A 72,089-nucleotide genomic window follows, 5' to 3' on the forward strand; every position below is an offset into this window, starting at 1 on the left:
ATCCTTTCCACTGGCAGAGTGCCCCCAGACGTAGGTGTGTTTCACCGAACTGGACAATGATATCGTGTGTATTTTATTTACTGCACTATTTGTTGTTTATCCATAATCTGTGTTCAAACAAGTTCTCGGATACATTGTCAACACATTGTGTGCGACATCTTGTCTTTGCAACTAATTAGAATTTCAATAACAATATCTAAACATATCTTGTTACAAAAACTAAATAGGATTTATATTAGGGCTGTACAAAACCGAACCGAAAATCGGATAAAACCGATATCCAAACCGAACCGAAACCGAAATTTGGAGCCACGTCATCTAACCGAAATTCGGATTCGGATAACCGATCTAGTTTACAAAACTGGACCGGATATCGGATTTGATTTTGGGAAAATCCTGATATCGGATATTTAACCGATTTTTTTAATTAAAAATAAATATATATTAAAACAAATTTATGTCACTATTATTAACACATGATGATCAAGTTGTCATAGAAGAACAAACTTCTCATATATCAACTCATACTGCTACTATAACTTGATTATGTGATCTATAAAGGTAACATACAAATTCAATTGTTGTATGGTTTATTATGATCATTAGGGTAGTAATTTTAATTTTACATTATGATATTTACATGTGCAGGTAGTTGGAGACGAGTGTCATTTTGAATTTTATTTTTTTACTCAGTTTCAGATTATGTATTGTCATTTTGGAGCTTTATAAGAGTCGTTTGTACTCGTTTTTTGAATTTTTACAAACGGATTTGGATTTTAGAAACTGGATATCCATTTTATAAAACTGGATATTAAACTGGATCTGAAATTTTACAAACTAGATAACCGAATTTTAAAAATTGGATACTGGACTGGATACTGGATTTAAGAAACCGGATAACCGAATATTCGGATAACCGAATTTCGATTTTAGACTAAATTGGACCGGATACTGGACCGAGTTTTTAAAAACCGAAAATTCGGATTCGGATACTAAAAATGTCAAAAACCGAACCGAACCGATCCAGTTTCACCCCTAATTTATATGTAATTAGTTACTTTAGTAGGAGCAACCCACACATAGAAGCATATAACTTTTTAGACTCCAAGCTATTTTTTTTTTTTTTAAATGGGACAAATATTATAGACATCTCATTAATTCGAGGAGGTCGATTGTGTTTTGATATGTTTTATTTGCAGGCCTCGACTTGACTTTGAGTCTGACGAATAGGCCATGATCTTCCTCACTTTATAGTCTTCACGAACAAGTCAGACTTCACGTGACCTTTTAACAAAAACTTTTTTCCAATCTTCATAATAAAATTTATCGTATAAATTAATGCATAATGGGGAGAACTGTATAAAATCGTTAGTACGAAACTAAGCATCAAGTTTCTTGGTTATCGACTCACTTTAATTTTTTTTTTTTTTTTTTGAAATTTCATGGATTTTTCATTAAAATTGGGTAACAAAACTCATCAATACAGGAGAATAACACCTTAGTATATAGAACACATCAAACCTAAGTCGAAGTGAAACTAACACTATGTTCCGATAATCGTACGATTTGTGCATACTTTCGACAAAAAGAAGATCGACGAGCACAATATGAATCGAGCACACATAAAGCTCTTTTAGAAAAACCAATGATTGTTGATGGAAAGATCCACTCAACCTCGGTCCGCTGACCACGAAGAAGATGTCTCTTCGACCTGCATAGATCAAAACCTAACAGGAAATCCACAACGGGATAGTGGACGACGGCTAATCCGCGTCCAAAACAAACCAAACCAAACAAAACGCTGTAACAAAATAAACGAGTCTCAAATACTTTTAAAACGGAAAAAAACAAAATAAAATTTAAACCTGCCACCAGATATTGATAGCGTACACCAAAGAACCTCACTTCATCATCTCCGACGCCGAGGAGCCACGTCACTGCATCGTCGGGACCACGCCGCAGGAACCTCGTCGCAGAGGAGCCACACCACAACGTTGTAGCCGATGAGCCACGCCACACAGTCTAAGAAGCCAATGGAACACATCGTTCTACCCCATTCGAGGAGGCCCATCGCCGCACAGAAGCCGTCGAGGAGGAACCGCACCGCACAGTCGCAGGCTCCCGGGAGGCTCGCCACAGCTTCGTCACCGAGGATCGTCGCCGCTCCTCTGCCACCAACGTGCAGCGACGCTCCACCATCCCCAACATGAAACGATGCACCGCCATCGTCAACGAAAAGCACCTCGGTCTAATCCTCGCTGGAGCTTTGCGGGGGTGGACGTAGAGGCCCGTGCGGGCAAGAGACCAAAGGAATGAGATGAAGGTGAACCACGTGGCAGATCTGAAAGTGGTGAAGGCGCGCGAGCACGGCGGCACAGGCAGGGCAGAATGACAGATGAACGGAGGAAAGAAGGGTCGCCGGTTTCCCAGCGGTGAGACGCTCCCCCCCCCCCCCCCCCCCCCCGGGACGGAGCCGAGTCGCTGGGTTGCCCAGAGACGCGTCCGAACCCAGAGGGGCGGCGGAGGAAACTAGATCTGGAGCTCTAGGTTAAGTTTAGAGAGAGAGAGAGAAAATCGCAGGTAATAATAATAATGTTTAATCTTAGAAACTAAGAAACTCATCGACTCACTTTATTAGTTGATCTTTCGACGATAAAAGGTGTAAAATTAGGAAAACACTATAATTACTAATATTTTAATGATTTAATCTATCATGGTAAAAAAAATCTAAGATTCGGAAAAATTTGCATAATGTTCTATTTTAATACGACAACAATTTCTTTAAATGAAATTCAAAATTTCGTATGCTAGCAAAATAATTTGAAATCATTAATAAAAGAAATTTATTTGAGATAAAAAAAAAAAGTAGCACGCCCTAAGTTTTTATATTAGTTAGAACTTAGAATCTGTTTTCTTAAAAAAAAAAAAAATAAATAAAAAAAATTCTACAAAAGTATTAAGTTCTATTTGGTATCTTTAATCTTCTTTATGCCACAGACAAACTATAAAATGACAAATTTTACCTACAATAATAATTGGATTGAGACAATTTCCACACGAGAAGCCAATTCAATAAATAAATCAAAGCTCGTGGACAAAATTTAAATGATCTTATAAAGTACTAGTAAAGAAAAAAAAAAAAAAAAAAAACAGCTTTGGAGTGTTTTTTCTCTCCCATTTAAACATACTTTTTTTTTCTTTCTTTTGTCCATTAAATATATAGTTTTATTTACATTTTTTATTTATTATTAAGTCAAATTTTAATAAATTTTTGATATATAGACACGACTAATTATTTACACGCGTGAATTGACTTAAATATCACAAAAAAATCCCGTCCAACGTCATTATATTTTCTAATTAAAAAGGTATTAATTCAAGCAGTTATGATAATCGCGCAAAACGAGAAAAGAAATCTGGCTCGAGCAATAATCTTCACGCGAATTTCATTTCTCATTTCAAAACGAGATAGAAAAAAAGGAGAGTCGACGACTGGAACGAGAAATTACAAAGTTACTAATATTTACAAACTACAAAGAGGTAAGATTTAAAAACCACCATTTTGGGTTGTTCTAAGTTAAGAACAAGGTTTGTATTTTTATTTTGCAACTAATTTGTGCTGTTAATGCGTTAATTTTTCATATTTTCATATTTTTAGAGATTTTTTGGGATTATTTTCGTGATTTGAAAACTTAGGCTTTCTAGATTTTTTTCATGCGTTAATCAGCAAAATCTGTGTAATCTAACAGTGTTAGTGACTCGTATGGCTAATCTTATAACTAATGTTACCAGGTGTTAAGTTGTTATTTTTTTGGTAAATCGATAAATTCTGTCGTATGAAAATGTTGAGTGAAATATATTATTTACAGGGACTAACGAAAATAATTAACTATGGCGAGGAAAGAATCAGCAAAGAAAGGGCGAGACAAGACAACGCCAACTAAAAAAACACGAGCGAAAGAGGTATTTATGATGTTCAAAATTATGTGTCAATTTGTTGTTAATTGTTCTATTATTTATGAACTATTTACATTGTTGTTTTAGCTTGGTGATTTTGTTGTCCCACGTGAAGATTAGGACTTCAAACAGAGGACTATAGTACATTCAAACTTTGAAGTGATGAAGAACTTAACCGATGTTCTGGAGACGGACACACAAAAAGAATTTTTCAGCCTGGGTCTATTTGCAAAGTTTCAACACTATCGCAGTGAAACATACCCGAAGAAGTTGACACATCTACTAGTTCATCATCAAACAGAGTCTAAAACAAATTGTAACAGTGTCGTTCAAGTCAAAGTGTCAAGAAGTTGCTCAAGAAACTTATAGCCGCAGGGTACTTGTATATTTTTCCTCATGCGCGAAACAAGAGGGTTAGGGTAACTAAACACTTTATTTAGTTTTCGATTTTCATGGTATATAATATCGGATTTGAAAAGTCCGACTTATAAGTTGTTCGCGAGAGATTAGGAAAGTCGATCATATAAAATCCACTTAGGGTTTATTTGAGAGAATTCACTTTTCTGTTTGGTAATTCAAGTAGCCATAGCTATGAGCTTGTCTCTTTATACTAGAGATCTTATTTTATTTATAGTTTTAGTGTTGGTGTTCTATTTTGTTTTCTAAATTTGGTTGTAATGATTTTATTTTGTTGATATATTGTTTAGTCTAAGTTGCCTTCTGAATTTAATGTGTTCAGGTCTAGTTGAACGGTCTACATTGTTATTGTGGTTTTTGTTCCTAGAAGATAAATTAGCCATCTTTCATGGTTTTATATCGAATTAATAGTTGAAATTTTGGGAATACATGCACTTAAGTGTGTTTCTCCACTGGTGGGGGTCCTCGAGCGCATTGGTTCATCCAATAACCTTTGTGGGTAATTAAAAAAAAAACCATTTAGTTGCTCGAAGTTTAGTGTGGTATATCTTCCGTTTGTCGAAAATTCTCACACGTTGTATTATCACCTGATTTTAGGTGTGAATCACATTTGTCTTGAGGTCGATTCATTCCTTATCGAAAAAATGTATGATATTTGTAATTTTTGGTATTTTTTTAATCTATTAGAAAGTCTCGAGCTATTATTCTAAAAAAAAAGACTCGAATGTTTTTGTAGTAGAATTTACAGTAGTCCATTATACATTTGTTTATCAATTTCCTGAATCACTCTTACGAAATTAGAGATAAAATGACGAATGCAAAAAATATTATGCCCACTCTTTAGTTTGACAACGGTCATTGTATCATACAATAAAAATATATATTCCTTCCTCTACAGCTCTAGAATTTCGCGGGAAAGCTTTTTTTTTTTTTCATTTGGTAAATATTTATTCTGAAAGGAATTTCCAAATTTTTTAAAATTAATTAATTTGCTCCTACTAAAGTAACTAATTACATATATATCCTATTTACTTAATTTAACTGATTTAAATTTTGAACTAATCAATGAAACGTATATTCTTCTATCTTTGTTATAGACTCTATAAAAGTCAAATTTTAAAGCCAGCTATCATTTCACGATGTATTTAAATTTCAAGTTTCAAATTTCAATGATTAAAATCTCAGCTTTTGTTATAGGTTAGGTAATATTTCCAGGGTCACGATTATTTTTAAGTTCTAACAACGTATCAAACTTCCTTTCTGATAAAATTAAAAAAAAAAAAAAAAAAACGATATCAAACTTCGCAAAAGAAGCACTTTTCCAATCCAATTGAAAGGAAAAAAGATTATAAAAGTAGAAGATGAGATATGTTTTGTTCTTTCGTGCACGTTGCCAGGGTGAAATATAAATTACCCATTGACCACCTTTTGCCCCTTATTCACCTCCAATTAGTGGGAAATATTGGGAAAACCACTGACAGAGCAAGCCAACTATGCTACAGAAAGAATCAGACAAAAACAAAAACAAAACAAAAAACATTATGATATGAATATAAAAGAAAGTAGAAGCCTTCAATATATATATATATATATATATAAGAATCAGACAAAAACAAAAACAAAACAAAAAACATTATGATATGAATATAAAAGAAAGTAGAAGCCTTCAATATATATATATATATATATATATATATATATATATATATATATATATATATATAAGAAAGTAGAAAAAGAGACATAAGCTGGTATGCATTAATTGTTTGTGTACTCTACTCATGGATGTGAAACATCTTTCGTTCGTATGTATATTTTTGGTCGTGATATATATGCTGGTTTGTTTGGCCGAAAAAGGCTAAACTCTTTGTTCAGATATTGGCTATAAAACCATTTTATATATATATTTCAAGAGTATACGACTTTACACCAAAATATATAGAGACATAATTTAAACTGCTCTTATGTTAGTTTCTTTGTGGAAGTGTTGCTTGGTATATGCCACCATTTTTATATAATTTACTCTATTATATTTATATACGTGTATATGTATATATGTGTATATATATATATTGTTCTTTTCTTTCTGTATATAGTTTTCTCTAAAAACATTACACTTTACACGTGCGTGGACTTTTATAGGCAAATGTGGAGGATTCTCAATCACTAAGTCAATCTCCAATAGTGATACATTTTGCATCAACATTGAGATATTTTACTCCAATCATGATCTATAATTTGATGCATTCTCTATACTTTCATCTTATTTAAGTAGAGGTGATCCAAATATAGATCACCATTATTCATAGATGTATAAACTTTTTTTTATACCAAAACTTTTAATAATTCTATTATTGACCATATTTGAATTTGTAGTTACCATTTTGTCCCTAATGTATATATTTTAATAAAACTGTTTAAATTATTAAATATATATTCTAAAATACTTCAATTTAAATACAACTGGACAAATGAATCCTGACCATTAGATTGGATTTCCTTATCTCTGTTTCCACCGTCTGATTGGATTTTCTTATCTTTTTCTTGAATTATTGTCTGATAGCTCATGATCATTCAATGCAAACTGAACAAATACCGGTCATTAGATTGGATTTTCTTATCTTAAGATAGCACCGTTGTGTTAGGAATCCCACATTGAAAGTGAATAGGAGCTAACAAGAGTTTATAAAGGTCATAGGTTACACCTCTCATTACCAATTGGTTATGAGATGGAACCCCATGATACTTTCACATAGTATCAGAGCCCATTAAACCCAAACGGGTATCCAATCCAATCATTGGGATTCGGTCCAAGATGAGCGAACACAAAGAGCCGCCATCTTGAGGGGGCGTGTTAGGAATCACACATCGAAAGTGAATGGGAACTAACAAGAGCTTATAAAGGTTATGGGTTACTCCTCTCATTACCAATTGGTTTTGAGATCACTACTACAAACTGGGGATTCCAGAACGGTACAGAACCGTTGTGGAAAGCTTCCACAACGGTTCTGCACCGTTGTGGAATCCTCCGCTGTGGAATGTTTCCACAACGGTACTCGTCCCGTTGTGGAAAAAGTAATGATTCCACAACGGGACGAGTCCCGTTGTGGAAATGTCCATGATTTCACAACGGGACAGTCCCGTTGTGAAAAAATTTAGCAGATTTTAACACTTCGCCGCGGCAACGTGTATAGTTCGCCGCGGCGAATCTTTCCACAACGGTACAATCGTACCGTTGTGGAAAGTTTCGCCGCGGCGAAATATACACGTTGCCGCGGCGAAATTGTTCCTGAGAGTTATTTTTACAGTTTTCTAATTAAAAAAACCTGAAATGAAATTATATATTCAAAACCAAATATCCATAACATCCAAAACATATCCATTACATCCAAAACCAAATATATATTAAAAAAACAACCAAAACAAATATATATATCATCCAAAATCAAACTAATATTCTCATTCTATAAAAGTTTGTACGTAAAATACCCACTCCTCTTGAACGTTTTCTAAGTTATCCGGTGTATATGACTTCTTCAAATAACATGTACTTAATTTACCTTTTTATCAACTTCCTTGGTTGTAGTAGACATAATCTATGAAAAAACAAAATTAAATATAATCTCAATTCAAACCAATTCCAATACAAACTCAAACCGAAATTCAATTTTAATTCAAACTAATTCCGACATCAACTTAAACCGAAATTCAATTTCAATTCAAAACAATTCCAACACAGACTCAAACCGAAATTCAATTTCAATTCAAACTAGTTCCGACATAAACTTAAACCGAAATTCAATTTCAATTCAAAACTATTCCAACACAAACTCAAACCGAAATTCAATCTAATATTCTAATTCGAATCCAACATAAACTCAAACCAAAATTCAATTCCACACTCATTTTCTACATAAATATCAAATTCAATATTCAATTTCAATATAATTTAGACACAAATAAACAATTCTAACATAATTTCAACATAAAAGTACAAATTAAATAAAAAAAAGACTTACCCGGAGTGAAGACGATGAGCATGGGGCGTGGTGAGTCAATGAAGTTGTCGGAGATGTGGGTTGTGGTCGGATGCAAGGTTTTTGTTATTGTCTACTACAACAACAAAAAAAAACATTAGAAAACAAATATTCGTGTAAATGAAATACTTCAAATAACATGTAATTAATTTACCTTTTTTATCATCTTTCTTGGTTGTAGTAGACATAATCTATGAAAAAACAAAATTAAACATAATCTCAATTCAAACCAATTCCAATACAAACTCAAACCGAAATTCAATTTCAATTCAAACTAATTCCGACATAAACTTAAACCAAAATTCAATTTCAATTCAAAACAATTCTAACACAAACTAAAACCGAAATTCAATCTAATATTCTAACTCAATTCCAACTCAAACTCAAGGTAATAAAATATTCTAACTCAAATCCAACATAAACTCAAACAAAAATTCAATTCCAAACTCATTTTCTACATAAATATCAAATTCAATATTCAATATCTATATAATTTAGACACAAATAAACAATTCTAACCTAATTTCAACATAAAAATACAGATTAAATAAAAAAAATACTTACTTGGAGTGAAGACGACGAGCATGGGGCGTGGTGAGTCAATGAAGTTGTCGGAGATGTGGGTTGTGGTCGGAGGCAAGGTTTGTGTGTGGGGGTGGGTCGGAATGTTTGGTGGGTTTGTGAAGAGTGGGTTTGGTGGGTTTGGAAGAAGGAGAGGCGGAGAAGAAGAATGAGGGCGGAGAAGAAAATGGAGGACGAGGGAGAAGAAATGGGCGGAGAAGAAAAAGGAGGCCGGGGAAGAAGAAGAAGGGCGGAGAAGAAGGAGAGGGTTGCGGGGAATAAGAAGGGCGGGGAAAAAAGGTGAGAAGAAGAGAAGGGCGGAGGAAGAAGAGAGAAGAGAGAGAGAGGGAGGCGACGGCGGCGGAGGAAGAAGGAGGGGCGGCGAGTGGGCGTGGGTTGGAGAGAGAGAGAGAGAGATAGTGGGGTTGGGTCGGGGAGAGAGAGAGAGAGAAGAAGAAGAGAATGAAATTTCTGAAATTTTTGAAAAAAAAATCGAGAGGGAAGTTTTTAAGTTCCAGTCTGCGATATTTCGCCGCGACCAAATATATACGTGGCCGCGGCCAAATGTTTCCACAACGGGTTATTGTACCGTTGTGGAAACATTTCGCCGCGGCCAAGGCTTAAGCTCGCCGCGGCGAAATGTTTGGTTTTACAGTTCTCCCACAACGGTACACTGTACCGTTGTGGAAGAGTTTGGCCGCGGCGAAATGTTTGGTTTTACAGTTCTCCCACAACGGTACACTGTACCGTTGTGGAAGAGTTCGGCCGCGGCGAGTTTATGCTTTGGCCGCGGCGAGATTCAACAACGGGTCACCATCCCGTTGTTTAAACCTTAATTTTTTTTTAATTCCACAACGGGACAACTGTCCCGTTGTTGAATCATCAAGATTCCACAACGGGACAGTTGTCCCGTTGTGGAAACATCAAGATTCCACAACGGGACTCTTGTCCCGTTGTGGAAACGTCATGATTCCACAACGGGACAGCGTTTCGTTGTGGAATATCCGTTGTTGAATCTAACATTTGTAGTAGTGGATGGAACCCCATGATACTTTCACATGGTATCAGAGCCAATTAAGCCCAAACGGGTATCCGATCCAATCGTTGGGATTCGGCCCAAGATGAGCGAACGCAAAGAGTCGCCATCTTGAGGGGGGGCGTGTTAGGAATCCCACATTGAAAGTGAATGGGAACTAACAAGAGTTTATAAAGGTCATGGGTTACTCCTCTCATTGCCAATTGGTTTTGAGATGGAACCCCACGATACTTTCACACGTTGGATTGGATTTTTTTTATCCATAAATATTATTATAAAACTAGGTAGCTACACGTCATAAACATATCTCATTTTCACTCCTCCATTCGCTCTTAATCATTATATCTCTCCATTTCATTCTCTAAAAAATTAATCAAGATTCATCCTCCTCCTCTGATGATGATTACATCATCCCCACCAATTATATGGAAGAGTTTGATATTTTACACCATTTGATACTTAATTTAATTAATAGAAATAACAATCCCTCCATCCAAAACGTCCAACCAATCCATGGTGGATCTACCCCCGGGCACGTGTTCATCAATCGTGACCGTGGAGCTGCTGATCGTATTTTTTTCGACGACTACTTCGCCGAAAACCCTCGATTCAATGATAGTATGTTTCGTAGAAGATTTCTAATGGATCGCCCTTTATTTCTCTGTATTATTGATTCATTTAAAGATCATGATAATTATTTTATCCAAAGAAGTGATGAAATTGGTAGAGTTGGACGAATGTTGGCATATGGTGTATCGGCCGATGCTACTGATGAATATGTGAAGGTCGGAGAGTCAACGGAAGTGGAATATTTGAAGAGATTTTATCGTTCAATTGCCCAGATTTTTTCATAAAGGTATTTAGGGGAGTCTAATGCCGATGATATTGCAAGATTACTAGATGTTGGTCAACAAAGAGGCTTTCCAAGAATGTTGGATAGTCTAGATTGTATGCATTGGCGCTGGAAGAATTGTCCAATAGCATGGGCTGGAAAATACTCTGGACATAGTGGTGTACCCACTATTATTCTTGAAGCTGTAGCCGACTATGATCTATGAATATGGCATGCGTATTTTGGAATGTCAGGTAGCAATAATGATATGAATGTGGTAGAGTCGTCTCGGCTCTTTTCTAATATCACTCAAGGTATTGTTCCTCCTGCTAATTACACCATTGAAGTGAATGAATATAACATGGGTTATTATTTAGCTGATGGCATATATCCAAAACGGTCAATTCTTGTGCAAACCATTAAGAGGCCACAAAGTCGCAAGAAAATATATTTTTCCACACGACAAGAGGCATGTCGAAACGATGTTGAGAGTGCAGTTGGAGTTCTTCAATCACGGTTTGCAATTATGGCAGGATCGGTGCGTTTTTTGCGCAAAGAGATATTGCATGATATAATGACAACGTGCATTATTTTGCATAACATGATAATGGAAGACGAGCGTGATTTACATGCCCCAATTGAAGAAGTGACTGGACCACCTCCTAAAGTAGAAATGGTAGTAGATGAAGACGTACGGTTTCAACAATTTATGTAATGCACTGATAGATCATTTGTGAGAACAATATTCAACTTCTTAAATGTAGTTTTTTGGTTTATGTATTTTGTTTTGGCGTGTATCTTTTTATTATTAAAATGTAATGATTTGGTTTATGTACTTTGTATCAATTAATAAATTGGCATGTTTGAATCGGATCCAAATTTTATTTCATGTGTTATTATACATAAAATAAGATCATATATACAAATTTGGTGATATGAAAAGAACAATTATTTTGGGCAAATTTGTTAAATATAAAAGTATTATAGGTTTAAAACTGTAATTTTAAGAAAATTAAAGTGGGAAAGAATATACCCAAATATTTTTTAAAGAGATGTAAAATAGAGTTGGGTTGGAATGAAAAATAGTGTTCACTGATGCAAAAATGCATTTTAGATCAAAATTTTGCATCATGAGAATATTTACTTCCATAATTTTTTTTATTTAATTCATTGAAGATGCTCTTAATAATAATCGCTTATTTATTTTAAGCTTTCTTGTAACTAGCTAGACCAGAGTTAATGTAATTATAACCTATGGTATATTTTGAATGCACTGATAAAAAAAAATTATTGATGTATTGGGTTACGAATTCTAATAATATTGTTTTGGTTTATAAATTAAATGTCTAATAATATTTAATTACGGTATCAATTTGAGCACATAAATACCATAATCTGTGTAACGGTTACGTTATAAACTTTGAAGATAACAATATAAGTTAGGATTAGATTTTATTTGTACTAAAATATAATGTATATATATGTAATGTATTTAATATTTCCCATATTAATCAAAATTTCCTTTTTTTGGCCGGCCCGACTCAATAGCACAAAGGTGGTATTTGCATCTTATGTCACAAATTGGCAATCCAATTGCAAATAAGTCACATGCAAAATTTTTAGAAAGTTTTAGAGGAAGATGAAGTGATTTTTAACGAGGTATTGTAAAAATTCAGAAGACATGGAGTAACTAATAAAAAGATTAAATGATGAGAGTGAGTAATTTGAAAATTGCACATGTGACACGAATGTAAATACGTGACACAAATGCAATTTTGACAATGTTGTGACACAAATGCAAAAATCCGACGAATTTGTGACATTGATGCAAATCTCCCAGCACAAAGAGCAAAGACGCATGCTGAGCCCAATGAAAGGCAAAGAGTGAACTTGGGAAAACGAAAGGGAAATTACAAGAGTAGTATTTCCATAGTGCAAACTTTTTAAAATAAAACTTATTTAAAATCTTTTAAAAAATAATATTTTTTTTTCCAACGGTAAACAGTCATTTGATATAATTTTTCATATTACTGAAACTGTAAAAAAATGAATAAATGTAAATAGAGCTAAAAAATAATAAACAAATATCTAAAAAAAATTCTATACATGTAAAGAAAATGATTATTTACAACATAAAAAAATCTAGTTTGGTGATAAAAACTTTAGACGGGTTATTCTTGCAACAATTATAAAAAAAGAAAAACACAATACCACAATCAATTTCCACGAAAAAAAGGCCTGACACTAGCCTCAGCGGTAGGACGTACCCCCGAACCAAAACATGGGCTGTACGGGTAGTCTAGCATTCTCACACCTTTCTAAATTGATTAAAAAAAAATATTCCAAAGCTATGACTAATTGAGATTGATTTTCTTATTATTAGAAAGGAAAGGTTATTTCCAAAACTATGATTTCTTATTTGAAAACTAAAAATAAGTCTTTAATCAAATGGCACCGCGGCATATAATATTCTGATGTGGTGGTGCCATTTTCTGTTTTGTTTGGCGACGACGTGAAATTATGGTGTCGAGGCGGAGATTGATGTTGCTTTTAGTTTTTCTTTCAAATATTTGCCAACAGCCAATCAAAATCAACATTCATTTTAGTTATAAAAATCCTACCAAAATGCCAAAAATGCATATATGTCTCATCTCAACATATTTCACAAACTAACCTAGTCAAAAGCAAGGTTCGAAATACCATTTTCGATGCTGTTTCGAACCCTCTGATTTACGGAAAATCGTCACGCCGACGAAAAATCGAACGGAAAAATAGTGAAAAAAGGAAAATGATATGCCGTTTTAAAATGCCATTTTCGATGGAAAACCGACATGCCGATGAAAAATCGAACGGAAATTTACGCATTTATTTGCTAGATAAATTTTTGGGTTCATTTGATATATAGTCATATTTACATTTTAGTTTGCTATTTAACCAACGTTTAGTAGTTTTTTTGGTAAATAGTCATGACCCCTTATTTATTGGCGTAAATTGACTGAAATATCCTACCAAAATTCTCACTAAAAAATTCTCCAAATATACAATTAAAAAAACTTTAATTTGAATATTTATTAACTTTAATCATTTAGTACATAGTATGTATTATTTAATATATATTTATCATAATTTTATTATATTTAATACTTATTCTACATAAAATCAGTACTTGGTTACATTTATCATAATTTTATTATATTTAATACATATTCTACATAAAAATTTATTTGTTACATTTATATGCATGAATTTTTATCTTATATATAGTATGAAACAAATAATATATAAATAAATGTAAACAATACTATTGCAAAATTAGTACTTGGTTTAATTGGTTAGAGCTTTGAAGATATGTGTAGGTGACTTCGGATCCATTCCCAGCTGAGCCATATGTAATTTTCTTTAACTTTTGAAACAAAAAAACGACATATTATACCGAAATTCAGCGAAAACGACGACAAATGGAAAATTTTGCTTTTCGCCGGCCGTTTTTACTCCGGCAGCGGCGCGATTTCCGGAGAATTTCGCCGGCATTTAAATTCATGGTCAAAAGTAATAAAACTTCCTACATGTTCATACCATTTGTAAAATCCTAAATTTTAAGCTTAATTAAAAAGCTAAAATATTGGTGTTCGAGTGACGTTAGTATTGTTTATAATAAAGTAGTAGTGAATGATTTATTTACGTGGTAGTTTTTGAAGTTTTAGTTTTTATGTGTCTTTTGGTGTGTTTTTGAATTTTTAATATACTCTTTAGAATACAAATTATGGATATATATATTTGTATATAAGTTATATATTATAACTAAGTTATATATATATATATATATATTATTAGTCTGAAACACGTGCTTCGCACGTGGTGGTTGTAGTTGTAATCAGTAAATAATTATAATATATATAATTTAATTTACCAAGTTTTTCTTCAAAGCATAAGGTTATAAATGAATATTAAGATATCAAATATTTCAAACATACGTACTCTAAATTATAGTGACTGAACTATTTGCAGGTTACAAGAATGCCATGAACTACATAATTGAGCTATCAACTTCAAGAAACTCAAACATCCACACAGAAGAGTTCAAATATCAAAACTGTTCTAAATACTAACATTAATAGACGCATAGAGTGTATGAGACGAAAAAAAATCCAACTACATATAAATTTGAGTTATAAACGATCTCGACATTGAAGGAGAAGAGACAAAAACGAAAAGAAAAAAAAATATCCAACGAAACAATAATGAAAAAATTACGCACAGTGATTTATTTTCTTGACCGGACTTGCCACCAATCGCAAGCAACGACGCTGACGAGCCATCCGGAGGAACATAACAGACTCTAGGGGATAATTGCAGCAGCGGCGGCCACGCAACAAGTGACAAAAGCATCGAACTACGAGTGGCATAAATTTCAAGACTTATCAGCGAGAGTTGGATCTTTTCTGGTGTAGCCTTAGATTTAGATGCATAAAGTTTATTCTTTGAGGCAGTTTCTTTGAGTTGGTTGATATCAGTTTCGCCAAAACCAGTGTACAAAGTCGTCGAAACTGAGTTTATCTTCTCTTTAGCCTCTTCTTCACTACAAAGAGAAAAAAACACCCCACACATTTCACACAATTAACAAAAACTCCAACAAAAAAATATTAATAAAAATCAGCACTATTGTATCAAAATAAAGATGCTTGAATGACTAATTTCAATTAGGCAATTACAATTGTAGTCTAATTATTCAAATATTAAATATACAGTCTAATTCATGTCTAAATCCCTACAAAAAAAAAACCCTTACAGATTTCACAGAATTAACAAAAACACCAACAAAAAAAATTAAACTTCAAAAATTACAGTACCTTCCGAGAACGTGGGCGACAGTGGAGACATAAGCTTGGACAATCTCGTCCTTGGAGACCCTGTTTCCCGCGGGAAACCCCATGATAACGAGCCATCAAAATAGCTCTTTCAAGTTAAAAAATGAGAATTAAAAAAAATGTTGATATACCTCATCAGCCCCCAAAACAAGACCTTTTTTTTTCCATAACTCAACGGTATCACGTTGTTTCTCTTCGACAAGAACCTACATAAGACTCTAAAATATTAATTGAATGATCTAGTGAGAGACTACATGCACCCTAAAAAATTATTGGTTCAACAATGAATCCCTAGCTAACCTGGTCAGTTGGGTTTCAACAACTTATAACAACCAAAGCCCTGACATTGATCCCCTTCGATTGGGTCGCATCAAGTTGCTTCTTTAGTTCAATGGCTTCACATCCCCAACCCGATGCTTCATCCGGACAGAAAGGTACCTGAAACATTAAGAACAAACTTACCATGTTCAATCGACTCAACAATTATTAATGTATACATATATGCATAAGCACGGAGATTTAACATACCAGAGTGCCACCGTGAAGGGTAATGGAAGAAAAGTATGAAGGGTCCCGAGGAATGGGACATAGAATTCTATCGTTCTCTGACCTCACCATCAATTGCTCATCATATGAACCCGGAATGAGATATTTTAATTTTTTAAAATTTTATTTTATTTTATCAGATATCTTACAATCAAACAATAAAGAAGCCATGCGTGCTTCCAAAATCAAACCACACGTTGGACCTGAAATCAAAGAAAAGAAATAGATTTGTGCTTGAGAGAAAAGAAGACCTAAGTTTGTGGTTGAGGATCAGTCGTGAAGGGCGATAGAGGCAAAGTAAGGGAGGTAGAGCTGGGGCAAAGGTAGAGCCGTTTCTAGTAAAAGCATTTATCTTACAGAATAAAGTTACCTGGTTTCGCTTACACTCGCGAAGTCCCAAAAGAGCTAACACAATGTCGACTGAATTGGAAAGTATCGTCGACGATGACCCTTTAAAAAGATGATACATAATTAAACAAATATAAAAAAAATCCCTTAGATCTGCCTTGGCCTTACAAGATAATGGCTCAAGAGCTCAACAGAAAAAGGAAAAACATCCCAAATTCTAATGTCGCTCCACTTTTTATAGTGAGACGATGATTCACAAGAAGAAACAAAGTTGATGATACGTACACGGGAAGAAAAAAAGGTAATAAATTTAAAATAAAAAATAAATAAAAAGATTGATCACCAATCAAACAAAATCAACAACTGCAAGCTTTCCTTTTTCCCTTTTTTCTTCATGACAAAAGTAAAGTATTTTTCCAGTTACCCTTTTTCGAAGAAAAGAAAAGAAAAAGAAACAGACAACACGGCCAGAAAACGAGCCCCGACTATACTAATCGGATCTCCGAACCGAAGTATTTACTACTATAAACAAATGGGTAATCGCTACTCCGGTCAAAATAAGATTCCAAACAAGGGCTAAGCAAATGTATAGAGAACGAGTAGACGAAAACTATAGATTTTTTTTAAAATCTTGTCACAGGTCATCGCTGATCATGCCAATACGCTTTTCCTCACAATTTTCCTCACAATTTGAAATGTAACATTCAGTAAACAAAAAACCTAAAACACTAAAAAAAGACAGTACCTTTAAACTTAAGTGCAATCTCGCACGAAACTGCAACGCCAAAACCAGTGGACAAAGTCGTCGAAACCGAGTATATCTTCTCTTTCAATTTCACTACAAAGAGAAAAAACCCCCACATATTTCACTCAATTAACAAAAACTCCAACAAAAAATATTAATAAAAATCAGCACTATTGTATTAAGATAAAGATGAGCTTAATAATAATAAAATAAGTTGGAGAAGTCCTTCGCATTTAGGTGTTCATATTAGATAAGAAAAAAATATGCTTGAATGACTAATTCCAATTGTAGTCTAATTATTCAAATATTAAATATATAGTCTAATTCATGTCTAAATCCCTACAAAAAAAAAAAAAAAACAAAAACACCAACAAAAAAAATTAAAATTAAAAAATTACAGTACCTTCCGAGAACGTGGGCGACAGTGGAGTCATAAGCTTGGACCATCTTGTCCTTGGAGACCCTGTTTCCCGCGGGAAACCCCATGATAACGAGCCAGTGCTCGAAATCGCAGCCCTCGATCATGACATTCCCGTCCTCCTAATACTCCAGGCTCACCCATTTCGATGGAACCGAGCATTCCACTTCTCCCTCATCCTCCGCCGGAGTCGAATTCCGAGCCGCCACAGCCTCCTCGTCCGAGCTCATCTTCGGGCCCCAGTAGGTGATGATGTGGCGGGTTTGAATTAGCCGCGAAGGACACCACAGCGGAGCCGTGGGAAGAGATAAAAGCCTCGAACTCCTCGGATGAATTTTTCTCCTCGGATTCCTGTCGAGGAACGAATCCCCTTAAATTATATAAAATTAAGACTATAAAATTACGAACATTACGAACGACAACAAACTATAGCTCAACAATAATCAATCTAAAAAATATGGGTCATCGCTAAATGATTCCATACCAGTGCAATCTCCCGCGAAACTGCAACGTCAAAACCAGTGTACAAAGTCGTAGAAACCGAGTATATCTTCTCTTTAGCCTCTTCTTCACTACAAAGAGAAAAAAACCCCACAGATTTCACACAATTAACAAAAACTCCAACAAAAAAATATTAATAAAAATCAGCACTATTGTATCAAGATAAAGATGAGCTTAATAATAATGAAATAAGTTGGAGAAGTCCTTCGCATCTAGGTGTTCATATTAGATAAGAAAAAAAATGCCTGAATGAAAAAACTAAGGGGAAAAACACAAACAAAAACACAGAATTCACAGAACTAACAAAAACAATAAAAAAAAACCCTTACAGATTTCACAGAAGATGAAAATGATTCAAGAATATCAACTTATATTAGCAGAGCTACACAAATTCTACGATCACCTGTAAGTTTCTTATTGACAATAGCATGCACGGCGAATTGAACACCTACACATTTGATTGGACATGTGAGCAAACATGACATAAGAAAAAGTCCTCATTCAACACCTAAACATTTCCATAGCTCCGTTAAAGAATCAATCATAGTCAATTTTCACCATTAAATCTTTCTTTTGATAAGAACGTATACATCACAACTATTTTTCCTTTCTTATACCTTGAATCAACTTGCATACGCAAATATCTCACTCATAGGTCAACCATGTGTGGATCCTGAAACTCACTCAAAACACAATCAACTGGACACATCCATCCGAATAAATTAACCCAACATATCAATCAATTCCAAACCTACTTCTGGAGTTGCAGTTGCTCTTTTTTCTTTTAGGAAAAAAAGTCATGGTTCCGTGGAAATGCCAGCACATATAACATATTTTTTATATCATCAAATGGAATTATCCAAAGCTAATTATGGTCAACCAACAACCAAATAGGATGGTGAAAATGAGCTATGAATAATCTCAAGAATTTCACACTACCGTAAAAGTGAAGAAATGAAGAATGAACTGACTGCATTTAGTTACTAAAGAGCACAAACAGAGCGGTCAAATAAATTGTTGGTGCAGAGCAAGAGTCTAACAATGAAAATCTATTCCTTCATGACTATGCCCATAATTTTAAAACCAAATAAAAAGGGGAAAAAAAAACTTCGATTGAGGCATTTCAACAAACAGTGAAAAAACTTTGCAGAGTTGGGCAATTAAAAGAGACAATCCATTCAAATAAAAAAAGTAAACCATACAGCGATTTAAGAATGCATGATAATCGACACAAACCAAATTAAAAATAACAAACAAGCAAACTTACGAAAGAGTGGGTATCATATTTGAGGCTAGATGTGGAGAAACTTTCCTCAGTTCTTGTTGCCTCCAAAGCTAGAGAACCTGTAAGTATGCAAAGCTGTAGTAATAATACACAGTTGTTCATGCACAACCTGCTAGAGAACCTGCAGAACCTGGAAGTATGCAACGCTGTAGCAATTTCAAACCTAGCACACGGGAAAAGCCTCAAATCATAATTTCGAATTCGGAACCAAACAGAGAGCACAAAAACCCTAAAATCAAACACACAACTTCAAAATCCCCCGTTTTTGTAAGCAATGTTCATGTACAATACAAAATTCGTGTCCAGTAACAAAATCATAGGCATAATATATCGACGAACTTCATGAAAATAAAGATTAAATTACGGGTTTATATTACTTTCCCCGATTTAAAAAAAAAACCCCTTTAAGAAACTGAGAGAACCAGCCTCAAATGAATCACCACCTATTCTGATATTTGTCCATGTATGTCATGAGCTCGATTCCGACGACGTATTAGGAGAGCTCTTAGCTGAGGAGGAACGACTCTCGTTGTCTTGTTGTCAATCCCCACGTCCTCCAGGCTCGACCATCTGATCCCGTCGATGTATTGAAGCGCCACCTCGAGCTTCTTCTCATCCGGAGATAGGCAAACATGCAGGACAATTTAAGACGAAGATCAAATAAGGTGTAAGCACCAATTGCATGTCATTTTTCTGCTCAAGTTCCAATCGGCAAATAAATAAAAAAACACGATTTTGATGGTATAGAAAGAAGGAGGCGAAAGAAAAGAAGCAAATCATTTTTTTAATTAACGAAAGAAATTCTAGAATCCCTAATTCAAAAGTTGAATTCGTGAATTAACAACATAGAACAAGGACTTATCTTCTTTAAACCCAATTTCTGTGAGAAATTCGAAGAAGAAAGAGCGATAAAGGGATAGTGGGAGAGAAATGGGACTTACCTTTGCGGCAGAGAACAACGAGCGGCGAGTAACAACCGGCGAGCGTCGACAAGAGAGAGAGGGACGAGGAAAAATAAAGGCACGAATAAATAAATGTGAGCAGTGCAACGTAAATGGGAATAAGTATGAAGTGTCGTGATTCTATTGGATGAAAAGGAAAAGGAATAGTCTATGAATAGTAATTTTAACATTGTGACTTATTATATTATATAGATATACTTAATTAATTTGTTTAGTTATTATATGTATGTACGTATATATACAATTAGGTTATATATTATGTTATATAATATAATATAATATTATACTATGTCACGTAATACATAATATAGTAGCAGTGTAAGTGTTAAGATATATACATATACGTATATACTTAACTATAATAATAATAATAATTAATATATTAAGAGTAGAAATAGATTTAAGTTTGGGCTTTTAGGGTTTGGATTTTTAGGGTTTAATCAAACTATATATATATTTTTAGGGTTTAATCAAGCTTTTGGGCTTTTAGGGTTTGGATTTTTAGCCAAGGGCATTTTTCCAGAATCTAAAGTATGTCTAGAAATCCGTTTCTAAGCTGATCTCTGAAAGTCTCTTCCGTCAGGTTCCGAGCCGTCTAGTTTTCCTGATCCGTCCACGACCAACGGTCGTACTTTCCGAAACGAAGGTGAGAATAATCTCACTACAGCACGGATTTTTTCGAAAAGAAATACTCTGACTATATGATCTGAATTAGATAGAGTGTGTTTTATTTGTCTGATTTGTTTGGATATGTTTGTTTATATATGTCTATTTGTTTGGACATGTATGTTAGTCATATTATGTGAAATGTTATGATATGATACGATATGAGAGTCTAATATGTTAAATGTTATGATATGTCGAGTTTATGATATGATATGTTATATTGTGTTATGTGATGATACATTGTAAATTAGAATATTTATAATATGTTCTTATTTCTAGCTATGTTATCATATATGTTTATTATGTATGTTTATTTTATATGTCATTCATATATGTAATGAAAATAATCAAGTGAAAAGATAAGTAAGAGAGGCGTTACGAGCTATGGAGGTCTTACGGAGAATTTATCGAGCCGACTTACGGGCCCAAATGGAGAAATTTCTCATATGTTATAAGTTTATATGACGGAGCGAAGTATGGGACCTTGCAACCCTATATCTTCGTATCCAATGTACGCACTGAAAATTGGTACGACTAATCTAGGCCCCGAATTAAAATATGATAGACTTATAATAGGGTATCTTATGTCACGGTTTAGTTAACAACACCAAAAACCGGTTCATGCATTTTTATTATTTATGTTTTGTGAGTTATAGTTATGCTCGCTGAAGTTAGCTCATTCTATGTATATTTGCTTATGTTTTGTGAGTTATAGTTATTCTCGCTGAGTATTAGCTCATTTCATGTATATCCGTTCGTGTTGTAGGTAAACAATATTTTGAACAAATGAGAAGGGTGGACAAGTGGCGACGAAAGTGAGAGGGTTGGGTTATGGTTGCCATTCACGAAAATAAAAGATTTCCGCTTAGCTTTCAGTTTTATATAATCAAACCCAATGTTTTATTTTTATCGTTTTAAATTAAGTATTTTGAGATTCTTTCAATTTCGAAAAAGGTTACGATTTTATTTATGAGGTTATCTACAATCGTATTTTGAGTTTAAATTATTGTTTATGCAATTGCTACGTTTGAGTTATTTATTTTCTCGAGTTATGAATTAAGCGTTTTATTATTAAGTTGTGAGTTTTCAAATTTGTATCTCAAGTTATGTTAAAAAAAAATTTACCTCATATTTTCTAAAATTTTAAAAAGCAAGATAAGTAAGACGGTCCGAAAAGTCGGGTCGTCACAGTTGGTATCAGAGCAACGAACTTATGACCCCCTTCGCTATTCGATCGCACGGCTACCCCCTACTCCAGTAAGTTAGTATTTTTTTTTGGTTTATATGTTAGGCGTATTTTTTTTCTTAGATGGAAATATTCAAGCTGCCCGTGGCCAATGTAGAGTTAGGCCACGAGGCCGAGGTAGAGGAAGAGGCAGAGTTGCCGCTGATTTTCCAGTGCAAGATGTCCATCATGTCACTCCGTTTCCTGCACAACAAGGAGCAGCAGAGAATCCCAACGGTCCAGCCCCCGGACCTCAGCCTGCGGCCAAACCAGATCATGCGGTTCTCGTTACTGCATTGCTGCAACGTATTGAAGCTCAAGAAGCGGAGATACAATAGTTGAGGAATCACCTCCCCCAAGTAAATGGAAATGTGGGAGAGGATCAACAAGCACCACCAGCACCTCCCCAGAATGTAACTTTTGTGTGACAAATCATTGTGATTAATGATCTCTTCGAGAAGTTCAGGAGGATGAGATCCCCGGATTTTGAAGGATCGACTGATCCTTTGGTGACCGATGAGTGGATGTCAGAGATCAAGACGATCTTCAACTTCATGAACATATCGGGGACCTAGAAGGTGATATGCACTTCCTTTCTCATGAAGAAAGATGCGCGTTACTAGTGGGAGATAGTAGCCACTAGATGAGACACATGCGCTATGTTGTGGGATGAATTTTTCGAGGAGTTCAATAAGAAGTATTTCAACATGCGCGCGATAAACATTCAACAAAAAGAGTTTATAGAGTTAAATCAAGGCACGATGACTGTGACTGAAGTTGTGAGGAAGTTCAATCAGCTTGCAAGATTATGCCCTCACCTAGTTCCGACCGAGTCAAAGAGAGTTCAAAGGATGATGGGAATGTTTCAACCGGAACTGACTCTAGGTATTGATAGTTGAAGTCATCCGCCATCCACTGTTGCTGAGTGTTTTGAACGTGCAATGCATGCTGAATACCATTTAGTTCAAGTGAAGGGGGAGCGAGATCAGTACATCAAGGAACGGAAGAAAGAGAAGACTCAAAGTAGAGGAATAGGCCATAATAAAAAGTCCGACCAGCCTCCCTTCAACAACCAAGTCCGCAAGGCGTAATATCTCGAGAATGAAAACGGGAAGAAGATGAGCCATCTTGAAAATAGTGGTAATGCCAATTACAAAGTCAAGACGAAAAATGATTCATTTCCGAAGTGCAACATATGTGGAAGGATGCATCCAGAAGAATGTAAGATGGGCAGTATATTGTGTTACAAATGCGGTCAGCCAGGGCACTTCCTTAAAGATTGTCCGAAGCAAATCTTTGACAGAGCAACAAGAATGGGCAACTCAACTTCATTCAAGCTGAAATTGAAGGGCCACAGTTTTCCCAGGGCCGACTAGAAGCACCACCAGCAACTCAGACACCACTGCCACCTTAAGGTCGCATCTACGCCTACACTATTGTCGATGCCTTGGCCAGCACCTCGGATGTAGTAGCAGGTCCGTTATGACGTCTTTGAATTTTTTGACTCTGGTGCTTCTCACTCTTTTTTTTGTTGGAGTTAGAAAACATAATTAGGCTATAGTCTAGAGAAAACTAGAAAAGTTTTATGCACGGCCTTACCGTCCGGTAATGCTTTATTATTATCATAGTACTGCTTAAAAAAATACCGATAATAATTAGTGGTCAAAGCTACGGATCGATTTCATCATCTTAGAGATTAAAGATTTCGATGATTTTTTTTAAAGAGACTTAGTATTTCCAATTAAGAGTTTTTACTCTTCTTCTCAAGTTTCTTGTTAATTTTCGGGACGAAAATTCTAATAAGTAGGAGAGATTGTTAAATCCTAAATTTAAGCTTAATTAAAAAGTTAAAATATTGGTGTTCGAGTGACGTTAGTATTGTTTATAATAAAGTAGTAGTGAATGATTTATTTACGTGGTAGTTTTTGAAGTTTTAGTTTTTATGTGTGTTTTGATGTGTTTTTGAATTTTTAATATAAAATACAAATTATGGATATATATATTTGTATATAAGTTATATATAATAACTAAGTTATGTATATATTTATATATATTATATATTATATGATTATATTTATTATATATACTTAATTAATTTGTTTAGTTATTATATGTATGTACGTATATATACAATTAGGTTATATATTATGTTATATAATATAATATAATATTATACTATGTCACGTAATACATAGTACAGTAGCAGTGTAAGTGTTAAGATATATACATATACGTATATATTTAAATATAATAATAATAATAATAAATATATTAAGAGAAGAAATATGATTACGTTTGGACTTTTAGGGTTTGGACTTTTATGATTTAATCAAACTATATATATAATATCAAATCCTTTTTTTTTATGTTTTCTCTTAGTCCTTACTTTCCGTTACTCTTTTTCTCTGAATATTCGTGGCCCTAGATAGACAACTCAATCATTGAAAAAGAAAGGGGTATGTATTTCTTCTATCTGATTCGGATTCAATAAAAATCTTTTCTTAAAACGCTTGCTGTGCTTTCAAAAATCGTTATTTTGCATCGATTCTTTTTGGAAAAGCTAGGTTTAAATGTCTTCTATCTAAATCATTAACTGAAAAATATTTTTATGAAATAGATTATATTTTCCGATTATTTTTAAATCAGTGCGCAGACCTGATTCGCTGATCTGACCTATTTTTGATTTTCATACTTTAAAATGTTTAGTGTGGATTCAAAAATTATTATTTTGCGTTGATTCTTTTTGGAAACGCTAGTTTTACATGTCTTCTTTTTAAAAAAATAATCGAAAAATATTTTCATACTATACATAATATTTTCTGATTATTTTACGATCGGTCCGCAGACTAGTTTTTCACAAGATTTTAACGTAACATGTTATACTTGTTTTATTTTTAAGAAATAGTTAAAGGATGTTTTTGGTCGTGATGCCTTTACAAAAAATGCTCAAATTTATGTTTTATAGTTACTCTTTTGTTTACAGAAGTTTTTACAAAGTTTTATTTTTCCCCCAGAACCCTAGTAATTTCGCGTTGAATGTCGTTTTTGAAAATTTTCAGAATCTAAAGTATGTCTAGAAATCCGTTTCTAAGCTGATCCCTGAAAGTCTCTTCCGTCGATTAGGTTCCGAGCCGCTTAGCTTTTCCGAGCCGTCTAGTTTTCCTGATCCGTCCACGACCAATGATCGTACTTTCCGAAACGAAGGTGAGAATAATCTCACTACAACACGGATTTTTTCGAAAATAAATACTCTGACTATATGATCTGAATTAGATAGAGTGTGTTTTATTTGTGTGATTTGTTTGGATATGTTTGTTTAGATATGTCTATTTGTTTGGACATGTCTGTTAGTCATATTATGTGAAATGTTATGATATGATACGATATGAGAGTCTAGTATGTTAAATGTTATGATATGAGAGTTTAGTATGTGAAATGTTATGATATGTCGAGTTGATGATATGATATGTTATATTGTGTTATGTGATGATACGTTGTAAATTAGAATATTTATAACATGTTCTTATTTCTAGCTATGTTATCATATATGTTTATTATGTATGTTTATTTTATATGTCATTCATATATGTAAAGAAAATAATCAAGTGAAAAGATAAGTAAGAGAGTCGTACCGCCTCGAGCTATGGAGGTCTTACAGAGAATTTCTCGAGCCGACTTACGGGCCCAAATGGAGAAATTTCTCATATGTTATAAGTTTATATGACGGAGCGAAGTATGGGACCTTGCAACCCCATATCTTCGTATCCAAAGTACGCACTGAAAATTGGTACGACTAATCTAAGCCTCGAATTAAAATATGATAGACTTATACTAGGGTATCTTATGTCACGGTTTAGTTAAAAACACTAAAAACCGGTTCATGCATTTTTATTATTTATGTTTTGTGAGTTATAGTTATGCTCACTGAAGTTAGCTCATTATATGTATATCTGCTTATGTTTTGTGAGTTATAGTTATTCTCGCTGAGTATTAGCTCATTCTATGTATATCCGTCCGTGTTGTAGGTAAACAATATTTTGAACAAATGAGAAGGGTGTACCAGCGGCGACGATAGTGAGAGGGTTGGGTTATAGTTGTCATTCACGAAAATAAAAGACTTCCGCTTAGCTTTCAGTTTTATATAATCAAACTCAAGGTTTTAGTTATATCGTTTTAAATTACTTTTTTAAGATCCTTTCAATTTCGAAAAAGGTTACGATTTTATTTATGGGGTTATCTACAATCGTATTTTGAGTTTAAATTCTTGTTTATGTTATTGCTACGTTTGAGTTATTTATTTTATCGAGTTATGAATTAAGCGTTTTATTCTTAAATTGTGAGTTTTCAAATTTGCATCTCAAATTATGTTAAAAAAAATTACCTCAAATTTTCTAAAGTTTTAAAAAGCAAGATAAGTAAGACGGTCCGAAAAGTCGGGTCGTCACACCATTCTAGTCTAACTTCATCTATTTCACTTCGTGAGTAAAGTTATTTTTTTAAGAAGATCATCTGTACTTAATTTGATAAAGTCGCGTATATAATATAGAGTGTAATATATCCGCATTCCACATTCCCGATTGTTGAGTGTCTTTGGAAAGTGTGAATGTAGTCGCTTTGGTCTTTGTTCGGGCGACTATGTTCACAATCTTGTATTCACTAAAAACCGTACAAATATACTCTACACAAAACAAAGTTTAAAATTCACACCAACAAACAATTAACTACAATATTCGTTAAAAAATTATGATCATATTAGAAGACTTACCTGGGGAGTAGTAGTCAAAGCTTCCCCGCCTTGTTCTCTAATGGCGGTCATTCTCGAAAGACGTGACACCTTGGTCCAGTGGGTTCGTAGATTGCTTTCGGCTATGATGAAGGGATCTCTTTTCTTAATGAGGAAGGAGTGAAAAAAAAGAATGAGCCAGATTTAAAGACTTGGTATTTCTACTCTGTCTTGAAATATCATATCCTATGGTTGTTACGCAATTTTTTAGGAGGCAGGCGCCACGAAAGTCTCTAGAGGAACTGACATATAATTCAACTATCTTAGATGTCGATCAACTTCTTTAGATCTTGAGAGGTTTTGCTGCGATCTAAGGGATCCAAGATCTGTACTGAATCTTCCCAAGAATTGAGAACTACAAGAATTCAAATTATATGGCATGTACCATATAATCCCATTCGCTCTCCTAGCTTTCATCTCTCAGTGTCAGTGTCGGCCCAACAGAGTGTTTACGCCGTTGGTGTTTTTTCCTCACTTGCACTTGATAATTATTTTAGTAATATTCGTTACTTGATCTTTCATATGAGATTCACCGTCATCTTGATAAGAACACACGTGCGGAGGTATAAAACCTAATTGGTCGGTCCGGCGATCGGCGTCCACTTGAGTTATTATTTTTTTTTAAATTAGTTTAAATCTAGATAACTTATTAAAGAATATGAAATTATAAAATTTAAAAAGAGACAATCTAAAAATTAAATACCTCATTTAAGTCATTATGCATATCGAAATGTCATCAAAACATATCGAAACATATCATCAAAACATATCGAAATGTCAATCTCTAAGAGCATCTTGCACACTTTTACATGAATCATTTTGTTTACTAACTAACATAGAAGTATTTGCATAGTAGTACGTGTTCTCTACCGAGCACGCCGATATAACTGTTAGGATTCGACACACAAATCCGACTTAAAATCAGTAAACAAATTTACAAAGAACAAAATTAGCACACACAAATTTATAGTGATTCACTTTCAATGCAAAAGCTATGTCCACTTTGCCACTGCTGATTCTCACTAAAACCCAAATCGGGCGAAAAAATGTTTACAATTCTCTTGCTCTCCACGAAGAACATCGGCACATAAGGTATTTATAGGAATAACTTAGGCTAACAAATAAGTCGATCCGCAAATCATCGCCGTAAGGTTTTTAGTCGTCACCTCGAGGCCGATTAGGCTCCATACCTCTAACAATCTCCCAGTTGGAGACTAATCTCGCCACATGTCTCCAGCTGTTGCGGCGACTCCGATCCTCAAGCAAAATGTCCAACTGAAGTCGAGAACAACTTCAACTTTTCATGTGCACTGACTTCGTCAACATGTTAGTTGGATTCTGACTTCCTGCAATCTTCTAAATCACTAGCACTCCATCTTCCATTGCCGATCTAAAGAATTGGTAACGCTGATGTATATGCTTCGCCGAGCATGATACACCGGGTTCTTTTATCAGCTGAATGTCACTCGGGCTATCACTATACAGAACACTCATGTTCAAATATTGATCCAGCTCGCATAGAAATTCCTGCGGCCATATCATCTCCTTCGTGGCCTTGGTAATGGCAACGTACTTTGCCTCGCAGCTTAACAAGGCGATGATCTTCTGCAACCTCGATACCCAATAGATTGCCATCCCTCCGAACGTGTAGACGTACCCAGACGTACAATTCTTGCTGTTGAAGTCGCTTCCATTGTCAGCATCGACATAGCCTTGAAGTCCCAGCTCGAATTTTTGAATATCAACGCCGAGCTCAAGCTGTCTCTTAGATATTGGAGGAACCACTTCACAGCCTCCCAGTACTCTCTCCCCAGGTTACTCATAAACCTATTCACAACTCCCACTGCATGAGCAATGCCTAACCTCGTACACACTATTGGTTCATGAAATTGTCGAACTTCTTGTACCACTACCTTGGGGCCTGTTTCAGCCCGTAGAGACTCGTCTGGAGCTTGCATACGAGCTCCTCTTTGCCCTTCACTTCGAAGCCTTTGGGTTGCCTCATGTATATCTCTTTGTTGAGATCGCCGTGAAGAAAAGCCGTCTTCACATCCATCTGCTGGAGATGCAGATTCTCCTTGGCTACGAGCCCGAGTACATTTTGATTGTCACAAGCTTGACCACGGGAGAGAAGATTTCTGTGAAATTGATTCCCTCCTTTTGTTGGAAGCCTTTCACCACCAACTTTGCTTTGAACTGTAGACTTCCATCATTTTTCTCCTTAATACGGCACACCCACTTATTGTGCCGGGCTTTCTTTCCTCTTGGCAGCTTGGCTAGCTCCCAAGTGTGGTTCGTCAGCAACGAATCCATCTCATCCCTCATGGATAGCTCGCATTTGGTCTAGGCATCAACCTGTATTGCCTCTTAGTAGCACTCCGGCTCTCCTCTGTCGGTCAGGAGGATGTAGTTGACATTCGGAGAGAACCTATGTACCATTTTACCGATTGGTCGATCTATGCAGCTCCGTGACCGGAGTTTGCTGATTCACCTTGAGCTCGGATTCCTCATCAACATTGTCTTCACTTTCATGACCAAGTTTTGCTCGGGCTGATCTTTCCTTGATTGTCGAAGTGTCTTCGTTCAGCTCGGTCGACAAGAGGTCTCTCAGGTCAATGTCACCTTATCGCTCTTGAGAGTCTTGCTCTCTGAACTCCTTTTCAACTCATCTTTGTACATCGTCTCCTAGTTGAAGACGATGTTCCTACTGCAAACAATCTTCCTCGCATCGGTATCCCAGAAACGATAGCCGAGCTCAATGTCACCATAAGCAATGAAATAACACTTCTTAGATTTTGGATCAAGTTTATTTCAATTAGAATAATCAATATGAACATAGGACATGCAATAAAACACTTTCAGGTGTGAGAGGTTTACCCTCTTGTTACTCTAAGCCTCTTCTACAAATCTGAAACCCAAAGGGACAGAGGGTCATTGGTTAATCAGAAAGGCTGCCGTGTTGACCCTAAACGTCTTGGGCACTCCAGCGTGTATGCGCATGCTTTGAGCTTGCTCGTTCAGGGTTCTGTTCATTCTCTCCACTACTCCATTTTGTTGGGGAGTTCCTAGAATAGTCTTCCCCATCTTGATCCCATTGTCGACGCAATATTGCTCGAAGTCATTGTCGCCGCAATATTGCTCGAAGTCGTTGTCGACGTACTCTCCGAAATTATCCGACCTTAAGCACTTCAGCTTTAGGTTGGTCTCATTATTCACCATAGCCTTCCATCTCTTGAAGGTAACAAACACGTCATATTTATTCTTCATGAAATAAACCCATACCTTCCACATGGAATCGTCGGTGAAAGTCAAGTAGTAGCGGAAACCTCTAAGAGAAGCGACAGGAGATGGGACCTACACGTCTGTGTGCACGAGCTCAAGCCTATTAGCCTTCAGCTCTCTGCTTCCACTTGAACAACTCACTCGCTTTTTTTTCCAAGGATTCAGCTCTCACACATGTTGTGCTCCACAGACTTTAGCTCCGGAATCATGTTATCTTTCACTAGCATCTTCATCCCCTTTTCGCTCATGCGTCCGAAGTCTTCTTGGTGTTGTCAATGATACCTACCATGTCATGGAAGCTCGACGACATGTAGAGATGCCCGTCTTCTGACCACAAGCTACCACCATAGCTCTCTTCAACACCTTCGAGGAGTTGCTCGCAAAGGTCGTGATGTGACCTTCACTGTCGAGCTGACCCACCGAGATCAGGTTCCTCATCAATTTCGGCACATGTTGTACCTGATGTCACTGATAAAAGCGATTTCTAGAAGCTCGCCATAAGCCAAGTACACTTTTCTGTGGTTTTCCGTGATGTAGATTTCTATGATGCCGCTAGGAGGAGTAGTGTGGAAGGATGCTCCTGAGTCGAGTACCCAAGAGTCGATTGAGCTGTCTTTGATTAGCAGCAACGCATATGCTAAGTCTTCACTGACGGCGTGAGCATCGCCTTTCTCCTCCTTTGCAGGCGCCTTGCAATACTTCTTTACGTGGACCGTCTTTCCATAGTTCTAGCATTCGAAAGGTCGTTCGGCCTTGGATGAGCTTCTCCCATTCCACGACTTCGATCTGCCTCTGGAATTTTGATTCTGACTTCTATCGTGGTTCTTGCCTCTGTTCTCCACGTGCAAGGCCGAGCTCGACGTGACCTCTCCATAATCTATCCTTCGTACCTCTTCAGCAAGAATGTGATCTCGCATTTCGTTGAAATTCAGCTTGGCACTCCCAACCAAATTGCTCACTGCCACCCTCATGGGCTCCCAGCTATTCGGTAGGGATGTGAGCAGAATTAGGGCTCTCACTCGTCGTCGAGATCGATTTTAACCGATGACAATTGGTTGACATTCGTATTAAATTCGTTCACGTGGGTCGTTACTACGGGGCCTTTATCCTTATTTAGGTGGAATAACTTCTTCATGAGAAACACCTTGTTGTTTGTCGAAGGTTTCTCGTACATGTCGGAAAAAAACCTTCATCATCCCTGTTATGGCCTTCTCCTTCACCACGTTGTGAGCAACGTTCTTCGACAACGTCAGTCGAATGACTCCAAAAACCTGTCTGTCGAGAAGGCTCCATTCTGCCTCGTCCATCTTTTCTAGCTTCACGCTCAAGGGTAGATGAAGCTTTCTCCCATATAGGTAATCCTTGATTTGCATCCTCCATAACGTGTAATCGGTACCATCGAATTTACCAATTCTGTGTGCGCTGCCTTCTTTGCTTCCTATCACTTTCTGAATCGCAACTCAACCTAGAGCTCTGATACTAGTTGTCAGGATTCGACACACAAATCCGACATAAAATCAGAAAACAAATTTGCAAAGAATAAAATTAGCACACACATATTTATAGTGGTTCACTTTCAATGCGAAATCTACGTTCACTTTGCCGCTATAGATTTTCACTAAAAAACCAAAGAACATTGGCGCATAGAATATTTATAGGGAAGGCATTAGGGCTAACAAGGTGGTCGATATGGAAATCATCGTCATTAGATCTTCAGTCGTCACCTTGGCGCTGATTATGCTCCATACCTTTAACAGTCTCTCACAATTCATCGCCCTCCTTTCTTTTTGGTTGAAATTTATTGTCAAAAGTCACATTTATTTTTAAACCTTAACTTTAACCTTGTTAACGTTGCCCATAATTGTCATTTTTCTCTTCTCGTTATCTTCGGGATTAAGCACTCGTCTATGTTTCTTATTACTTAATTCAAACATGGAATCAATATTTCAATTGCTAGGTGTTGTATCTAACAAAGATAACAATGAATATAGATAATCTAATTATATTAACGAAATTTCATTCATTTTCATATCAACCAAATATGAAACTAACATTATTCAACTTATTCCAAAACAACATAATATCAAACTAATCTAATTCAACCCAATTAAAAACACCTAATATCAAACTAACTTAATTTAACATAATTAAAAAAAACGTAATATCAAACTAACCTCATTCAAACTAATGTGAAAAAAAAAAATCAGATTTTTAAGTATAAAACTAACTTAACTTACCTAGAGTCCGAGAGTCATGATAGGGCGACGGTGATCCTCGCGGCGATAAAAAGGACATAGGGATGGAGGAGAGAGGCACCTAAGAGAGGGAAAGAGAGACAGAGAATGGGGTGGAGATAGGGATGGAAGTTTTACCTATGTACCCACGTAAGCGCAAGATCCTGCTCGCAATGGGTAGGGTCTTACCCGAATAAATGGGCAAATGGTAGGGTACGTGTATTACCCACTAAAATTTATATAAGTATAGGTATGATATGATTTTAATGTACCCTACCCAGGATCCTACCGTTTGAAATTATTCCTATATTTATGAAATCTAAGCACTTTTTAGTGAATGTACACTAGTAGAAAAAATGGATTTAATGGCGTTCAAAATGCGCCATTATAGAGAATTAATGTCACTTTTTGAACGCCATTAAAACAGGCGACATTAAAGATATATAATGACGTTTAAACCAAAAAGCGCCATTAAATGTGCCGACGTGTCATATCCGCGTGGCAGAGTACTGAGAAGGGTTTTAATGGCCTTTCTCTTTCAAACGCCATTAAAAGTCTTGCCACGTCATAACCCGCGCGAAATTCATACTTTAAATGGCACTGTAAATTGGCGCATTATTTAAGCTATTATGGCGATATTTAACATACCGCCATTATTTGTGGGTTTTTTTTTACCCAAAAAGTTTCTTAATTATTGCTCTCAAAATAGATATTAATAATATTAGTAGCCTACAGTTCTGCATTCATACACACATCAATAAAAAATATAATCTTAACACCAAAAAACAACCAAGAAAAACAATACATGATACCATTCTTTTTCTTAAAAAAAAAAAAAAGAAACCATTCATAATACCATAACTTCTTCTATATTCCAAGTTAAAAAAATATTTCTAACTATGATTCACAGGTTCATCAAAAATAAAAATAAAAACAATTAACATCCACCATATTCATAAGTTCAAACTATATCTAACGTCTTCACCAAGTTCATAAGTTCTAAGTATGTTTCACATATCCGTCTTTGTCTTTCTTAGAAATTTCATCTAAAACAAATCGATACCATTCGTCACGAAACTCGTTGATGTCCACTTGATTGTATGTGTCTTGATCGAACCACTAAAATGTCTAGAGCTATAACCTTGTAAAGGATAGAAAGTGCGACGTGATTTATAAATTTTATGCAAAGAGGGGAGAGAAGACCTGATAACATTCACAATAGTTCTTTAAGCAACCCGATTTCCTACAATTACATCCCCTCTTATGTCTAGCTGAGGCCGGGTCGCGTTTGATTCCTCCTGCAATGGAAAGAGTAAAAACATGCAGTTAGATAATGCATTGTAGTCGATCATCTTTGGTGCTATCCAAGAATAGCATGGAATCTAGCAAATCCCTTTCTCCATTAAGAAGGTTAAGTCATGTGGTGCCTCTCGAATTTCACAATGGGATGGCTTATGTAAAATAGAGTATTTTTAAGGACATTTTCTCACCCCGAATTCTGAAGCAGCATCAGCGCTTCTAATCACTTTTGGAGCAAATGCGAGAGGGTTGCGTGATTCGATTTGTTTACGAGTCTCTAGGACGATATTTTCGTGAATAGGCTTGTTCTGACAATCTTGACATGAACAAGGCTCAACACAATAGAGACCAGCAGCAAAACATTCACAGTAACTGCATTGAAAACACGGAAAGGGAAAAAGGTAAGAGAGCAAACAATACAAGTAAAGAGAGCGACTAGTTTTCACAAGTGATTGCGTGATTCGATTTGTTTACGAGTCTCTAGGACGATATTTTCGTGAATAGGCTTGTTCTGACAATCTTGACATGAACAAGGCTCAACACAATAGAGACCAGCAGCAAAACATTCACAGTAACTGCATTGAAAACACGGAAAGGGAAAAAGGTAAGAGAGCAAACAATACAAGTAAAGAGAGCGACTAGTTTTCACAAGTGATTGCGTGATTCGATTTGTTTACGAGTCTCTAGGACGATATTTTCGTGAATAGGCTTGTTCTGACAATCTTGACATGAACAAGGCTCAACACAATAGAGACCAGCAGCAAAACATTCACAGTAACTGCATTGAAAACACGGAAAGGGAAAAAGGTAAGAGAGCAAACAATACAAGTAAAGAGAGCGACTAGTTTTCACAAGTGATTCTAAAGGAAGTGGCTACGAGTCATCCTTAATTTGATACAGATGACATACATTGGAACATTGGACTTTACAAAAAAAGAAAGACAAAATAACTCAATTATATGTTATCTATCTAGCGTATACTGTCTAACTTCCAACACTGCATTCGCACAAGAACATCTGTAATTAAACCATCAAGGGGAGTTTATGTTATTTAAAATAAATAAATAAATGGAGGAATTCAGGCTATGGAGATGAACAAATCCGCTGAAAGCAATTTGTATAAATTTCAAACTCTAGTTTTGGATTCTTTGACTTTGCAAGGGCTTGTTTACATTTCTCCTCTATTTGCCAATTCAAGCTACAACTTAGAAGTTCTAATTGGTAACATATAACTAAGAATTGATTTTTTTTTCCTCTTTCCGTAAGGAAGTTATCAACTATATTTCAAAGAAAAAAGCTATTATATGCAGAAACATGAATCGAGAAGTTGAAAGATTATGCTAAGTTTTTAGTACAAGTGTACCAGCAAAACCAATTACTCGTAACTACTTAAAAATTATTACACATTAATCTTATAATTTAATTTCAGTAGACACGATGGGGTCTCGACACTTACAGTTTCAAACATTTTGATCTCTTACAGTTACAGCGCTTGCATGCCAAACTTTCTCCAACTGGTTCTGACTTGCGCCTGTAAATGAGAAACAGCAAAATATAAATATATATAAATAAATAATAAAAATTTGTTCAGAGAAATACAATTATTATGGTTACAAAGGATGTAAATGAGAACATGCCTTTTGTTTTTAGGACTGCTTGGGTCTGACTCTTCACCTATAAGGCAAGATGTTTGATGAGTATTTGCGTTAACTTGGGCTTCATCACTCCAGAGAACCAAAGCTCCCTCTAAAGAATGCTGGGATGAGCCATTATCAGGTGGAGCCTCAGCTTGTGTAAGAGAAGTACAAGGTTTTATTATTCTTGGTGTGTTTATTTGTTGGCCTTCTAAATGCTCAGCCTCTTTCTCAGCTTTTCCACCACTAGTACTTGCAAGAGCATTTAAGTGTAAACCAATGCCAGGTAACTTCGACAGGGAATACCCACTTCCGCTCTTAATTTGGACGGCTTTATCCTGTGCGGACCCAACTTTATTATTGGACTGAATTGCAACCAAAGAGCTATCTTTAGACTCGCAGACTAATTGTCTTCTATGAAGTTCTGCTCGTTCGAAAACCAGAGAGCGCCTTCTTATTGTACGATAGAGCTGGGAAGTGGGTTGATCCTGATGGCAAAAAAATTAGTGTTGGGAAAATCACACAAGTGCAACTATAAAGCTATAAGGGATATAGGTGCATGAATATATTATTGACTACATTACAACAAGTGTGGACTGGACAAACTGCAGAGCAAAATCTGTCTTACTCATCACATACATAAATATTAACAAACAAAAAAAATTCTCGAGCACTATAAAGCCAGCACAAGCATGTTAAATTTAGGATGCTTATGTATATAAGATACTACAATCAACTTTACTAAAATTTCTCAATTGTAAAAGGGCAAGTTTACTTTGCTATTAGTTGACAATTTACCTGTCCCAAGTGAAAATTCAATTTAATTATATTTACTTAAACTTATATGCCAACACATGGTATGAGTTTAAGAGTGAAAATGCTTCTCCAGAGTATGCGAGTCAGTTTCTCAACTATATGGGTTATGGTGCACGTTAAATTTTCAAAATACAAAAAAAAAAAGCTACATTATTACCTTGCAGCTAGCATTGATGTACTTGTTGCTCTTGTCCTCTACTAACTCACAAGAGTCACTGACAACCAGCTTATCCAATAAAGAGCTAGAGAGCAGTACCGGGGTTTGATCTGTTTCACTCGCACTCGCGTTCCCTTCCGGCTGGATGGTGGATTCTCCGTCTACAAATGGCTCACAGGAACCTGATTGGTGAATGCTTTCTTCTTTGCCCAAATCATGCGGATTTTCATCCAAGAAATTTGTGACAAAAGACACTGTCCCAGAATCCACCATTCTAGCTTCTTGTTCCTCGGTTTGACCTCGGGGGATCGGCGAATCAAAAGTAAATACACCATCGGCGTCGGATATTAACTTTACCCAGTTGTTTCCATCTTGTTCAAAAGTAAATACACCATCGGCGTCGGATATTAACCGTTAAGACCTCTTGAATTAAAAACATTTGTATCCAATCGAGAAAGAGATAGAAGCTCTGCGAACCTTTTAAGAGAAAACCTAGTCATGCTAGATGAATTGATCTGCGGAGAAGTGAAAGAAAAAAAAACAATGCAATCTATATCTAATGGTTGAAGAAGGATAATCTGGCAATCAAAGAAAAAAAAATGTATAAAACAATGCAATCAAATAATAAATATAAAAAAACCCTAACCTACCGATTGTGTACACGATGTTGGGTTGTCAACGAGGAGCGGCTATTATGGACTCGAGAAACGGCGGTGAAGACCGACGTCGAGAAACGGTGGCGAGCAGCGGCGGGGAGGGTTGTCGCGCAAAAGTGGCGGTGGCGACGACTCTTGACAGCAAACTGCGGCTCTCGGTGATGCAGAGAAGATGCGCCGCAAGTTTGAGAAAATAAAACTGTAGATTCAAAGATCGTGTATTTCTTTTCTTTTTTTCTCAGACTTAAATAATATATTTTTTTATCCATCTCACCTTTATTATAGCGCATGAATAAAAAACGTTATTAAAAGTCTTCAATACCGAAAATTTGCTGACTTGTAATGGTGGTCTTATTTTAAACGCAATTAAATAGATATATAGCCACGTGGTGCTAAATAATTGGATTATTTTAATTTAATGGCGCTTAACATTTAAACGCTAAGATTAGTTTTTTTGGATTTTTCTCCGGTTGCCGACGTGGCGATCTGCTATTCGTCTTCTATTGTAAAAAAAAGTCCGAAAATACAATAATTACTTTTAATGGCGTTTTTTTTCACTAACGCTATTAAAGAGGCGCCATTAAAAGTCATTTTTCTACTAGTGGTATTTATTAATTTAAGTATTTTTCTAGATTTCTTTATTTTTTATTAATAAATTTAATATTAAATGGGTAAAAAAAAATACCCATGGATTACCATGTACCCTATAGGGTTTTACCCAAACCCATACCCATTAAAAATAAATGGGTATGAGTATGATATGATTTAAAAAAAAAAATCCATGGGTAGGGTGTGATTTTACCGAGCCGCGACATGTCTAGTTACATCCGCGGAGGGAATGTAAGAGAGTTACAAAACTGACGTTCAAAGATAATTATGTACGACAATTTAAAACAGTCGTACAAGAACTCTTTCGCCGTGGTTGGAGCGATCTCTGCCGCGGCCACGCTACTGATGCTCGGACAACAGAAAACTGTCATCCAATCTCTCGTACAAGCTTCTCTGCGCCGTGGTTTGTACAAGTTTCGCCGCGACGCGGGGGCTTGGACGAAACGTTTTTCATAACTATCATTCTGAGTGTGTCGTCCAAGCCACAATTTTTAGTAGTGAATTGAGAAACTCGAAAATTACCCTTGTATTTATACAAATATTTGTTAGTTAATTTCTGTTAATTTCGCAGCTCTTTGTTTTCATATATTTTCAAACCAATTATGTCTCCCACTCCTCTTCACATATCTCTCCTTTTCATCCCTCTCTTTCTCTCCATCTTCTTCATCTCAGTCTGATTTGGTACTTCGTTCTCAAAATTACCTCATATCTCTAATTCATCTCTATGTTTTTATTAGACGACATGACAAAGCATAAGAAAACGAAAACTGGTCCAGTCACTCTCACCTAAAATGAGAGAGAGCTTGAGAATGAGAGAGCGAAAGAGGAAAAACGAGAGAATGAGAAGATAAGAGAGAGGATCAGATGAATGCCATTTTGTAAAATTATACATACTTTCTATATTTTAAACAAATATTTAGTATTAAATGAATTTTAACTAGTTTTGGATATAGTTTATGAAATTATATATAAGCCAATTTCTATGAGAGCCCTGTATTTTTGTTCCTTTTTTAACTTTCGACAAGAACTTGATATAACTTTGTGACCTATATATTTTCGCGTCTCTTTTGTACGTCTGCATATCTTGTTATGTCGGATTTTATTTATTTCTTTCTTTATTAAGGTAACCAAATATGTTTCTAGAAGATAAAATGGTAATTTTAGACCATGTAATAAAAAATTTATAATGGGAGGCGAACGGTTTGGGTGAATGTTAATGTAACATGTTCTTCTGAATTTATGTCACTGAATTAAAAGCCCATTTTTTTAATTATATATATATATATATATATATATATATATATATATATATATATTCTTCTAGACCATCTCCATCTCATAACACCAAATTAGCGTTACTATTACATCAAAATTTGTTGAATTTCCACGCAATTTTCACACAATTTTCTGAAATATTGTTGAATTTGCACGAACTAATTGGTCAGCTTTTGGTTGATGCGGTCGAAATTGCAGCGTGAAATGCGACAGAAATTGTGACGAAAATAACACGATTTTTTTGTTTATTATATTATGGGCTAAACGACATTAATGCAAACAACGACATGTAAATTTCTACGCAATTTCGACGCAATACCCGCGACACAAAATAGGGAAATGCACACATGATCGTAAATGTGCCGGACTTCTCAAATTTCAATTTCCATGTAATTTCCCGAAATTTTAAACATTGCATCAAATTGAGGCAAATATCACATCAAATGATATTTTCATCTCCAACTAACAACACCAAATCTCACACCAAAAGAGTATTCTCTTTTGAAAAAATGGCGACATAAATACATTACATTTACGGGTTGTATCACTTATATATATGTTGTTTAAAAGTTGCATGATAAACATTCAATGTCGATCTTTTATCTCTCTGACACTATTAATCTGCTAGATGTCAATGTTACGTGTCAAGATATGATAATTTTATTAATTAAAAAATAAATAAATAATATTTTTATTTTTTTTATATATTAAAAGAAAACTCTCTCTCACAATAAATAGTAGTCTTTGTGACAATTGTGTTTAGGAGTCATATACATATACACTAAACACAGACAAACACACACACACACACACACATATATATATATATATATTTAAACATAAATAAAATACACGAACACACACATATTTATATATACATACAAATACACACAGAACCCAATAAATTATTTTATGTTAATATGAGGCCATGTATTTGTTATTCAGCTCACCGTAGACACTCAAAACCGCTGATGTTGAGACAAGGAGACATTGAATGAAGTGGTACACGTCATGACAAAGACTTTTTTTTCTTATTTTTTTTCTTTTTAAGATGTGAGATTCTTCTTAGTAGTTTCACTTTTAGGGCTGTCTATAAAAAATTTATCACATTCACATCGTAAAGGTGTTGTGTGGATAACTAGGACAAGTGTATGTGAGAGAGAGAGAGAGAGAGAGAGAGAGAGAGAGAGAGAGAGAGAGAGAGAGAGAGAGAGAGAGAGAGAGAGAGATTTAATCGTGTAATATATATAAAAAATAAAAAATATTTCTTTATTTTTTTAATTTATGAAAATTACTACTTATTGACACACGACATTGATATCAAAAGATAACAGTTTCGTAATGACGGAAAAACAAAAAAAATCGATATGGAATATTCATTCCGCAACTTTTAAACAACAAGTATATAAGTGATACAACCTGTAAATATTAAGTATTTTTGCCACCATTTTCTCTTATTTTTATATACTTTTCAATATTACTTTCTATTAATTGTATATTCACCGATCTATTAGTTTATTATATCAATAGTAATTTTATAAATAGTATATTGCTATTCCATATCAATAATATTAAATTAATGTATAATAATACAAAAGATTATGTTAATATTACAAAATTAACTTTTTTTATTAATAAAAACATACTGAATTAAAAAAATGAATTTAACTTTGTATTTGATTTATTCTTATATATGCACTCGTATTTTTCAATTTGTACCTTTTTTTTATTAAGTCGTGTGAGTTTTATTTTTATAGAGATTGTATATGTATTTTTATCAGTATAATTGTTGTGGTACTTTATTTAGTATGTATTGTGTTTAATTAATGTTATCCTCTTTATTCTCTTTTTTAATTGATGATATGTATCTTTTTATAAATTATTTGAATTAGGCTCTAAATAATAAATTAATTTTTTTGCGAGGTGAATTTGTAATTGAAAATTGTGTGACACCAAATTTTGTGAAGATGAATAGTACCAAACCAATTTGATATGGAACTATTCATCTACACCAAACATGGTGTTGGTTGGCGGAATACCCACTCCAAATGTGTCATTTTTCCACACTAATTCGGGTGGATTGGAGTTCGTCTTATAAAAAATATAACGTTTTAGGCCTAGTCATGGGCATGCGGACGGTGGTTAACAGTACCTACCGGTACCGAACACGTGTTTGGATTTTGTTGGCAACTGCTACGCCATTCTGTCGGAAGCCGAAGACACAGTTCCGTGTCAGGCGGGACAAGGGAGTGGGCCACAGAAGAAATTCTTATCATTGGCTGGGGTTTTTATTTCATTTTTAATTATAGGCCCTTGATTATTTGACCATTGGCGGAAGACCTTCTACATTTATCTTCTTCACATGAATTGGTTAGGAAACCCTAATTCGAATTCCAGAGGTGTTGACTACTACAAACGCCAAAGGTTTCACCCTTAGTAGTCTTGACGCATTCATCATACATTTAGGGTTCTTATATGTGCACTATCGGACTGAGAAACTAATTGTGTGATGTTTATGGTGTAATTCTTTAAACACTATTCCATATCTATTGAGTGTTAGAGGATTGTTTGGGTTTTATGATTTCGTGATTGAGGTGTTTACAAGCGTTTAAGAAGAAGTATACCAAACACTTCAGGAGAAGTGTTTGACAATGGAAGTGAGAGGATCTTAGATTCAGGGTGAGCTTGAGTTGAAATTTACGGGTAGTAATAGGAAAAAAGGGCCTTGAAGTGGGGATCGTTAGTATAAGTCCATTGTTGTATTATTGACTACTTTTCGTATAGTTGATTTCCTTTCCATTGGGTACTTTGTCCCCTAGAGTAGGTGACGTTGCACCGAACTGAGTTACGAATCTTTGTGTCATTTACTTTTATGCACCATCTTTTGTTTATCCATCTACTGTATCGAAAAATATTGTTTCATACATTGAATCTATATTGTGTGCGATATATTGTCTTTGACTAAACATAATTTCAAATGGTATTTGACCGAGCATCCATATCTTAAGGGGTGTGTTCCTCATGTTGTTGATTGTTTCTGTTTTTGATAGATAATAATAGGGAAGGTAAATTTGTTAATCATCCATCAGTTCTTGACGAAACGAATTATGAATATTGGAAAACGAGAATGTGTGCCTTTCTTAAGTCAATTGATATCAAGATATGGAAAACTATTATCAATGGCTGGTCTGGACCCACTGTCAAAGATGATAGGGGTGTGGTTGTGTCCACCAAAGCAGAGAAGGACTGTGATGCTGCAGAAGATGAAGCTGCCCTCGGTAACTCCCGTATCCTTAAGGCTATCTAAAATGTTGTTGACAAAAATATTTTCAAACTTATAAACTCATTTAAGAGTGCGAAGGAGGCATGGGAGATTCTTGAAGTTTCCCATGAAGGGACCTTTAAAGTGCAAAGTTCAAGACTCCAGCTTCTCACCACTAAATTTGAGGCCATAATATGCTCGAGGAAGAGACCATTGATGAGTTCAATTTGCGCATCCATGACATTGCTAATGAGTCTTTCTCACTTGGAGTTCGTGATGAGAAACTTGATCGAAAGATTCCGAGAGCTCTCCTTGAAAGATTTGAGATGAAAATAAGCGATATTGAAGAAGTACATGATCTTTCTTATATGAAAGTCGATGAGCTAATTGGGTCTCACATGATCTATGAGTTGTCTCTTCCCAAACCTGAGAAGAAGAACAAAGGTTTGGCTCTCAAGAGATCTATCTCTGATTAGAGGGAACATGTCCATTCTGAAACTGATGACGATGTTAATGACACTATTTCTATGCTTGCCAAGAATTATAACATGGTTATGAGGAGATTTGACAAATTGTTTAAGAAAAGTGACTCACCTGTTGTCAGACACAATCAACCTCAACAACAGTATCAAAATGGAGGAAATTCTCAGAGAAATGTTCGTGATAGTGATGAATTCAACCCGAACAATCTAGTAGATCTAAAAGAATTCAGCGCTGCGAATGTAAAGGGTATGGACATATTCAGAGAGAATGACCGAATTTTCTAATGAAGCAGAAAATATGCTGCAATGCTACCCTTTCCAACGATGAGTTTGACGAAAGTGAATCCGATCAGGCAAGCAATATTGTTGCATTTACTGCCTCTATCACTAATAATGTGTCTGATGACTTCACTATTGTTGCTAGTTCCTTAAATAATGTTTTTCCACATGATCCTGCTGATGATGATGATGATGATGATGATGATGGACTTCTTGTTGAATTTCTTGCAGATGCCTACAAAGGTCTTTACTATAAGTGCACTAGAGAATCACAAGTTCTGGAGAATCAAAAGGGAATGATTGAGTCTCTCACGGAGGACAAGACGATGTTGCGGGAAACAATTGTTGAGTTAAAGCGTGAAGTGAGTCGTCTTACCTCAGAGATTGAAAAGATGACTAAGTTCGCAGGGATATTGAATTCTGGCACATATGATCTTGACAAGATTCTCGCATTGGAAAGTTTGCAAGGAACATGAAAGGTCAGGACTACACAGATGGTGCTTCCAATTTCAAAATCACTTTTGTTCCTCCTACTCAAAAGGGAACTTGACAAATGATCCCCAAGATGTCTCAGATATTTTACCTTGACATGCTGTTGTCGCCGTTTTTCGGAAAACTATTTAGAAGCCCCAAACGATTCGACCCAAGGCCGGACCAAGTGGTCGTGTTCGGGCTTGAGCGTGTCGGAATCGGTATCCCGAGTCTTCCCTTAGCTGTGATTGGTGTTTCACTAGGACAAAAGACGTTATCCGGTGCGACGAATGTCGCACCCAATGCCTCAAATGTCGCACCTAAAGGTTTATTAGGTGCGACAATGTCGCACCCGATAACCCGTCGCAGAAGGTATTGGGTGCGACATGTCGCACCTAATAGGTACCCCATTAGGTGCGACACTTCCAGGTACGACTTATCGCACCTAATGCCCAAGTTATTTTCCTGCCAAATTTTATAGAATTGGCGGGTAAATGCATATCGGGTGCGACATGTCGCACCTGAAAGTTTTCGCGCCATGGTATTCGGTGCGACAATGTCGCACCGAATATGTTTGTTTAATTAAAAAAAAATACAAAATTAAAAAAAGTAAATTAACAAAATAAAAATGAATTACATAATTCTAAATGAATTAAAAATAAAAATTCAAATAATATTAATTAAACAAGATTCTAAATGAATTAGAAATAATATTCTGAAAATAGAATTCTTAATTAAAAATACAAATTCTTTCCAAAAAACGAAAAAAATGAATTCCTATTTTTTTTTCTTATAAAACTTATCGATAGTAGAATTTCCTCTACCGAATAAGTTGCCAGAACTTCGAGAACCGCTTCCGCGTCCTCGTCCACCGCTGCCTGACGCGCTGCCGCTCGTTCTGCCGCTTCCGTAAGGACGGTCTCGCAAGTAATCCATAGAACCCGGCGTGGAACCTGGCGTCTGCTGATCCGTCCCACCTGGTTGCGATGCAGGCGGAGGTTGAGGAGTCGTGGGAGGCTGGTTGTGCTGCTGGCTGAGGAAGGCGATTTGTTGCCGCATCAGTTGCAGCTCGGCTTGTTGGGCATCCATCTGAGCTCGCATCTCGGCAACCAATGGATCGGTCTGAGATGACGAACTTGACGAGCCTCCATCTAGCGTTTGGGCAACACCCAACGATGACCTTGGGATCGAAGGCCCTAAACCGACTTCCCAGTCTCTGCGCACTCCCAAAACATCGCGCATCGCGTACATCTCCGCATCTTCTTGGGAGATCACGATGTTTTGCTCCCCGCTTGCCGCAAAATATCTATCGTCTGGGCGGTGACTTGATCCTTCAAAATAAAACCACAAAAAACTTATCAGATAAGAAGAAATAAAGTAATTAAATATAGTAAATAAAAAAAAATTAACTTACGTATTGCGTCTTCGCGAAGTCCGTCGTCCACGATCCCTTAGCGTCCTGGTGTTTTTCTAACCATATCGCTAAAGCCGAGCCTATACTCCCATCTTCTCTTCGCTGTAATTTTTCAACATTAAAATATGAATCACATATATATTACATATTAATTTTAAGAGACTTACGTTCCTCGAGCGATGACCAAAAAAACTAAGCGAGCCTTGCCTCGCCTTCGTCTTCTTCATCTTCGAATTTTCCCGGTTGCGGAGAGATTTCGCCTGCAAGACATAAATACGTGAAGTTTAATTTTAAGAAATTCGAATAATCATCGGAAGTTCAACTCATACCTTATGCTCTGGCGAGTCGAACGCCTCTATTGCTTTCAACCAGGCTTCCTGGTTGTAGCCATCGAGAGTTTCATTTTTAGCGAGATCCTTACTCCCGCAAAATGTCTTGAAGAAGAGCTGCGACAACCTCGACTTCTGGCCACGACGCATCCTCTTCGCATCGCGAATGATAGCCATATCAATCTCGTTGCGAATAGGATCTGCAGGCACAAGCTCGCCATTCTCGGGATGTGCATGAACGAAGTTATACTTGTTATGAATCGAGTTCATAAGAGCCGCCACACTCTGCGCAAGCACATGATTCCAGTCTGGGAGGTCGACTGGAATGGTACTCTTGATCAGGTTTCCTAATCGGTTTTGGAACGTCCCGATCAACGGATTTTGCTCCCTGACGTCTTGGTAGAACGCCTGCGCATTCTGATCGTAGCGAACTGTGTTCGCTCCAGGGGTCCCAACACGAGCTCTCGCAGAAACGACGCTAGTCGTTGGTCCCCGCTTCTTCCTCGGCATCTGCGGGGGGCCACGCTCTCCTCCTGATGGGTACTGACTTGAAGTAGACATCCTGCAAAATGAATTGTAGTTAGTATTTTTAATTACTATGTAATTACTATTCGACGACTACGGTTATTACATGGTGTTAGTCATTCATCGTTGTCACTCGATGTAATGTTAGTATCGACATCAACATCGTCTCCCTCAAAAACGGCAAGCGCCTCATCTTCTTCATCCACTTCTTCATCATCTTCAACGACATTAACAAGCTCGGCCTAGCAGTTTCGTGTCGATGATTAAGACGGTCGATATTTGACAATTCTATTGTCAATGGAATCGATGCTGAAGTGGTCGGATCAACTTCAGGAATGTCCCATATCCCACGTTGATTGCATTCCTGAACGATTTCCCATTCGCGACCCTTAACGAGATCTTGGATGTAAAACACTTGTTTCGCTTGAGTCGCGAGTATAAACGGCTCTTCTGTAAACCACTCTTTGGCGGTATACGAACTCGTTGCTCCGGTGGTCTTATCAACGTGCACTATACGTCCTGCATTGTACTTGTCACCATACCATATGCATTTGAACAGTACGACACGACAGTTATGTGTATAGTTCAGCACGATTACGTCTTCCAAGATACCCTTGGCCACTCCATCCCGACAAATACGATCGAGCCGGAAAGTCGTTTATCGTCCATAGAAGCGCGGCACGCAACCGAAACACTTCATCGTTCGCCCCGTCTCGCACTTGGAATCCATTATCCCACAATTCTTTCAGCTCTTCAACTAGTGGTTCTAAAAACACGTCCATGTCTTTTCCAGGTGAGCTCGGTCCAGGTATCAAAAGCGTTAGCATCAAGTACTCTTTTTTCATGCACAACCAAGGTGGCAAGTTGTACGCAGTTAGTACCACGGGCCACATACTATACGCTAGACTCATTTCCCCAAACGGGTTGAACCCATCAGAAGCTAGTCCCAGACCTACGTTATGAGGCTCTGCAGCGAAATTTGGGTGTCTCTCATCTAGATTCTTCCACGTCGAACCATCTGCCGGATGTCGCAAAACGCCTTCTTCTTTGACGCGATCTCGTTCATGCCACTGCATCTCAAGCGACGTGTGGCGAGAAGCGTACAATCGCTTCAATCGATCTTTCAAGGGAAAGTATCGTAATATCTTTTGTGATACATTCTTCCCCGTTGGCTTCCATCTGCTCTCATTGCAAATTGGGCACACTTCAGCTTTCTCGAGATCTTTTCGAAATAACACATAATTGTTGATGCACGCGTCAATCATATCGTATCCCATGCCGAAACGCTTCAGCTTCGCCTTTGCCTCGTAGTGTTTTTCCGGAATTCGATTACCAATTGGGTGAGACTTCCTCAAGAGCTGCAACAATTCTGTAAACGACTTGTTCGTCCAATGGTTCGTGACTTTGATGTGCATCAACGAAACCAAGAACGACAAAGACGAAAACTCTTTGCACCCAGGGTACAATTCTGCTTCCAACTCAGCGAACAAATCTTCCACTTGCTCATCTGCACGCACTTCACTCGGAGTCGGATCCGTAAAATCGTCGAAGTCCTCATGATCCATTATATCATGGAGTGCATCGTGCAATCCACCGACTCCTCTTTGGTTAGTCTCGCTGGCATCTTCTACCATTCGACGTTCGCCGTGATGATACCATTCGGTGTATCCCGGAGTAAACCCCTTGTTCAAAATGTGATTCTTTACGACCCCGATGTCCAGACATCTCACGTTATTGCAAGACTTACAAGGACAACGATAATGACCGTTTTCGTTCGGGAGTCTGCTTGCAACGCGGATAAACTCGTTAACCCCTGTTTTATATTGCAAACTCAACCGATTGTTCTCGGTAATCCAGTCCCTACTTGGATTTGACATTCTTCTGAATGAGACGGGAAATTGGGGGATAAAACTGAATCGTTAGAATTCATTTTGTAAGAATGAATTATTAGGAAATTGAGAGGTAAAATTGAGAGTGAATCGTTAATATTTGAAATTTAGAGTGAATTATTATGAAATTGAGAGTGATGAATTGTTAGGAAATTGATAGTGGATCGTTAATATTTGAAAGATTCGAGAGCGAATTTGTAAGAATGAAAGAGAAATTGTGATTGACATGTATTAATTTTGAAAAGTGGTTAGAATTCGTTAATATATACAAATTCACTACTGATTTCATTAACGAGTTAACCAATTTCGACAAATTAGTTAATTCGTTAAAATATATTATCAAAAGAGTTAATTTGCTTGAGAAATACGTTTTATTCTACCGAAAATTCGGCAGAGTTTCCCCTAAAATATTGACTAACCAAAATCTGCAATTAAAAAAAAAACACATATATAACCAACCAAGACTATCTTATTAACATACTAAATACTAAATTGAACCTTCGTAGCTCCATTGCAATAAATTTTCAATAAGTTTAAATTAAATTTAACATGTTACTATACAATCTAAACATATTATTAAATTAATTCAAATTAACATTACTAAAATCAACATAACATTTGTTAATTCAATCCAAACATATCACTTACTAAATCACAAACCTAAGCATTTTATTATACAATCTAAACATGTTATTAAATTAGTTCAAATTAACATTACTAAATTCAACATAACATTTGTTAATTCAATCAAATATATCATTTACTATATCGCAAACCTAAGCATTTGACTATACAATCTAAACATGTTATTAAATTAATTCAAATTAACATTACTAAAATTAACATAACATTTACAATATAACATTACTAACAAACTAAAATGTGTAAATTAACATTTCAAATTATAATTTACATATAAAACTAACCTAACTAAACTAAACTAGCTATCTAATTAACTTTCTAATTAATTAGACCACATATAAGAATATAAATAAATGAACTAACCTCTTGAAGAGTCGACGAGCAAAGACGGTGGCTTGAGGCTGTGAGCGACGGAGCAACGGACAAAAGCTCGGGGTTGTGTTGAGACGTCCTCGGACGAAGGGACTGTCTCGCAGCGAGAGCCTGTTTTGGGCAGCGAGGCTCGCAGAGACAGCGAGAGTGAGATTGAGAGGTACACTGAGAGAGAGAGAGAAAGAGAGAGAGAGAGAGAGATTACCGGCCGGAGCTGGGTCGTGGAGACTGTGACTCGGTCTCGATCTTCAGCCGGAACGCGTGAATGGTGAAGGGTGACGACGACTCGGCTCGTCTCCGGTGAAGCGAGAGAGAGAGAGAGTTAGAGAGAGAAGAGAGAGTTAGAGAGTGAGAGAGTGAGTTGGTCGGGCCTGGTCGGGTGGGTCGGGCCTGGTCGGAGAGAGACAGAGTGAGATTGACGGAGAGAGAGTGAGACAGAGAGAGAGAGAGAGAGTGTGAGGCGTACCAGGAGGACGGCGCCGGGGAATGGAGGCGGGGCTAGTCGCGCCGGAGACGAGCGTCGGGCTGGTCGCCCGGGGACGAGCGTCGGGCTGGAGGAGGGGCTGGTCGCGCCGGGGACGAGCGTCGGGCGCTGGAGGCGGGGCTGGTCGCGCCGGGGACGAGCGTCGGGCTGGAGGCGGGGCTGGTGGCGCCGGGGACGAGCGTCGGAGAGAGAGAGAGAGTTAGAGAGAGAAGAGAGAGTTAGAGAGTGAGAGAGGCGGTTTGGGCGAAGAAGAAGACGTTCGGGTATTTAACATACCCTAAACCTATTAGGTGCGACACAGTCGCACCTAATAGTCATAAGTGTTGCACCTAATATGACTATTAGGTGCGACACTGTCGCACCCAATGTGAAATTCCAGAACCCAAAATATTCGGGGGGAATTTCTGACCGTTTTAAATTTTTAAACCCATTAGGTGCGACACAAGTCGCACCCAATGGTATTAGGTGCGACATATGTCGCACCCAATAGTATCCGATGCCACAATTGCATATCAGGTGCGACAAAGTCGCACCGGATAGCCATAATCATCAGCGAAATTTTTAGGCGCTTGGAAGACTATCGGGTGCAACATGTCGCACCTAATATGTTCTTAGGTGCGACATTTAGGTGTGACATGTCGCACCTAATACCCTTCCGCACCCAATATGTTAATTTGTAGTAGTGTTTGCTTCGTCCGTCGTTCGTCCTGCAAGAGAAGGTAACGATGAACTACAAAGGGGAAACAGAGGGGTTGCATCTGTTTACCTCTCCGACGCTCAACATTAGTAGGGTTGAGGTAGATTGTAGAGAGTTAGGTGTTTAGAGGCCGAGACTTGAGAGAAACGAGCGAGGTACGAGTTCGACAGCGTTTCAGTACTCAAATTCGGATTACCTGGACCGAGGGAGAGACCCTCGTACTTATAGGCGACCAAGGGATGTTTTGAAAGTCCCTTGGCCGAGTGAGGCTGAGTCGGCCATCGGCCGGGTGAGACTTGGTCGGCCGATGGCCGAGTGAAGTTAGGCCGCCGAGTGAGATTCACTCGGCCATTGGCCGAGTGAACGCTGGATGAGGTTCACTCGGCCATTGGCCGAGTAAATGCCGGACGCCGAGTGAGATTCACTCGGCCATTGGCCGAGTGAACGCTGGATGAGGTTCACTCGCCCATTGGCCGAGTGAATGCCGGACACCGAGCGAGGCTCACTCGGCCATTGGCCGAGTGAGAGCTTTGGGCCGAGAAAGGATTCACTCGGCCATTGGCCGAGTGAACTGTTGGGCCGGCAGGGAGTTCACTCGACCATGGGCCAAGTGAGCCTGATGGAGGACTCACTCGGCCATTGGCCGAGTGAATCTCGATGGGCCGGCTGAGATTCACTCGGCCAATGGCCGAGTTAGCATGGTGGGCCGGCTGAGATTCACTCGGCCATTGGCCGAGTGAGCATTGTGGGCCGGTTGAGATTCACTCGGCCATTGGCCAAGTGAACTTCTTGGGCCGGCCAATGGCCGAGTGAACTTGGCCGGCCATTGGCCGGGTGAGCTCGTCCGGCCGCCCGAAACGTCGATCGCGTCGTCGGACCTCGTTGGGCCGATAACATTAGCCCCCCGAGTTTGGCATCGGGCGTAGCCCGTGTGGTAAACTCAAGCAAATCCCGACCTTCATCGCCTTGTTGGGTCGTCTCGTCACTAAGTGGTAGGCCTCCTTATTTTTAATATTATTTTATTATTTTCCGACGCGTTTTCTCGTTACACGTGTTCATGGATCCCACTAACCACCTGTCGGGGTGTGAGACCGTTGAGGACGACCTTTTCCCACTTCTCGAGAATCAAGACGCTGAGTTGGATAATTTTTTGGCACAATTTTCGCCCCCTTCGACCAATTACAATGCACCGTCTTCGTTCGTCCCGAGCAGGAACGTGGTGGATATGGCGGGCGATGATTTTTCCTTGATCAAGGCGTGGTTGGCCGACGGGGACGAGGATAGGAGCGCCGGAGACGGCCCGAGCCGACAGGGGAGCGCCGGCCTGATGGCGCCAGGCACCGGGGAGGTCGCGCGCGCAGGGTCGGCCTCCCAGGAGGCCGCTGGTGAGCCATCCAGCGCCGAGGGGGCCGTCTCCGGCGGGTTTGGAGCCGGGGGAGACGGGACGGCCATGGGCGGCGTCGCGCAGGCCGCCGCCAACGTCGGGGAAGTCGCGCCTAGCTGGGTCGGTACTGTCTGTGCCGGACCCAGGCCCAGAGTGACGCTTGCAGGGCCGCGAGCGACGAGCCCGACCAGGGAGCACGCCGACAGGGCCGAGGAGACCGACGCCGGCGTGGAGGGGGCCGCGCCTGGCCGGGTCGGCGCCGTCTGGGGCGAGCCCAGCCCCGGCGGAGACGCCCCTCGTCCTGAGGGGGTTGGGTCGGCTGTGAAGGATGCCGGAGGAGCGGGCGAGCCTCGGGGCGGCGCGCCTGGCGGGATGGGCGCCGGGGACGACGCGCTGGCGTGGAGAGACGCCGCCGGGGGCGGCACTGATGCCGGGGAGGACATCACCCTCTCGTGTGGGGCTGTGCTGCAGGTGGGCGGCGGCTGTGGGAGCCCAGGCGGACCAGTCCCGGTCGGGCTGGGACGCGCGGATGGTGGGGGAGCGCCGCCGACGACGGCCGGCGCTGCAGGTGGGGGCGCCGGCGGCGAGGAGCACCGGCCGCCCACTGCCGGAGAGGGGGAGGCGGCCATTCAGGCTCCATCGCAAACCCTAGGGCCCGATGGGCCGGGCCTAGGTGAAGGGGGCTTGGCTCTTCTTGGGCCGGGTCACACGCCTGGGCCAGAGGCAACACATGAGGGCCACATGGCCGACCCAGTGCCCCATGGGCGTGAGGGGGATGCGCTTGAGCCGGCACTTGGCGAGATCGACCCTCGGGCTTGAGTGCCCGATGCGCGCCACGGGCCCGCGACTGGTCCGGACAACACACAGGAAACGGGCCTGATTGGGCCGAGTGTGCACATTGCGGCTCGAGCGACCCGCTCTAGCGATCGTTGCGGGGGACTTCTTGGGTCGAGGGCTGCCCCTAACGCCGAGGGCTCGGGCGAGACGTCGAGTCGCCGTACTCCACCGATTTCCCTAATCATCCTGACCGCGCAGGAAGAGGAACGCGCCTCGTCGTTCCCTTTTGGGGAATCAGCGATTCGAGATGGCTTCAACTGCTCCGGCGTCGACTTCCCGAGTTCTCTATCGTTTGCCAGCTTGGGTTTGAGAAAACGCTTTCGCATTCCGCCGACTGTATCGTTATTGCGACTGTTGCCCGAGGATCTTCCGACTCGCCCCCGGAAGGGGTACGCCGCAGTTCACGAGGCGAGTCTCCGCGGGGGGCTGCGATTGCCTTTCCAGCCTGTGATCCAGGATCTCCTGGTCCGCCTAGACGTCCACGCGGCCCAGATGTCTCCATCCTTTTACCGCATGGTGGCCGCCTGCCATATGATGCTGCATCGAGCGAAGGGCCGGGCCGTGACGGCTGATGACATCAGGAACCTCGTGGCTGTCTTCGACGTTCCCGGGAAATCTGGCTTCTATAAGGTTCAGCATCGGAAGCGGTTCCCTATCCTTACCAAGATAACCTCTAAGCATCGCTACCCTTGGGTATGGGTGTCCGAGTCTGCTTTCGGGACGGCGCCTCTCACCTTCGGCCCCGTGGAGGATTTTCCGGCTGACTACGGTATTGAGAGTTCCGAGCTCGCGCTCGTGGTCGGAGCGGTACCAGACTCAAGGCGACAAGGGTCGCTTTTTGAGTCCCCGGACCTCATGGCGACCACCGGGTGGTTCGCGCCCATCGACGAAGATCCTCTGTGCTTCGGACCCGGAGCGGAGGCCGTGGAGGATCCCGAGTCTGAGGCGTTGGGTTCGTCTTCTCCCCTACTCGACGTGGGGGGTACTAACCATATACGCGTCTTCGTGCTATTGTTGTTTTCCACCGTCTATGCTTATTGTTATGTTCTAACTGACTGACACACTTTCTCCTTTGCAGATACCATGGCCCGACGACATCGACCGCACAAACAAGTGCCGAGAGTGGCGCCTACCGATGATGCTACGACCGTGGCTCGTCCCCGAGCCGAGACTCGCCACGGGGGGTCGCCACCGCGGGCGAGGAACGAGGCAATCTCTTCCAACAAGCGACCGTCGTCGTCGACCTCCTTCGGATCACCATCCGGCCACAAGCGCACCCATACATCGGTGGTGCCGGACAACATGGATTCGATGCTCCTAGCGGAGGCGGCAGAGCTGAGGGACCAGTGCTCTCGAGGGATCCTTGAAACCTCTCTGCGGGATATCAAGGGTCTGCTAACGACGAGCGACCTTGAGCATTTCCAAAACGGGATCGGAGATGCCCGAAAGGTACGATTCGTTTGCTCGTCTCATGTGTAATCGTTGTGCTTATTCTGATTACGCGTATGTCACTTGTTCCCAAAGATGCTGGCGAGCCAAGAACGAAGTGATCGCATTCTCCGAGACCTGTTGCGGCGCATGCAGATCATGGAGAAGGAAAAAGAGAGCGCGGCGGCCGCCCATGCTACCTCTCTAGCGGGGTCCGTACTGCCCGAGAGTTTCAAGCACTCGAGGAGGAGTTGGAGCGAGTTCGCGGGGAATCGGCGGCCGAGAAAGCGCTTCGTATGGCCGAGCAGGCGTCCCGGGACAAGGCGGAGCAGGCGGCTGACACCTTCTTAGGGGAGACGAAGAAGCTCCAGGCGGCACTCTCGAGCCGGGATGAGGAGCTGAGCATCGTCCACGCTCGACTATCGGCGAGCGAGATCTCTCGGGTCACGGTCGAGAGGGAGATGGATTCTTTGCGGGCAGAGGTGCAGACCCTCGTCGAGGAGAAGGACGACGCCGTGCGGTCCAAGACGGACTTGAAGGATGATTGGGACCTCGCGTTGGAGGTGGCTCGTTATGAGGCGGCCATACGGGTCCGGGACGCGACCGCGAAGGAAAACGCGTCTCGTGGGACCACGTTTTCCTTCTTCGACGCTATGTTCCCCCGTTTGGACGATGAACCACCGGCAAACGACCCGCTCTCTCATGTTCCCGCCGAGGCGGCTCAATCGACGAACCGCCTGCTTGACGGAGAGGCGACTGACGGGTCGGGAGCCCCCCATCCTGAGGACGACGAGGAGCATATCGACTTTGGCTCAGAGTAGCCAACTTCGTGCATTTTTTAGCGCTCGCATTACGTTTCCTTTCGGATATTCGTTATGTTTCTTTTGCTTGACATTCGGTGTGTTTTTCTTGCTGGGTCGTTTATGTGACATTGTTTGCTTTGGTTAAAGCTTTTCTTATCTGTTATGCGTCTTATTTTCTCGACTCGCTATGCTTTAGTGTAATCGATTCGCGCAATCCAATTGGTGCGCGTCTTACGAACTCGGCTTACTATATCTAGCATAACCGGTTTGCACGGCTTACTGCCACACCTGGCGGCGAAGTTTCCCGCGGACGCTGGCTAGACCAGTTTCGCTCGGCGGGCGCAACTCTTTGCCCTCCATTCGTGACTCGCTACCTATCGGCGTGCGCGAGCTGGGTGGCCGTAGCGCCCATCTTCCGGCGAGTACGCTACCTATCGGCGTGCGCATTACGTGTCGGGAAGGGCTTGTTGTAAACGCAGTTCCCAGTGAGCGTGGTACCTGTCGGTACGTGTGTCACGTTTTGGGTTTTGACTGCGGGGATCGGCGGTCCGGTGCGCGGATGCGATCGGCCGACGCCCAACTGCCTATCGGTACGTGGGGCATCGAATCGTGTGAGAGCGTCGTGCGATGGTCGAAGGTCCGGTGCGCGGATCCGATTTGTTGACGTTTCGCTACCCTTCGGCGCGTGAAACGTGGAGTCGCGAGTGCGTTGCACGAAAAATGTGACTGTTATCCTTATTAGCCCCCCGAGTTTCTTGTGAACTCGTAGGGGAGACTAGAAATTATAATGCAATCGGGTAAAAGTTTCGAAGTGAAATGTAATTCAATCATTATGTCGCAATAGTTAAACATTACATTCCCAGGCCGTTGGCCGTACTTGAAATTGAAAATTGTTCGTTGCTAAAATTGAAAATAAGACGAAAATAAATGAACGTCGGGGAAGCAGTGCCTCTATTGGTAGTATTGCCGCAGGTGCTCCGCGTTCCATGGATGTGTAAACACGAGTCCCTCCAAGTTCTCGAGCTCGTACGTGCCGTTGTAGATGGCTCGGCGCACGCGGTACGGACCTTCCCAGGTAGGGCCCAAGACTCCCGCCCGTTGTACTTTAGTGTTTTGGAACACCCTTCTGAGGACGAGGCTTCTGTCGGCGAACTTTCGCAGCTTGACCTTGGAGTTGTAGTACTTCTCAACCTTCCTCTTCTGTGCAGCAAGGCGGGTGAGTGCGTCTGCCTTCTTCTCGTCTATGAGGTCTAGCTCGAGTCTGATTGCGTCGTCGTTGGCGGCTTCTTCGTATTCCTCGATGCGCAGGGTTGGCAGCTTGGTCTCGATGGGTACCACGGCCTCGACACCGAACGCGAGAGCAAAAGGGTTTTCGCCGGTCGCATTTCGGGCGGTGGTTTGGTATGCCCATAAGACCATAGGAAGCTCGTCGGCCCAAGCCCCTTTTCTTTCTTCCAGCTTCTTCTTCAAGTTTTCTTTGATCGTTTTGTTGACCGCCTCGACCTGGCCGTTGGCTTGTGGATGGCGCGGAGAAGAGAAGGTCTTGCTAACGCCCAATTATTCGCACATGTCTCGGAGGCGCGCGTTGTCAAATTGCTTTCTGTTGTTGGTCACAATTGACGCGGGGATCCCGAAGCGGCAGACAATGTTCTTCCAGATGAAGCTCGTCGTGTTCGCCTCGGTGATCTTCGCTAGCGGTTCGGCCTCTACCCACTTTGTGAAGTAGTCGATTGCCACGATCGCATGCTTGTATTACCTCGGGGCCATGGATAGCTCACCGATGAGGTCGATTCCCCACTTCGCGAAGGGTCGCGGCATGACGATCGGGCATAACGGGGCTGGCGCTTGGCGCGAGATGTGGGCGAAAAATTGACATTTGTCGCATTTTTTGGCCCACTCGTGGGAGTCCTTTTTCAAGGTTGGCCAAAAATATCCGAGTCTTAGGAGCTTCAATGTCAAAGATTGTCTGGCGGCATGGTTTCCGCACACCCCTTCGTGCACTTTGCGGAGTGCTTTCTTCGCCTCGACTTCGGTCAAGCAACGGAGGAGTGGCATGGAGTAGCCTCTCTTGAACAAGATGTCTTCCCTCATTGTGTATTTCGGCGCCAAGCTTCTCAGCTTTTGGGCCTCTTCTTTGTCTTCGGGGACGACTCCTCGCTTAAGGAATTCCACGAGCGGCGTCATCCACGAGGGGGGCGGAGTCCCGTCAACTACCCCTACGTCGTCTCTCGAGACGTAGGGTCGGGTCAATACTTCTATCGGGATGCTGCCCTCTCCCTCCTCGTCTATCCCGGACGCGAGGCGCACCAGGGCGTCAACGTCGATGTTCGCCTCTCGGGGAACTTGGACGATCTCAAACCACGACAGGGCCTCTAGGTTCTTTTGGGCCTTGGACAAGTACGCGATCATGTTTGGCTCTTTAGCGGCGTAGTCGCCCTTAACCTGGTTCGCAATCAACTGCGAGTCGCAGTGGATGCGCAGGTTTCGGACGCCTAGCCTGTTCGCCAGCTCCAAGCCAACGATCAGAGCCTCGTACTCCGCCTCGTTGTTGGAAGCCTTGAACTCGAACCGCATGGCGTATCTCAATTTTTCCCTATCGGGATTTTTGAGAACAACGCCGGCGCCAACCCCCTGGGCGTTTGACGCACCATCTACGTGCAAGTCCCAGACCGGCCCTATCGGGCTGTTGGTCCTTTTCTTCGACGACTCGTTGTGGTCGTTCTTCTTGTCTTCCTTATTCTCGTTGCATTTTTCACCCTCGTCAGTTGAGGGTGCGCTTGTGAATTCGGCTATGAAGTCGGCGAGGGCTTGACCCTTGATGGCGGTTCTCGGTTGGAACTCGACCCCGTACTCGCCCAACTCCTGGGACCATATGGCCATTCGAGAGGAGGTCCCATTTTGCAGGGCCTTTTCGATGGGATGTCCCGTGCGTACCACGATGGGGTGCGCTTGGAAATATGCCGGTAGAGCTCACCCGACCAATGGCCGGCCCAGTTCACTCGGCCATTGGCCGGCCCAAGCAGTTCACTCGGCCAATGGCCGAGTGAATCTCAACCGGCCCACAATGCTCACTCGGCCAATGGCCGAGTGAATCTCAGCCGGCCCACCATGCTCACTCGACCATTGGCCGAATGAACCTCAGCCGACACATCGAGATTCACTCGGCCAATGGCCGAGTGAGCCCTCAGCCAGCCCATCGGGCTCACTCGGCCATGCCAATGGCCGAGTGATCTCCCTGCCGGCCCAACAGTTCACTCGGCCAATGGCCGAGTGAATCCTTTCTCGGCCCAAAGCTCTCACTCGGCCAATGGCCGAGTGAGCCTCGCTCGGCGTCCGGCATTCACTCGGCCAATGGCCGAGTGAACCTCATCCAGCGTTCACTCGGCCAATGGCCGAGTGAATCTCACTCGGCGGCCTAACTTCACTCGGCCATCGGCCGACCAAGTCTCACCCGGTCGATGGCCGACTCAGCCTCACTCGGCAAGGGACTTTCAAAACGTCCCTTGGTCGCCTATAAGTACGAGGGTCCCTCCCTCGGTCCAGGTAATCCGAATTTGAGTACTGAAACGCTGTCGAACTCGTACCTCACGCGTTTCTCTCAAGTCTCGGCCTCTAAACACCTAACTCTCTAAAATCTACCTCAACCCTACTAATGTTGAGCGTCGGAGAGGTAAACAGAGGCAACCCCTATGTTTCCCCTTTGTACCTTCTTTTGCAGGACGAACGACGGACGAAGCAAACACCAATCACAGCTAAGGGAAGACTCGGGATACCGAGTCCGACACGCTCAAGCCCGAACGCGACCACTTGGTCCGGCCTTGGGTCGAATCGTTTGGGGCTTCTAATTAGTTGTCCGAAAAACGGCGACAACATTTTGGCGCTAGAAGGAGGGCGTTACCGACGTTAGTGCACTCTCCCTTCCATTCCTCACCTTCACTACATCTGCGACTCTCGAAAGATGAGTCACATTCCTACGACCTCCGCTGGCACTCGAGCGACGAGCTCGAGGTACGGTCTCCGAAGCCTCGCTCACCGTCTTGAAGGGCAACCTCGTGATAACGAGAGCTAGCCCCAAGACCCGGCGAACGACCCCGAGGCCGCTCTCCGAGAGGACACGGCCCGGCGGCTCGCGAAGCTTCTAGACCGTCCCGGCGTCGACGGCTCGCTCATCGCCAATCTCCTCGGCTACGACGTCGAGGATAGGTCCGCCCGAGATGACTCCGACCCCGACTATGTGGGGGAGTCAAGGACCGATGAGGCAACACCAAGCCTCGCCCCGTCGCGGTCTGAGAGGGCGAACGACGACTTGGCCGGACCGGCGCGACAACAGGCACGCTCATATTCTTGGGGACTCGCCCCTTCGGTTTCAAGAGGCGGCCGGACACGGCCCCTCGCCGAGGAGAGAGCGACTCTGGTGGACGATGGGGCCGATAGCCGAAGCGCTCGCCGGACGATCCGACCAAGGGCGACCTCGCCCCGCCGAGCGACAAGCGTGGACCTTAGAGAACGCCTAACGGCGCAGAGAAATTCCCGAGGGGAGGATCTCCACCAAAGGCTCAATTCTTGGAGGGACGCTCTCCCCGCCGTGACTCTCGGCCGACCTCAGGCCAACGTCGGGGACCAAGCGTCTAACGAGCGCCAACAGGCGACTCACGCGGTCCCGGCGGTCAGCCCAACTAACGGGCTTGACATGGTCACGATGATTCAAAGCCTCCAAAACCAAATCATCGAGATGAGGGAGTCAGGGAGGCAGAGGCCGTACGGAGGGATGGAGGAATCATACTCTCCCTTCGCCGCTCAAATCCTCGCGCAGCCTTGCGTGGGGAACTTCAAGCTACCGTCCATTCCCCCCTACGATGGGCAGACGGACCCGAACTTCCACATCCAACATTATGAGACGTGGATGACAATGTAAGGACAGTCGGACGCGACTCTCTGTCAGGCCTTCAGCATGACCCTTACAGGGTCGGGATTCGAATGGTTCCGAAGTTTGAGATCGGGGAGCATCTCGTCCTTCCGGGCTCTGCGAGAGGCTTTCTTTGCGCAATTCACCACTCTCGTGGCGCAAAAGAAATCAAAGACCCACCTCCTCTCCATCCGGCAAGGGAGAGACGAGACGTTGAGACAATACCTCGCTCGCTTCACCGAGGAATCTCACAAGGTCGATGGTTTCGACGATAAGGATGCCATCACGGAAATCACCGAGGGAGTTCGCACGAGCGACTTCATCAAATCTATTGTTGGAAAAGTCCCGCGAGACATGTCGGAGCTAATGTCAAGGGCCCGCACGTATATGGGAATCGAGGACTACCTCGATGGCCGAGACGGCCGAAAGTCAGGGGGACAGAGTAGTCGCCGCCGCGACGACCAAGATGGAGATCGCCCCGACCCTCGAAATAGGAGTAACAAGGGAGGCCAGGCCCCTAGCGGTCGCTCCCTCCCCGGGCCGAGACCATCGCATGTCGATAGCTTCCGAAAGTTCTCGACATTCACCCCCCTTTATACTCCGCAAGAGCGGATCCTGGCTCTGCACCGTGACAAGCTAGGAAGTCCAACTCCTCTCACGAAGGATCCCGCAAAGAGGGATCGAAGCAAGTTCTGTGAATACCACCAAGATCACGGGCATCTGACGTCCGAGTGTTACCAACTCAAGCGTCAGATCGAGGCCCTGATACAAGATGAGAAATTGAAAGAATATGTCCTGAGGAAGATCGGGACGGCCGCGGCGCACGGAGAATGCCCGCGGCAAGAAAGGAAGGGTCCGGCGACGGTGACTGTCACGGATCGGGCAGCAATCGAAGAGCCGGAGAGCTCGCAACTGCACGTGGTGGGCTCGATCATAGGCGGCCCGGAGTTCGGAGACTCGGCCACGCAAAGGAAGAAGTACGTGCTTGAAGTTTCCCAAGGGAAAATAGCGCACTACATCAACCACACGTATGAGGCTCCTCCTCCGACCCCATTTGAGTCCATGTTCTTCACTGGCCAAGAGGCGGCGCGAGTCCCCACCCACACAACGACGCGATAGTCGTCTCGGCCCCGGTCGCCAACAACCTAGTCCGAAGAATCCTAATCGACAATGGAAGCTCTGCCAATATAATCTTCAAGTCCTCCACCCACACAAAGATGTCTTTGTGTGGACACACGCCGACATGCCGGGGATCGACCCCGAGATAATGGTTCATCGTCTCAACGACGACAAGAGAGTGCCTGAGCGCGTTCAACCGCGACGGGCGTTCAGTGGAGAGAGGTACCAAGCCATTGGTGAAGAGGTTGACAAACTTCTCACCGCCGACTTCATCAGGGAGGCGGAGCACCCCAAGTGGGTGTCCAACGTGGTAATGGTCAAGAAGCCAAACGGGAAGTGGCGGATCTGTATCGACTACAAAGATCTCAACAAAGCCTGCCCGAAAGACAGCTTCCCTCTCCCGAGGATCGAGCAACTTGTGGACGCCACGGCGGGCCACGAGTTATTGAGCTTCATGGACGCCTACTCAGGCTACAATCAGATCCGCATGCACGAGCCGGATCAGATCAAGACCACCTTTGTTACGAACCGCGGACTATACTACTACAAGGTCATGCCCTTTGGCCTAAAAAACGCGGGAGCAACGTACCAAAGGTTGGTGAACCGAATGTTCGCCAATCAAATTGGCAAGACTATGGAGGTCTACGTGGATGATATGCTTGTCAAAAGCCTCAAGGCCCACGACCACGTTCGAGACCTTAGAGAGATGTTCACGATCCTGCAACGCTATAAGATGAAGCTCAACCCCAACAACTGCGCCTTTGGGGTTGAGTCCGGGAAATTCTTGGGCTACATGGTGAGCCGTCGTGGGATTGAGGCCAATCCTGAGAAGATTAGGGCGATCTTAGAGATGAGGTCGCCGCAAAAGGTGAAAGAAGTACAGAGTTTGACGGGGAGAATCACCGCCCTGACGCGATTCGTCTCCAAGGCAACCGATAGGTGCCAACCGTTTTTCAAGGCATTGAAGAAGACCGACGGGTTTGTATGGACGGAGGAGTGCGAGGAAGCGTTCCGCGAAATGAAAGCCTATTTCACCTCCCCCCCGTTCCTCGCGAAACCGAAGGATGGCGAGACCTTGTACATCTACCTCGCGGTTTCCGATAGGGCCGTGAGCGCGATCCTCATACGCGAAGAAGACAAGGTGCAATGGACGGTCTATTACGTTAGCAAGGCGCTCCTCGACGCCGAGACTCGATACCCGGAAATCGAGAGATTATCCCTCGCCCTCGTCATGAGTGCGAGAAAGCTCCGACCCTACTTCCAAGCGCACCCCATCGTGGTACGCACGGGACATCCCATCGAAAAGGCCCTGCAAAAAGGGAGCTCTTCTCGAATGGCTATATGGTCCCAGGAGTTGGGCGAGTACGGGGTCGAGTTCCAACCGAGAACCGCCATCAAGGGTCAAGCCCTCGCCGACTTCATAGCCGAATTCACAAGCGCACCCTCAACTGACGAGGGTGAAAAAGGCAACGAGAACAAGGAAGACAAGGAGAACGACCACAACGAGTCGTCGAAGAAAAGGACCAACATCCCGATAAGGCCGGTCTGGGACTTGCACGTAGATGGCGCATCAAACGCCCGGAGGGCTAGCGCCGACGTTGTGCTCACAAATCCCGATAGGGAAAAATTGAGATACGCCCTGCGGTTCGAGTTCAAGGCTTCCAATAACGAGGCGGAGTACGAGGCTCTGATCGTTGGCTTGGAGCTGGCGAACAGGCTAGACGTCCGAAACCTGCGCATCCAATGCGACTCGCAGTTGATCGCGAACCAGGTTAAGGGCAACTACGCCGCTAAAGAGCCAAACATGATCGCGTACTTGTCCAAGGCCCAAAAGAACCTAGAGGCCCTATCGTGGTTTCAGATCGTCCAAGTTCCCCGAGAGGCGAACATCGACGCTGACGCCCTGGCGCGCCTCGCGTCCGGGATAGACGAGGAGGGAGAGGGTAGCGTCCCGATAGAAGTATTGACCCGACCCTACGTCTCAAGAGACGACGTAGGGGTAGTTGACGGGACTCCGCCCCCCTCGTGGATGACGCCGCTCGTGGAATTCCTTAAGCGAGGAGTCGTCCCCGAAGACAAAGAAGAGGCCAAAAAGCTGAGAAGCTTGGCGCCGAAATACACAATGAGGGAAGACATCTTGTTCAAGAGAGGCTACTCCATGCCACTCCTCCGTTGCTTGACCGAAGTCGACGCGAAGAAAGCACTCCGCGAATTGCACGAAGGGGTGTGCGGAAACCATGCCGCCGGACAATCTTTGACATTGAAGCTCCTAAGACTCGGATATTTTTGGCCAACCTTGAAAAAGGACTCCCACGAGTGGGCCAAAAAATGCGACAAATGTCAAAGGTTCGCCCACATCCAGCGCTAAGCGCCAGCCCCGTTATGCCCGATCGTCGTGCCGCGACCCTTCGCGAAGTGGGGAATCGACCTCATCGGTGAGCTACCCATGGCCCCGAGGCAATGCAAGCATGCGATCGTGGCAATCGACTACTTCACAAAGTGGGTAGAGGCCGAACCGCTAGCGAAGATCACCGAGGCGAACACGACGAGCTTCATCTGGAAGAACATTGTCTGCCGCTTCGGGATCCCCGCGTCAATTGTGACCGACAACGGAAAGCAATTTGACAACGCACGCCTCCGAGACATGTGCGAACAATTGGGCGTTAGCAAGACCTTCTCTTCTCCCCGCCATCCACAAGCCAACGGCCAGGTCGAGGCGGTCAACAAAACGATCGAAGAAAACTTGAAGAAGAAGCTGGAAGAAAGAAATAGGGCTTGGGCCGACGAGCTTCCTATGGTCTTATGGGCATACCGAACCACCGCCCGAAATGCGACCGGCGAAACCCCTTTTGCTCTCGCGTTCGGCGTCGAGGCCGTGGTACCTATCGAGACCAAGCTGCCAACCCTGCGCATCGAGGAATACGAAGAAGTCGCCAACGACGACGCAATCAGACTCGAGCTAGACCTCATAGACGAGAAGAGGGCAGACGCACTCACCCGCCTTGCTGCACAGAAGAGGAAGGTTGAGAAGTACTACAACTCCACGGTCAAGCTGCGAAAGTTCGCCGACGGAAGCCTCGTCCTCAGAAGGGTGTTCCAAAACACCAAAGTACAAGGGGCGGGAGTCTTGGGCCCCACCTAGGAAGGTCCGTACCGCGTGCGCCGAGCCATCCACAACGGCACGTACGAGCTCGAGAACTTGGAAGGACTCGTGTTCACACATCCAAGGAACGCGGAGCACCTGCGGCAATACTACCAATAGAGGCACTGCTTCCCCGACGTTCATTTTTTTTCGTCTTATTTTCAATTTTAGCAACGAACAATTTTTAATTTCAAGTACGGCCAACGGCCTGAGAATGTAATGTTTAACTATTGCGACATAATGATTGAATTACATTTCACTTCGAAACTTTTACCCGATTGCATTATAATTTCTAGTCTCCTCTACGAGTTCACAAGAAATTCGGGGGGCTAATAAGGATAACAGTCACATTGTTCGCGCAACGCACTCGCGCGACTCCACCTTTCACGCGCCGAAGGGTAGCGAAACGTCAACAAATCGGATCCGCGCACCGGACCTCCGACCATCGCGCGACGCTCTCGCACGATTCGATACCCCACGTACCGATAGGCAGTTGGGCGTCGACCGATCGCATCCGCGCACCGGACCGCCGATCCCGGCAGTCAAAACTCAAAACGTGACACGCGTACCGACAGGTACCACGCTCACTGGGAACTGCGTTTACAGCAAGCCCGTCCCGACACGTAATGCCTACGCCGATAGGTAGTGTACTTGCCGGAAGATGGGCGCAACGGCCACCCAGCTCGTGCACGCCGATAGGTAGAGAGTCACGAATGGAGGGCAAAGAGTTGCGCCCGCCTGGCGAAACTGGTCTAGCCAGCGTAACCGGGAAACTTCGCCGCCAGGTGTGGCAGTAAGCCGTGCAAACCGGTTACGCTAGATATAGTAAGCCGAGTTCGTAAGACACGCACCAATTGGATTGCGCGAATCGATTACGCTAAAGCATAGCGAGTCGAGAAAATAAGACGCATAACAGATAAGAAAAGCTTTAACCAAAGCAAACAATGTCACATAAACGACCCAGCAAGAAAAACACACCGAATGTCAAGCAAAAGAAACATAACGAATATCCGAAAGGAAACTTAATGCGAGCGCTAAAAAAATGCGCGAAGTTGGCTACTCTGAGCCAAAGTCGATCTGCTCCTCGTCGTCCTCAGGATGGGGGGCTCCCGACCCGTCAGTCGCCTCTCCGTCAAGCAGGCGGTTCGTCGATTGAGCCGCCTCCGCGGGAACGTGAGAGAGCGGGTCGTCCGCCGGTGGTTCATCGTCCAAAGGGGGGAACATAGCGTCGAAGAAGGAAAACGTGGTCCCACGAGACGCGTTCTCCTTCGCGGTCGCGTCCCGGACTCGTATGGCCGACTCATAACGAGCCACCTCCAGCGCGAGGTCCCAGTCGTCCTCCAAGTCCGTCTTGGACCGCACGGCGTCGTCCTTCTCCTCGACGAGGGTCTGCATGAAACTCTCGGGCAGTACGGACCCCCGCTAGAGCAGCAGCATGGGCGGCCGCTGCGCTCTCCTTTTTCCTTTTCCATGATCTGCATGTGCCAAACTCAGGGGGCTAATGTTATCGGCCCGACGAGGTCCGACGACGCGATCGACGTTTCGGGCGGCCGGACGAGCTCACCCGGCCAATGGCCGGCCCAGTTCACTCGGCCATTAGCCGGCCCAAGCAGTTCACTCTGCCAATGGCCGAGTGAATCTCAATCGGCCCACAATGCTCACTCGGCCAATGGCCGAGTGAATCTCTGCCGGCCCACCATGCTCACTCGGCCATTGGCCGAGTGAATCTCAGCCGGCCCATCGAGATTCACTCGGCCAATGGTCGAGTGAGCCCTCAGCCGGCCCATTAGGCTCAATCGGCCAATGGCCGTGTGAACTCCCTGCCGGCCCAACAGTTCACTCGGCCAATGGCCGAGTGAATCCTTTCTCGGCCCAAAGCTCTCACTCGGCCAATGGCCGAGTGAGCCTCGCTCGGCGTCCGGCATTCACTCGGCCAATGGCCGAGTGAACCTCATCCAGCGTTCACTCGGCCAATGGCCGAGTGAATCTCACTCGGCGTTCGGCATTCACTCGGCCAATGGCCAAGTGAACCTCATCCAACGTTCACTCGACCAATGGCCGAGTGAATCTCACTCGGCGGCCTAACTTCACTCGGCCATCGGCCGCCCAAGTCTCACCCGGCCGATGGCCGACTCAGCCTCACTCGGCCAAGGGACTTTCAAAACGTCCCTTGGTCGCCTATAAGTACGAGGGTCCCTCCCTCGGTCCAGGTAATCCGAATTTGAGTACTGAAATGCTGTCGAACTCGTACCTCGCTCGTTTCTCTCAAGTCTCGGCCTCTAAACACCTAACTCTCTACAATCTACCTCAACCCTACTAATGTTGAGCATCGGAGAGGTAAACAGAGGCAACCCCTATGTTTCCCATTTGTAGTTCATCGTTACCTTCTCTTGCAGGACGAACGACGGACGAAGAAAACACCAATCACAGCTAAGGGAAGACTCGGGATACCGAGTCCGACACGCTCAAGCCCGAACGCGACCACTTGGTCCGCCCTTGGATCGAATCGTTTGGGGCTTCTAAATAGTTGTCCGAAAAACGGCGACAACACATGCGTCAACAAAACTTTCGGCATCAACCTGTTATTAAGTTAACGAGGTCTCATGTCAACATACCTCGTTGGATCTGTTACTATTGTGGTCGTCATGCTAATATTTTCCCACTTCGCTATAGTCTCTATGGAAGGAATCTTCATCGATCTTAATTCTCCCATACCATCAGTTTGTTCCGTCTCTAGAGAACCACAAAGTCTGGAGAATTAAAGCCGAGGATCGAGCTCACATTGCCTATACCTCTCAACATTGCTTCATCCACTGAAGATTGATGCTTTGATTGTGGGTGCTCTCAACACATGACCGCTGTAAAAATATATTTGACAAATTTGAACTCAATCTCGTACTTGCTCAATTCTTGGGACCAGATTGCCATGCGAGTTGATGTCATTTTTGAAGAGCTTTACCGATCGGGTGCTCAGCTCAGATCGCAATAGGGTGAACTTAGAAATACGAGCGCAACTTTTTGGATGCCATTACGAGAGCTCGAGAAAGTTTCTCGATCTCGGTGTAGCACGTTTTAGTGTCAAGTAAGGCCTTGCTCACGTAGTAGATCGGTCACTAGACCTTATCTTCTTCATGAATCAGAATGGCGCTTAATTCTCTTTTAGAGACGGCGAGATAAATATAGAACATCTCGCTCTCTCTTTTGAGAAGGAATGGTTGAAACCCGAAGTATGCCTTCATGCTTGGAATGCTTTCTCACAGTCGTCAATCCAGTCAAAGCCATCCGTTTTCTTTAGAGCTTCGAAGAACGGTTGACACTTATCGGTTGCTTTCGACACAAAGGGCCAGAGTAACAATTTGACCAATCAAGCTGTGCACCTCTTTGACTTGTCTTGGAGACTTCATTCCAAGGAGTTCCTTGATCTTTTTGAGATTCACTTTTATCCCTCGTCGGTTGACGACGTAACCCAGGAATTTTCCGGATTCGACCCCGAACACGCATTTGTTGGGGTTGAGCTTCACTTTGTAGCCCGAATAGGTGTCCATGAAACTGAGTATTTCATGGGCGGCCATGGCATCAACTAGTTGTTCGATGCACGGGAGTGGGAAGCATTCCTTAGGTTAGGCGTTGTTAAGATCTTTGTAATCTATGCAAATGCGACACTTTCAATTAGCTTCTCGGATGAAGTTTGCGGTGAGAAGTTTCTCGACCTCTTCGTTTATGGCTAGGTATCGTTCCTGGGTTAAACATTCGTCTAGCTTGCACTTTTTCAATGACGTTTTGATCGTAGTTCAACCGGTGCACTATGTCCTCGGGGTCAATTCCACGCCCGTCTGCATGAATCTATGCAAAGACATCCTTGAATTCTTGGAGGAAGGCAGCTGTCACGCCCTGGGAAAGGTGGGGTGTGATTATAATATAATCTAAACAGTAATATAATTTACATAACTAACCCACGGTGCAGACTCAGTTATTTATTTTACAAGTCCAAAGATAAAAGAAAGAAAGCGAAACAAAACAAACATTCAACACTTGATGGTCTATCCAGCGAAAACCTTCAAACTCATGATGACACTAAACTCTGAGATCGTCCTAACCCTTCTCCTTCTCACTTCCTGATTATAAGAAAAATTTGAGGAAAATAGGGGTGAGCCTGAGGCTCAGTAGGTGCTATAGTAATTGTTTGATTTTTAAAAAGATTATCGAAAATAATACTTACTTTATAATAATACTACTATTGTCACGTGTAAATCATCATACACGTACAAGTATACCTTGCAGAAATGTAAATGACAAAAATTTAAATTGTGTCTCTAGATACATCTAAACGTGTACTATCTCCTGAGCCGCCTGCCAACTTAACCCGTTGCAGTCCTCTGATCAGAGCAAGGTGCACTCTTCGCACCGTATACATGTGTGTGTGTGTGTGTGTGTGTGTGTGTGTGTGTGTGTGTGTGTGTGTGTGTGTGTGTGTGTGTGTGTGAAACCGGCTTATCCAGGATATACGAAACATTTCTTTCGTAAATACGTGATATATGTATAATATCGAAAATATTATCAACTTCATTATCGGATATCCCGAGTTGAAGTTCTGCCACATTTTCTAAAAACGGTTCTGGGTTTCGTGGCACGTTCACAAACATTTTCATTTTGAAAATAATATATACTTGTGGCCAAACCATAAAATCAGGAGAGAAGGGTTATAATAACTTACCTCGAGAATAAGCGTCTATGTCGCTCTTCCACGAGACGTTCGCTCGTCCTGTGAACCTGAACGTTCACTAATACCGAGAATCCAGACGTTCACTTACTCCGTGAACCCTCTAAATGACTTTCAGTCTTGAGTCCTATCACGGTAAATCAAACCATCTCTGAATCAGAATTCTACGAGTAATTCTCAATACTCATACTTAAACATACGATTTAAAAATCGTAGGATCCAAGACATATCTGACTATAAAATCCAAAACTCTCATTCTCTGAACGAGTCTAATTTCATTTCCATAATGAAATCTGAAAATAATTTCAACAAACGAATATCGTTCCTCTTCTCTTTCCGGATTTCAAGGAAAGTACACAAACTTATTATTATTAAGCTCGCATAATCGAGAAATCGAACACTTAAACAAGATCGAGTCTTAACTCTCAAAATCAATAAACGAGCTTAATAATAATAACGAATAATCTATATTTTTTTCCCTTTTCGACTTACATCGAAACCGACTTAAAAAAACTAAAACGTACTAACTCGAACCGATTCGTACAAAATAACTTTAAACTTCATAATTACAAGATAATATATAAATAACTCGCTAAATTCTAAACGAACACTTCGCGAGTCTCCGAGCCTAAACCGAAACGCCGTTATTCATCCGGTCTCGGTCTTGCCTCGTCGGCGCTCGCGCGATAACTCCGTCACTTCTCGGCAGCGTCCTCGCCATCCTGACCAGCTGTTTTGGGCTCTGCGTAGCCCTCCTAAACAAGCCTAGACCCTCGATAACAAGGCTCACAACCGACACCAAAAATTCATCAAATCAAAATTTCCAAACAATCTGAAATTCAAACTCAGCCAAACACTAATCCATAGTAACTTAGTCTCGGATCATCAACAACTAAAAATCAGAATTTCAGATTGAACATCACACGACCAAAAATCAATATACACGGCCAAGAACCCAAAATTCAAACCAACTTGTCAAAAATCCAAAAATCCATCGTAAATTCATCTGAAAATCGAACATAGCCATAAATCCAAGCATAAAATCCATCCAAGAATACTCCAAAATCACCAACAAGCCCAAAATCCGAAAAGCCCCAAATTCAAATTTCCATAAAGCCTAAATATCATTTTCGTCCAAAAATCCATAGTAATCACAAATCCGAGCGTAAACTCATTTCAAGCATCATTCAACACGTCCAGAATCAAAATTCCCAAATCAAATGAACACCCAAATTTTCGGCCACAAATTTTAAGGAAAATTCCAAACAACCACTTCAATTCCACAATTCCGAGTAACAACATCACAAACACCCTTCAATTTCATAAATTAACTTAAAAATCTACCAGCCCTAATTCGAAAACTAATAACCCTAATTCTCCAAATTAATTTGGGGAAAGAACAAATTCTTACCTTTCTTCAAGAAACCGGTCTCTTTGACGCTCTCTGCCTCGTTTCCCGGCGTCTTCTCTCGGTCCGGCGTCAACGGTGGCTCGCGGCGGTCCTCGTCTCCTCGGTCAAGGCGCGCACGGTGCAGGACTCGATGGCGCGCGAGGGCTGAGAGAAGAAGAAGAAGAGAAAAGGGAGAAGGAGAGGATGAATGATGATGATTGAGGTCGGCCCGGTTTTCTTATTATTGTTAGGTTTTGTTTTTTTGTTTTTTTCTCTTACGCAGGTGAGCCGCGCAGCTGGAGAACCAGGAGAGGAGAAGAAGAAAGAAGAAGGATCGGCCACTCCGATAAATCCTTTATTTCAGTCCGATATTTCTTATTACCTTAATATATTTAAACCAATTCTATAAACTCATTATTCACCTCCAAAAATACTGGAAATAATTCTTAAAAAATTATTTTACATAAGTTTCTCGTCCTTTTGATTAACTTAATTTACAAAAATTAATCTTAAAATTTCGAATTGCTTCAGCAGCAAGTTGAGTTTTGATGACAAGCGAAAGTTAGGCGCCAATATTTATAATCTGGTCAGGTTTGGATTCGTCGAGTATGAGTGACGTAAGTTCATCAGAAGTCTCTCGATTTTGTCTCGAGGGTCGAGTTCTCCAAACTTCTTTGCGTCTTTCAGGTCGAATGGATAATCATCTTCCACTTGGAAGATCGTGTTAACTAATTTTGCAGCTGATTTTCCGTCAACTCCATAGACGTAGCATATCCTGGCATGGAATTGATCCCCGGCCATGGTGCCGATTCCCTCTTCAATGGTGGAACTTTACCAATAGGTGGTATGTGGAGGTAATAGCCCTTAGTCTATTCAGTATGGGTCGCCCAATGATGACATTGTAAGGTGACTCTTGATCAACCACTAGAAAGGGGTCCATGTGAACGACTTCGATGCCTCCAGGAGTTCCGAAGGTGACCGGTAGGTCGATGATGCCTTCGATCATGACTCTCCCTCTAGTGAACCCGAATTAAGGTGTTTAGGTCAAAGTCGGGCGCAGCCCCCGAGCATCATGCACTCTAGGGTGGTCTTGAACATTATGTCGGATGCACTGCCGTTGACGATGAGAACCCTATTCACCAGGTTATTTGTCACCTGAGCTTTGAGAACCATCACGTCATTGTACACATGCACAACTCTCTTGGCCTCTTCGTTGGTGAAGTAAATCGTCTCGTGAGGCATGGTTGGAGGTTCCTCATAGGTGAAGTTGACGTGCTTAGCGGAGCAGTGCCTTCTTGATACACGTGTTGGAATTGATCTAGGATTAAGAAAAAGTTTAACGCTTCGAGCAAGCGGCGGAATTTAAAAATTTTCTTTAAAACAAGTAATACGTTTTTACTAACCTAAACAAAGAGCAAGTACACATAAATTAAAATTATAAACGAGCAATATAAGTTTACTAACCTTTGAGAAGCTTGAACGTTGAGAAGCCTTTGGATGGTTGAAACGTTCGTCTTCCCTCGCAGCACGTCTCTCTTCTTTCCTCGGGAACTCAAGCAACCACAAAAGTTTCTATCACTAAAATCACTCGAGAAAGAAAGGAAGTAGTGTGTGGGCACTTTTAAACACGACGACTCGAGAACAAGTCTCAAAGTCGAAGAGCTAAAACACTAGGTCAAATGTGGACCTAGGTGCCAAAACAAAAACGAAAAAAAAACTAGAGAGAGAGAGAGAGAGAAAGGAGTCGGCCAATATTCTAGAGAGAGAGACTCTCAATCTCTAAAACTTTGGGATGAATGAAATGAGAGGAACAAGGGTTCTATTTATAGGAGAAGGGTTGGCCTCTGAAAGAAGTAGTTTCCTCTTTTTTTCCAAGCATTCATGAGCAAATCTTATTTCCACTTTTCCCCTAGGCTTCTAGAAGCCTTGAATTTGTTTCCTCTTTTGTTCTTTCTTTGCCTTGTTGGCCGAAATTCTCCTTCCTCATAGAGGAAATTTGTTTCCTCTTTTCTTTTAGCAAGTATCTTCATACAATAATGCCCAAAATAATCTCCCTTTTCTTTCTATGAGTTGGCGGCCAAGACTCTATAGAAGGAGCTTCTAGAAGCTTCTACATTTGTTCATAACAACATAGGAAAGACCCATTAAGAATTTTCAAGTAAAATTCTATGAAATGAAATTAATCCACAAGGCTCAATGAACTCATCATGGCCGAGTGATATAAGTCATCATATGACCATGTCAAAAAATTTATTGACATTCATTTCATCCTATGTCTAACAAGTCACATTGTTTCATCCAAAAGAGTCAAGACTCAATTTGGACACTGGCCAGTTCATTTATTCACATTCCACGGAACAAGGCA

The 72,089-nt window shown here is 41.5% G+C and overlaps 1 protein-coding gene, 1 long non-coding RNA gene and 1 pseudogene across 15 annotated transcripts; all 3 read right to left on the reverse strand.

The window, feature by feature from the left end:
- Positions 1-14,925: 14,925 nt before the first annotated feature.
- LOC149402737 (uncharacterized) lies at positions 14,926-20,573 on the reverse strand. 13 transcript variants are annotated; one of them, XR_016296067.1, is made up of 15 exons: positions 20,493-20,573; positions 19,995-20,159; positions 19,682-19,714; positions 19,534-19,610; positions 18,884-18,939; positions 18,670-18,714; positions 18,250-18,337; positions 17,751-18,116; positions 17,348-17,440; positions 16,625-16,704; positions 16,237-16,457; positions 16,009-16,146; positions 15,840-15,914; positions 15,691-15,750; positions 14,926-15,419 (listed from the first exon to the last, which is right to left on the reverse strand). XR_016296067.1 is itself a non-coding variant. In XM_089609045.1 (15 exons), exons 5-8 carry the CDS (start codon positions 18,749-18,751, stop codon positions 17,940-17,942), a joined length of 333 nt encoding a protein of 110 aa, XP_089465171.1. In that variant the 5' UTR covers positions 18,752-18,774; positions 18,884-18,939; positions 19,534-19,714; positions 19,995-20,159; positions 20,493-20,573; the 3' UTR covers positions 14,926-15,419; positions 15,691-15,750; positions 15,840-15,914; positions 16,009-16,146; positions 16,237-16,457; positions 16,625-16,704; positions 17,348-17,440; positions 17,751-17,939. The 13 variants fall into 13 exon arrangements, 5 of the variants coding, with proteins under 5 accessions (XP_089465171.1, XP_089465170.1, XP_089465172.1 ...); XR_016296071.1 differs by having other exon boundaries at positions 16,237-16,313; positions 16,404-16,457; positions 19,534-19,714; XM_089609045.1 differs by lacking the exon at positions 18,670-18,714 and adding exons at positions 18,596-18,616; positions 18,724-18,774 and having other exon boundaries at positions 17,751-18,135; positions 19,534-19,714.
- A 12,917-nt stretch (positions 20,574-33,490) lies between these two features.
- LOC149402738 (CRC domain-containing protein TSO1-like) lies at positions 33,491-37,164 on the reverse strand (annotated as a pseudogene). The gene is made up of 5 exons (XR_016296133.1): positions 36,610-37,164; positions 35,640-36,124; positions 35,459-35,533; positions 34,194-34,374; positions 33,491-34,001 (listed from the first exon to the last, which is right to left on the reverse strand). The product of XR_016296133.1 is annotated as a CRC domain-containing protein TSO1-like (transcript).
- Positions 37,165-44,790: 7,626 nt separating this feature from the next.
- Positions 44,791-45,319, reverse strand: LOC149402739 (uncharacterized). The gene is made up of 3 exons (XR_016296014.1): positions 45,225-45,319; positions 45,058-45,159; positions 44,791-44,974 (listed from the first exon to the last, which is right to left on the reverse strand). It is a non-coding gene; the product is annotated as an uncharacterized LOC149402739 (long non-coding RNA).
- Between the last annotated feature and the right edge of the window lie 26,770 nt (positions 45,320-72,089).

This window comes from Urtica dioica, chromosome 3 (genome assembly GCF_054948205.1).
Source record: "Urtica dioica subsp. dioica isolate 48M chromosome 3, U.dioica_male_clone48M_v1_H2, whole genome shotgun sequence".
NCBI classification, from domain to species: Eukaryota; Viridiplantae; Streptophyta; class Magnoliopsida; order Rosales; family Urticaceae; genus Urtica; species Urtica dioica.

Excerpts from the sequence above, each read along its gene's own strand:
- LOC149402737 (XM_089609044.1), bottom strand. The coding sequence starts at position 17,781 with ATGACTCCACTGTCGCCCACGTTCTCGGAAG. Across the intron at positions 17,441-17,750 it reads GTCGCCCACGTTCTCGGAAG|TGAAATTGAAAGAGAAGATA; the intron begins GTACTGTAATTT and ends TTCTCTTTGTAG. Across the intron at positions 16,705-17,347 it reads GATTGCACTTAAGTTTAAAG|GGTCATCGTCGACGATACTT; the intron begins GTACTGTCTTTT and ends ATCTTTTTAAAG.